At 41.2% G+C, this 71,267-nt stretch overlaps 2 protein-coding genes and 1 long non-coding RNA gene across 3 annotated transcripts; 2 read left to right on the forward strand and 1 right to left on the reverse strand.

Moving 5' to 3' along the window:
• The first annotated feature begins 6,808 nt into the window (after positions 1–6,808).
• Positions 6,809–20,508, forward strand: COPB2 (COPI coat complex subunit beta 2). The gene is made up of 22 exons (XM_058843865.1): positions 6,809–6,983; positions 8,059–8,196; positions 8,460–8,546; positions 9,414–9,540; positions 10,105–10,253; positions 11,355–11,501; positions 12,535–12,634; positions 12,764–12,906; positions 13,113–13,312; positions 13,592–13,702; positions 13,946–14,034; positions 14,111–14,217; positions 14,498–14,641; positions 15,301–15,431; positions 15,663–15,870; positions 16,092–16,202; positions 17,017–17,231; positions 17,507–17,599; positions 17,679–17,859; positions 17,971–18,039; positions 19,634–19,726; positions 20,155–20,508. Exons 1-22 carry the CDS (start codon positions 6,981–6,983, stop codon positions 20,248–20,250), a joined length of 2,742 nt encoding a protein of 913 aa, XP_058699848.1. The 5' UTR covers positions 6,809–6,980; the 3' UTR covers positions 20,251–20,508.
• A 534-nt stretch (positions 20,509–21,042) lies between these two features.
• On the reverse strand, positions 21,043–26,559 carry MRPS22 (mitochondrial ribosomal protein S22). The gene is made up of 8 exons (XM_058843866.1): positions 26,433–26,559; positions 26,038–26,204; positions 25,146–25,310; positions 23,911–24,054; positions 23,375–23,458; positions 22,688–22,833; positions 21,462–21,570; positions 21,043–21,218 (listed from the first exon to the last, which is right to left on the reverse strand). The coding sequence occupies exons 1-8, from the start codon at positions 26,530–26,532 to the stop codon at positions 21,126–21,128; spliced, it is 1,008 nt and encodes a 335-aa protein (XP_058699849.1). The 5' UTR covers positions 26,533–26,559; the 3' UTR covers positions 21,043–21,125.
• Positions 26,560–26,569: 10 nt separating this feature from the next.
• Positions 26,570–28,816, forward strand: LOC131581510 (uncharacterized). The gene is made up of 3 exons (XR_009278106.1): positions 26,570–27,260; positions 27,859–28,006; positions 28,284–28,816. It is a non-coding gene; the product is annotated as an uncharacterized LOC131581510 (long non-coding RNA).
• Positions 28,817–71,267: the final 42,451 nt, after the last annotated feature.

Here is a 71,267-nt window from a genome sequence, read left to right on the forward strand (position 1 = left end):
ATTAATGTTTCAGGTTCTACTAGAAACGGGAAAACAAAAGAAACAATGCTTGTATGAGACATGTACATATAAATACATTGTTACATTTGCCTCTGGCAGTATGTTTTTTATGTCTGATTATTGTAAAAGAGCAAGGGTAACATTTAATATAGCTTTCATCACGGCCTGATCTCTTACTAAACAACTTGTTACTGAATTATTGTGAAGAAAAAGCTTTTGATACAAAGATACACATTCAATGCTGCAGAAATGCCACAGGATCCTGTGTGCTGCTGCTTTTTTGGACACAAAAAATTGAACATAATTCAAAAATTGAACACAATTCAAACTCATAAACCATGTAACTATGCAGCTCCAATCAGAAGTACAGAGGGGTTTGACTTTTCCTAGAAAAACATCTACATATTACACTGCTGTAAAGAAATTTAAAAATAATAACAAATAAAATAAAAAAAGTTCCAAACCTGTTGACAAAGCCACCTTCCATTTGACAGGCGTACCTCAAGGGAATAGTGTTGCATTGTGGTCACATTTTGGGTTTCTAGAAGGTTCTTCTGACAGCCTGTGTAAATTACCCTGCCCTGAAAGCCAGACATGGCAGCAGGGTTTGGTTTTCTGTGCCCAGCACACCACAAGGCTGACCTGCATATCAAATTATAAAGACAAAAGGCTTTGTGCCTAAGCAGTGGGATCTTAGTGACAAAGTGACATCTGTGTTTTGCACCCAATCCCCTTTCCTTTGTTTGCTGATAAAATGCACAAGTGGAAGGTATTGTCTGATATCACTGCACTGCCACAAAAGCAGTTTTAACATCATTGCTGTGAGACAGACACCAGTGGAGGCTGTTTGGACTGTAGGATATTGAGATACTTGAATTCTGGATGGTTCTGAGCATTGTACAGACTTGCAGAAGGAGCTGAAGCCCCACCTCTGTATCTGGAAAACCCCAAACTGCAAAATTAAGAGAAAACAACTGACTTCTTTCTCAAGCTACAGTCAATTATTAAGGTCTCACCATGAACCTTTCATGTTGACTCAGTGTCCATAATGCTGCTCTTAAATTCCCTTTTATTACCACTTTGCATCTGGATAAAAAATAAGTCTATGTCAATTTTGTCTGACTTTAATAGAAAACAAACACAGTGTTCTCAGTTTTCCAGGGTGCTGGCAACCCATGCTATTCAATAAACAATTTTTGCAAGCTTATGGAAAATCTGATGCCAAATAATTTCCCAAGAATGCTCCAATTCTGTAGTCAGCAGCGATAAGTTAATAATATATAATAGCAAATAAAAATGGAAATCACAGCATCTCTGTCCTGAAATCTATGTTGTTACAGAAATTTTTAAGTAGCTACTGGGCTGATACTCCTCAGACAAGAAGAAATCATTTTATAGGTTTTCTAGTTCATGTTATCTAAAGACTATATTCAGGGCAAACTAAACTGCTCACTGAATCAGATCTTAGGAACAGTTTGGCAGGTTTGAAGATGAGCAGAGAAAATGGAATAAGTTTATCTGAAGCCTCAAAACTTAGTAAAAGAACATTAGCACCAACGTTCAACTATAGTGGGAGGCATTGTAAATCTGATAAAGAAAGAAATTACAAGCTCCAAACTTGGAAACCTGGGAAGATAAAAACTGCTGCCTCCTAAACCTTTTCTGTGGTTTAAGGGCTGCCCTTTTGCCACCAATCTTAATGGAAATGGAATCATGCCAGAATTGGAACTGTGGCCTCCAGGAAATAAAACAAGAAGGAAGTGTTAATAAATCAGGAGCATTAACAGGTCAGTCAGGATGGTTCTTGCTAAGTGATTACATGAATGACATAAAGATAGCCCTTATCTAATGAATCAAATGTGCCCAAAGAAGCTCTAGCACAGGAGGTCAAGAACTGGAGCCTTTATATTATGTACAAAACTTTAGTCTCTCTCACTGACCTTTTTTTCTCAGAGTTGTCTGTTTAAAGACATCTCTCTCCTTTTTATTAGCATGTGGGTATCACATACTACGACGCTACCACAATTAATACTTTAGGTTTTCTCTTTAAATTAAGTCCATATCAGATGCTGCTGAGAGTATTGCTGATTATCCTGTTGCTGATTTTAAAGAAGGTGGTATTTGTGCTCACATAAAACCCTGTTAAAAATAGTAAACCTTCCCACTGAAATTTGAAAACAGCATGAAATAGGTTAATCTTGATGAGATGAAGACAGCCAGTACAAAAAGTCCAAACCTACGTGGCTTAATTTTGGCAGTATTGTGAGTTGAAAAGGCAGGTCTGTAATGAAAGTGTCAGGCAATATTATTTTAGATTACACCAAATACAAAACTTCCAATCCCCCCTTTACTTACTACAGTATCTCATTCTTCTGCATGCACCACATATATGATTGTATTTGAAGGAACAACCATTTGTAGGAACAAACATTTTTAGAAACAATCATTTTATGCACCATCAGGCTGCTACTGGCAGGTTACAGGTTTTGGAGGGGATAGGATTATATTTTTCTTTTAATATTTTTATTAATCTGAACTCTAGCCTTTTGACAGTTCTTATTTCTTTACTGGGGTTTTAATTTCTCATTATTCTAGTCAGATTAATGTTTGGTACATGGGTCAGGATTGTGTCCAAGGCTGGGGATGTTTGCAAGAGAGTAAGAGACAGGCTGGGCACCTCAGAAAGTGCATTCCACGCCACCGCTGTCCCTGAGCCAGCACAGGGTGAAATGCTGTCCTAACAAGGGAGGCTTTAATTCAGATTTACAGCAGGGTTTGTCTCACAGCTCTGCCACCTACATGTTAATAACACCTTTCCTTTAAACCCAGCGTGTTCCATCAATCTTCACTGTCTGCCAAGTTAAGGCTGCAACGAGTTTTGCTTCAGTTCACTGCACTGCAAGTATGAACTCCCGGCAATCAGCAGCACGGCACATTAATTCACGTGTAAAATAAACGCAATACTGTAGAGCTGAGCTGAAGAGGTAAGTGCCTCTGTTCCTCCCAAAAGCAAGGGCCTTATGAGAACAATACAGCCCTCCAGGTTCCAGGGTGGCTCACTTAGGGAATTGGTAAATCATCAATAGCAGCTCAGTCAGCCAGGCCCGAAGCACTGGAGAGCTGAGCCCCAGGTGAAATGCAGAGATCCCAGGAGGGGCCACAGAACCTCATGAGGAGAATCAGCAGTGCCTGAAGCCTGGAGAAAGAATTGGTGTCCTGGGGAGATCAATCAAGGCAAAGAAACCCTGGACCGCAGGACTGAGCTGCCTACTGCAGCAAGCAGCAGCACATGTTATATTTATTACTTATAACTATTATATGTAATATATGTACATTGTATTTATTATATTTATTCTTATATTAATTACATTGATTTTTTATTTTTAGGCATGGCTCTACCTGACAGCACTCCAGAGCCATATAGGAGTTTTCACAAATATGGGATGTGCTACATAGATATGACTCTTATTTCCAGACCTCTAGTCTTTACTTGAGAGAAAAAGAAAATGGTCTGGTATTTTATTGTTAAAACACCAGCTATTTGGTACACTATGGATAAACTGTTGGTGCTTGTGATTGATATCCCAAACTGCTTTAATACTTTTCTCTGAATTAATGATACTATACTATTTTTTTTTTAAAGCTAAAATGCTATATCCTACTTCCAAAAAACATTTTTATTACCAAACAAATTCAAAACCTGCCAATAATTTTATAGTCAAAATAATCTGAGCTGAAATCTTGGAAAAGTAAGGTTGAGTGAGTTGACTCTCCCTTGAGAGAATTATTTGGGTAACAAAAAAGGTCCTTTTTAATGAGAACTTTTAAAATGAGATTTAAAAGTAGCTTTGTACCTACGGGAAATGTGTCCTACGACACTCTATTACCAGTTCCTCTGTTATACATTTGTAGACACCCCTATATCCACACTTACAGAAATGCAGCTGTGTTCCTAACAAGAAGGCACTTGTGGAATGGCTGTTCACATGCACTGAAAACGTTCTGTACAGCTTTTTGTGGTTTTTGAAGGAAGCCAGGCCTGCAGTTGCACTCTTCTCATCTGCAGCCATCTCATCATTTCCCTGCATCATCCTCTCCCCTTTCCCTGTCCGTGGGACAGGAGACAGGGAAACTCAGGGTTGTGCCCTTCCTTCTGAGTAAAGAAGATGCCAGATTTCTTTCAGGCCTGGGAGGAAAGAGCTAAGCCCAGGTGTGCTGCTCTAGGTAAGCTGCAGCAGGTGCCACTGCAGAGCCAAGCAGAGGTGAGAAAGGGCCCCGAGCAATGCCCACAATGCTCTCTTTCACTGCTCTGCAATAAAACACCTGCTTGGGGGGTTTTTACCTGAAAAATATCTTTCAGTAAAAAAGTACAGGAATAACAGTTGAGTTACACAAAAAACCTGAGGCAGAGCTTGTGTTCTCATGTAATCCCTGTACTGAAAGGCTTCCCAGAGACATGCCACAGTTCCAGCTGTTTTGTATGCAGCCCTTGATGAAACAGTGCTCAGTACAGGATAGACAGGAAGCCATGTGAAAGGCAAACAAATACATAATATATTCCCTCTGTACACCCATTTAATTTCCACAAAGGATCATGGACTCAGAACTCATACCCAGCTGGTAAACTTGCCTATAACAGCTTGTGAGGGGTATTTCTTATTTCAAATTTAATTGCTATTTTTTAATTTCTTCTTTCCTCCTGTAAGGTCAGTTTATACCCTGTGCTATTTCTCTCCCCCTTAGCTTTTCTATTACTACAACTTCCCAGGAGAAGCTAATAGCAAAATAATTTCTTCCTTTCTCTGCTGTTATTTTCTTGACTAACAAGCTCTACGCCTTCATCTTTCCCTCAGTTTGCTGATCATCCTTAATTGCCCTGTAACAGTCTCATCTCTCTTTGGACAAGACTTCAGTGAGTTTTTCAAGGAAAAGCACACAGTGTGTGCTGTATATCCCCCACTATTTACATTCTCTATTATGGTCACTTTCTTCTACATATCTTTTTTCAGTGTTCCACCTCACCCATCTAAAAATCGAGATCTACACTCAAAATTCATAAATTTTACTCAAATAATTCCTTTTAGGCAGGGTTTTCCAGATTGTGCATCCTAAAATTCTGTACTCAAACATTTTAAGTGTTATTCATTACTTTGGAGAATCATCACTGTAATGAATTCAAAGTGGAAAGCAAGACTTCAAGAAAGCTGAAAGTCTAAATTCATCCATAGCAGTTGACAATATTGTGCCCCTTTTCTTGCTTCAGGCATTTCTCTTCTCACTTTTCATCAGACTTGTGGGATTTTTTAAAGATTTAATTATCCATCTTTTCTCCCTTGGAGTGAAAATGACAAGAATTGCAGTAACTATTCTGTCTCTCTCGCTATGTCCTTTAGACTGTAAACACTCCAGGCCGGTGTAATCCTTCTTGCAGTGTTGTGGGATAGAGAACACAGGGCTCCTAATCCCCAGCTGAGCACTTGTATCGAAAGGAGAATTTTCTTTAACTGGATCCAAATCAATATAAACATCCTCTGTGTAATTATACAACAAAATGTGGGGAATGCAATTTTTAGAGATGGAACTTCATTCTGGCAGTAGGGGTAGGAGAAATTCCCTCAACAGTCGCTTCTTGTGCTCCGGTGCTTCCCAAACCCTCATATTCCCCACATTTCTATTATGTGCTGTTTGGGGTTGCAGCAATATTAGCTGGCAAAATGTTTAAGCAAAGTGTCACATTTCCTGTCTCAGGCTCATGTGTTTGTCTTTGAGAGGGATGGGCTCCCTGCCAGGTCACCGCAGAGCACTGTCACCAGGCTTCTGTCCCCTCAGCAGCGTTACCACGCTGCACACCAAGACTGCGCTGAGGGGACACGACCAGGCACATCTGGGCACACCTGGAGATTGTCACCCTGTCCTCTCCCTGAGGGGCCCAGGGTCACACACAGGGGACTCTGTCTGGGGACACTGAGGGGACACAGTTTGGGACACCACAGTATAAAAAACCCAGCAATTTGAGAGTGTCCAAAGGAGGCCAGGAGGATGGTGGAGGGGATGCTGTACGAGTGGTTTAGGACACTTGGTGTGTCCAGCCTGCAGGAGACTCAGGGGAGAGCTCACAGAAACCTGCAGCATCCTCATGAGGGGAAGCGAGGGGCCGGTACCGGGCTCTGCTCTGTGGTGACGGTGACAGCCCCTGAGGGAACAGCGGAGCTGGGTCAGGGGAGGCTGAGGCTGGATGTCAGGAAAAAGCTGTTCACACAGAGCCTGGGCACTGGAACAGCCTCTGCGGGGCACTGGGCACAGCACCAAGCCTGTCAGGGCTCGGGAAGCGTCTGGAAAACGCTCACACACACGGAGCGATGCTCGGGGTGTGCTGTCTAGGGCCGGAGCTGGGTACCTCTCACACACACGGTGTGCTGTTCAGGGCCGGAGCTGGGTTCCTCTCACACACACGGTGTGCTGTTTAGGGCCGGAGCTGGGTACCTCTCACACACACGGTGTGCTGTTTAGGGCCGGAGCTGGGTACCTCTCACACACACGGTGTGCTGTTTAGGGCCGGAGCTGGGTACCTCTCACACACACGGTGTGCTGTTTAGGGCCGGAGCTGGGTCGGAGCTGGGTCCGATGGTCCCCGTGGGTCCCTTCCCACCCTGTGACCCCAGGGCTCGAGCCCCCTCTGCTCCTGAGGCAGCGCGCACCGACTACAACTCCCACTCTGCCCCGCGCCGCGCGGGCCGGAGCCGCCGACTACACATCCCGGCATCCCACGGGCGCGCCCCGCTCTCGCGAGACTGAAAGGCCTCACGGAGGTGTTGCTGCGAGAGCTGCGGGCCCGGAAGCTCCACGTCGGAGATCGGAGCGAGCCCGGGTGGAGGCACCGGAGCGGGGCCGGGGCAGCGCCTGGGGACACCGGGACAGCGCCTGGGGACACCGGGACAGCGCCTGGGGACAGGGGGGCGGCACCTGGGCACGGCCGGGCCATGGTGAGCGGCAGGCGGGGTCCCGGGAGGCGGATCGGCGGGGCAGGAGGGGCAGGGCCGGGTGGGCAGAGCGGGGCTGCCCGCCGTGTTCCTCAGCCCTGGCCCGCGGGCCGGGGTCGTGTCGCACTCACCCCTCGGGAGCTGCAGATCCCCGCGGCTCCGGGGCTAAACACGGAGTCAAGGGGAGCTGTGCTCGCCTTCCTGGTGTCTGTAGCAGGAGAAATGAACCCAAATTCATCTCCACGTCTCATGTCATGGCTGTAGTACAGCTACTACATGATAACCAGGTGGATTTTGCTCCTTGCAGTGTCTAACATAGGTAACTGCACGTTTCATTAATACGTGCGGTGTTCTTTGATCAGCTGTTGTGCACTGAGTTCCCTGACATAAAAGCAGGGTTAAATGATCTCAAATGAGTGTCTAAATTAATCCATAATGCATCGAATATATTAGACAATCACTTTGCTAGCCTTTAAATACTCTGGGTTTACACTGCCAGTGATGAAAGTGGAAGATCCGACCTTTCTTTGTAAGGGAAAGACTTAAACTTTTCCCTCCTCTCAGTTTCTACAACAGAATGTTCCATTGTAAAATGTAATTTTGGAATTGTGAATGTAAGTAAATTTATAATGGGCAAATATTATTATGCTCTATTGTGGTAGCTGGCTTTTCTTCCTGGTTTGTTGGGTAAAGTAGCAGGAAGATTAATTTTCTTCCATTTGTATTAGGAGCAGATTCTCTCTGCTTTTCTTTCTTAGTTCAGGGACACCAGGAAGATGTGCAGTGCACGTTTTTTGGTTTTTTTTTTTTTTTTTTACTCTGCTGGAGATACTTTTTGCAGTATGAAGAGGTTTGGAATTTCACAGAATGAAATGAAACAAAGCCATTGCCATTGGTGAGGATGCGAGGCTTCCTACAAAAACAGATACGCAGATGGATAGAAAAGAGTAGTAACTTCTGTCTGCCTGAACAGCAGGATTGGATCCTTTTGTTCTAAGAGTAAACTGCAGCTTTCCTTTTCCCTCTTGTGTGTCAGTTTGCTGTTAAACCACCTGCCATTGCCAATTGTTTCCCCCAGCCTCTCCGACTGGACATCAAGCGGAAGCTGACGGCCCGCTCTGACCGGGTGAAGAGCGTGGACCTGCACCCCACGGAGCCATGGATGCTGGCCAGCCTCTACAATGGCAGTGTCTGTGTTTGGAACCACGAAACACAGGTGAGGGCTTTTCACACAACAAGTGTGCCTTATTGTGAAATGTTCATGACTCACAGATGCGTATCTAGTGCTGAGAAATTGAATTTGTACAGAATCCTGTCACTGCCACTGACTGTGCTCTCCTCTGGCTGAGTACAGGAATCACTGTATTGTACCAGTGGACAAGGAAGTGACATATTGGATATGGTTAGGAAAGTAGAAAGAGCTGATTTCAAAATTGGTATTTTCTCCAGTTCTATAAACTTAACTGTTTTTATTTTCAGACTCTGGTGAAGAATTTTGAAGTGTGTGACCTGCCTGTGAGAGCTGCCAAGTTCGTGGCAAGGAAGAACTGGGTCGTTACTGGAGCTGTAAGCGGCCCCCCTCGTATGATTTCCTATGCAGCTGCATGTTCTCTGATTAATTGTCATGCCATTATTTTGTGTATCACTTAATAATCTGATCTGATACGAATGTGTAGAGGAGAAGGGAATACTTCACTACAGTTTCTCAGAAGTTTTCTCCTTTGAAGCAAGCTTAGAAACTTAAATGTTTCATTTCAAAAGAGAGCAGCCTGCTAAGGTGACTGACTGCAGGTAATGCCAGGTAGATGGAATTCAGCTTTTACTGCCAGCTGGAACATACTCAGCACACAGTTCTGACTCAGGGGTGCTACCTTAACTAAGATGAAACTATTGACAGTCCTAGGTAAGATGAATTAGAAATTGCTTTCTACTTTTGTTATTGGTTATATTAAAAATCTTTTTTTTGGTTTTTCTCACCACTGGAAAAAAATGTCTGTTTTTATTTGGTGAATCTTTCTTGAGAGCAATAGTTGTGTTCTGATCTTGGTAACACTTTATTTTTATGGAGTGAATATTTTTTGGCTAAATTAAGGTAATGCCTAAATATTTTTGTCTCAACTTTCATTTTCTAGTCTTCTGCCCTGTACATGGAATAAAAAATTATTTTCAGTTCATTACCTTATGCTGCCATGACTCAAGTTTCTTGTAAAAATGAAGATTTGGTTGAAGTTTTTTCCATTTCATAAATGGCTTGGAACAGCAGTGTATAATTTATTGCCTTCTGAATCCAAGGATAATTTGTATCATTAGCAAGCAAAATTCCTTAATTTGTTGTCTTCAATGGTGGAATGTTTTTCCTAGCTCCCCTGCATTGCATAGAAGGTGCACTGCACAAGAGACATATTTTCATGTGGCTTTTCTTCCCTTTCCCAGGATGACATGCAGATCAGAGTTTTTAATTACAACACCCTGGAGAGAGTTCACATGTTTGAGGCTCATTCTGACTACATCCGATGCATTGCAGTGCACCCCACGCAGCCCTTCATCCTCACAAGCAGTGGTGAGAGTCCTTTGGAATGTTTTCATCTTCAGCTGTTTTCAGCCTTCTGTTTCCTGGGGACTGAAAGCTTGCAGGTCTTCTGAGGAAGACTCAGGATTCCTTGAGCATGTAGCCAAAGTGACATTTGTGATTTTGTTGTTTCTTGGTAGATGCATTCATGTTTTTTTAATGGAACATCAACTGAACTTAAAATTTAAAATGTAATGGCTTGTGTTCCCGTCAGAGAAGAGCAAAGAGCCTTCTCTCTTAATATCTGCCAGGGGAAACATTCGTCTATGTGCTAGTTAGTGTGGCAAACTCTCAAGTAACAGCTCAGGTTGTGTTTTTGAAAAAATTTCATTGTGGTTTGGAGTAAGTTTTTAGCTGTGAATCTGACTTGAAAGCAACAGACAACTTTCATCTCCCTGTGGCCCTTCTGCAAGGACTGGTAATCCTGTAGATGCATATAGATTATTAGCAGTGCCTCCTTTCCAGCCTGTAACATGAAGTTCTGGAGGTTGATGCAGTTTAAGGAGATAGTTATCACCCACTGATTGGTTGTCCATTGTTTGTGGTTTTTTCCAGATGACATGCTGATCAAACTCTGGGACTGGGATAAGAAATGGTCTTGTTCTCAGGTGTTTGAAGGACACACCCATTACGTCATGCAGATTGTCATAAACCCAAAAGACAATAACCAGTTTGCCAGTGCCTCTTTGGATAGGACAATTAAGGTAGAGAAACTGTATTTGGGGTTTTTAGGCATTAAGTGATTATCAGTGTACACAAACCAATAATCCTGTGTGGATGATAGGTCAGTATTCTTAGAAGCAGGTGCAGTGATAGAATTTTTACTGAACGAAGACCTGGATATTGGTCCAGGCACCTACTAAGTAATCCAGTAAATTTACCAGATTACCTGTTGTCTCTAATGATTGGAAAGTAGTTCTTTTAAACTCTTCTGAGTGCTGTATCTCCATTTGGACTACAAAGAAACATGGGAGAGGAGTAATAGTTTTACTGTCAATGAGTATTTGGGAATATTGAAACTGTACACTGGATAAACACTAATGGTGCATTAAAAAGAAAAAATTAAACCCTGGTAAAAGTGTCTCTCCCATTACTTTCATGTCCTTGGCTGTCCATGCATGCAATTGTTCCCAGAGATGCCTTTAGCCTTCTCATGGTCTCATTTGCTGTGCAGCTGTTACTAAATATCTGTGACTTGCAGCCACTGAGCACTGCCACCTCCTCACATTTCCTGTACATTATCAGTATATTGGCTGTAAAAAGCCAGCACTGATTTCATATGGCCACATATGAGATGTTGAGATCAGGTACACGTCAGTGTCGATTTAATGTGATAAACATGAGAAAACACTAGTGTATCTACACTTGCTTCATTTTGTATTCTCATTTAACATGAGATTTGATATTCTTTAGTGTAACTGGAAAAATTAAAATTCAGGACAATTGGAGGAAACTCATGTATAATAACAATTAGTTATTAGTTTTATAAACAGATACTAATTCTTAAAAGCAGTGCTTTATATGGTTTCATGTACTTAAAAAGAAGTTTAAAGCAACTAATTTCATTGTTCATTGCAGAGCATGGGCAATTCAGCATGTAATTCGTGTTTATTGGGGAAAGGACTGGTAGTTTGCTGAGTTTGCAGTTGTTGAGGTTTTTCACCTGAAAAAACACCTGTGTCTTTGGAATTCTGTGTTATTTCTCTTTGGACTTGTGAAGTACTTCTGGATACCTGTTGTGTTTGCCAAGGTTGACCTGGACACAGAAGGCTGCTGAGTACAGGTGGTTGTGTTTTTTTGGTCAGGTGTGGCAGCTGGGATCATCCTCTCCCAACTTCACCTTGGAAGGCCACGAGAAAGGAGTGAACTGCATTGACTATTACAGTGGTGGGGACAAGCCATACCTCATTTCTGGGGCAGATGACCGTCTGGTGAAGATCTGGGACTACCAGGTATGTGCTCAGCTCTTCAGGAGCCTTTGTGCAGGCTGCCACATCTGGTATAAAGTTTCTGTTAGATTTATTTCCTGTGACAAATTGATTCCCTGCCTTTTAAGCCTCTTGATTGTGGATTAAGCTGTTCCTCTTCTATATTCATGTGTGAATATTGCTAATGTATCAACTCTTTACATCATTCCACCTCTTTTTATTCTTCATTCTTTATAGCTTCCCCCTCTCCTGTTTCATCCTGTGCACATTGGCACAGTCCCATGTGCTGCATGTACACACATGCAGTGCTCCTACCCCCAAAGAGGGCAGGAGTGATGAGGTGCCCTGCTTGAGTGCTCCTCAGGAAAGAGAGATCTAATCCAGGGATTCAGTTCTGGTGCTGGAGCCTAGAACTCCCGAGTTCTTCCTGTGTACAAGAGTCTGAAAGGCCAGAAGGGCAAGACAGAAGTTGTAAGGTGGTACTTTCTGGTCGTTAAAACTTCTTGCCCTGGAGTAAATCCAAGCCCAGAAGTTGAAGCTGGCACTGTTAATTAAGCATTCAATGCAGTCATGCATGTTACACAACAGTGCTTGAAATTTTGCCACTGTGTGCAGCTGGAGACACTATACATGATCCAATCTTAGTTACCTCAAACAGAGTAGCCTCTCTCTCACACCCGTGTGAATGAACATTCTTACCAAAGACCTAAATTAGATCTGTTTTTGCCTGTAATGCAATGTTTGGTTTTGATCTTTTTGGAAGCGTACTCAGTTTTCCATCTTGCTTTAATCTGTTGTGCTATGCAGTTCTTAGCATATTTTCTAGCCATAAATACATCTGAAAATAGAGGAAAATTCCTCTGTCAAGGGAACTATTTTCTTTAGGCAGGAGGTACAACTCAATACAATCACGGCTTTTAATAGCTTAGTGCTGTTGTTTGAATACCTTGCAAATGTAAGAAATCTGGAAAATTTTCAGATCTATTTTGGATTTGGGGGCATTTTTTTTTAAGGAATAAGGATTAAAATACGGCATTGTATTCTCTCTTTCTTTCAGAATAAAACCTGTGTGCAGACATTGGAAGGCCACGCTCAGAACGTGTCATGTGTGAGCTTCCATCCGGAGCTGCCCATCATCATCACTGGCTCTGAAGATGGTAACTTTGGGTTTTCTGGTGTAGAAAGGACAGGAAAAGAAATGAGGGGAGAGCTCTTGTGGTGGTGTGGCTGCACCCCTGCTGCCCTCACACTGGGCTGAAAGGATCCATCCCTTTGCTTTTCCCCAGGCACTGTGCGGATCTGGCACTCCAGCACTTACCGCCTGGAGAGCACCCTGAACTATGGCATGGAGAGGGTGTGGTGTGTGGCCAGCCTCAGGGGCTCCAACAACGTGGCTTTGGGATATGATGAAGGCAGCATTATTGTTAAGGTACAGTTCATGGTTTGAAGTGAGAAATTGTGATTCACTGCTGTCCGGTGTGCACAACAACTGGTTTCTGATTTTGGGATAGTACGTAAAATACTGAATTTTTGGCATTTTTTTATAGAGATTGGCTATTTCAATTCATATTTTCAACTGAAAAAAAAATCAACAATGTATTTTTTCCATAGCCTAACTTCTTATTTACTTTCTAGCTTGGTCGTGAAGAACCTGCCATGTCCATGGATGCAAATGGAAAAATTATTTGGGCTAAACATTCTGAAGTTCAACAGGCTAACTTGAAAGCGATGGGAGACGCTGAGATCAAAGATGGAGAGAGGTTGCCACTGGCTGTGAAGGATATGGGCAGCTGTGAAATCTATCCTCAGACGATCCAGCACAACCCTAATGGACGGTAACACATTCCTTTATCTCTTCTCTTGAACTGGTTGGGGCTTTTTTGTTAACAAGATAAAAGGGATCCAAGGTACAAGAGCTGCTCAGTGGAGACCAGAAGGAGCATGATTCAGGAAGGAAATGGAGTTCCATGACATTTTAGGAATATATAAAGCTCATGCTCTGTGTTTCAGTGATTACCTTGGAGATGGGAGCCTTTACCTTTACAGACAATTGCCTTCTTGCTGCTGCCTGTTGAGCTGAACACAGATATCTGTGCCTCTCTCTCCTGCCCCAGGTTCGTGGTGGTATGTGGTGATGGTGAATACATCATTTACACAGCCATGGCTCTGAGGAACAAGAGCTTTGGTTCTGCACAGGAGTTTGTGTGGGCACATGACTCTTCAGAGTAAGTCTTGCAAGTTTTTTCCTTTGTATTACATTTGCTGCTGCTACTTTAGTTTAGTTTTCAGGCCATGAAGACCAAAACATGCATGTAAAGTGAACTTTCAACAGTTGTCCTGCTTGAAAAGTTTGGATTTTTAGAAGATAACTCAAAGGCAGTTGTTTTGTAGCAGCTTATGGTTTAGTAATATACTACTTTGGAAACGGAATAATAGTTTTGTTGATTTACAATTTAATCTCTATTTAGGTATGCAATCAGGGAGAGCAACAGCGTTGTAAAGATATTTAAAAATTTCAAAGAGAAGAAGTCATTCAAACCGGATTTTGGAGCAGAAGGTAAGTACTTCAAAAATAGATAAGCTGGTGTGGTTTTTGCACAACATGGATTTCCTCCACCTTTATTTTCTTGCAGGCATTTATGGTGGCTTTCTGTTGGGAGTCAGATCTGTCAATGGCCTGGCATTCTATGACTGGGAGAACACAGAGCTGATTCGCAGGATTGAAATCCAGCCCAAACATGTAAGGTTCTGCATGGGACTGAAGACACTTACCTGTCTGGGTTTAGAGATTTATATTTTTTTTAGTAAACTAATTTTCTTGCATGAAGCCAAATTGTCAATAATAAAGGACTAATTAAAGTTTATCTAAGTCATGTAGCAGAAAGGGCAAAACAATTCCTGTTGTGTTGGCTTCTCAGTCCTAAAGCTTTTAGAGCTGATGTGTTTTACCCTTAATTCCCACATTGTCTTCTTAGCCTGTGGTGTTTAACACTGTGCCACTTTTGATTCTGCTGTCACAGATTTTCTGGTCTGACTCGGGTGAGCTCGTGTGCATTGCTACAGAAGAGTCATTCTTCATTCTCAAGTACCTGTCAGAAAAAGTGGCAGCAGCCCAAGAAACACATGAAGGTGTCACTGAAGATGGAATTGAAGATGCCTTTGAGGTGCCTTCTATTTAAAAAGTGGAATAAGATTAGAGATGGTAGAAGCAAGAGAATGCAGCAAACTTAGTCCTTAACATAGTCCAATTGAAATGTTAGTCTCCAGACCATTTTTAGTATCACACATTGTGCATCTCCCTGAGGAACACTTAATCATTTTTTTGGGATTCCTGAGGAGTGTATCCCTCTGGTTCCTGTCTGAATCCCAGCATAACAGACCTTGATGCCTGCATTTCTCTCATCTTTGTCAGAGAATTATAGAGATTACTTTCAAAACACACTTTTGGGTTATTGCTTAATTATTTTTTTTCTAAAATTTTCAAGTTTTGAAATGTTATTCAAGTTTGAGCAGTGAAAAAACCTCATGTGGTAAAATGTCAGAAATCAAAATTTTAGAAGGAAAGTTATCTTTGATTGTCTTGCTTAATGCTTAGTTTGGTGCTTGTTTCCTAGATTTATAATTGGCTTACTTAACAATTAGGGTAGCATGCATATAAAACTAAATTATCATTTATGTAATTCTAATCTATATCTAAACTTATATTTGCAACTTGCCCAACTATTTAAGTATAAAATATGGAATTCTATTTTAAATGCAGTGGTCTCTCTGCTACTTAGAAGTACCTTTTTGTGTATCTAATTACCCAATTTTTGCTTTGCAGGTTCTTGGTGAGATCCAGGAGATTGTGAAAACAGGTCTGTGGGTCGGTGACTGCTTCATTTACACCAGTTCTGTGAACAGACTCAACTACTATGTTGGAGGAGAGATTGTCACCATTGCCCACCTGGACAGGTGAGCTCCTGGTGAACCCTGGCAGCTGCTGCTCTGCCTGCTTTTAGCACAAGGGTGGGAACAAGTTTGATGTTTTGAGGCAGCAGTGCAATTCTGAGGGATGAACAATGCTGTGTGAAAGAGTACATCCAGGAAGAGCAGAGTATTTGATGGGGTATTCTTGCTACCAAAATACTACTGGAATGTTTTTGTATGGAGTGCTGAAGCTGAGTGCTCTTTGTTTTGTTTCAGAACAATGTATCTCCTGGGGTATATCCCGAAGGACAACAGGCTGTATTTGGGAGATAAAGAGTTAAACATTGTTAGTTACTCTCTGCTGGTCTCAGTGCTGGAATATCAAACTGCTGTGATGAGGAGAGATTTCGGCATGGCTGACAAAGTTCTTCCCACAATCCCAAAAGAACAGAGAACCAGGGTCGCACATTTTCTTGAAAAACAGGCAAGAAGACTACTTCTTAGTTATCCAGCTAAATAAAGCAGTTTAGTCACACTCTTAATTACATTTGCTAAGCAAAACCCAGTGATATTATCTGTGACCATTGACTCTTGTTAATTATCCTGTTTGTTTGAGAACCTTCTGTTCAGAGTGCTTTTGTTAACGTATTTAGGATTATGTTAGACCTGACAGGTCCCAGCTTCACTGTCAGACTTTTATTTTAGGGCTTCAAACAACAAGCTCTTGCAGTATCTACGGATCCAGAGCATCGTTTTGAACTTGCTCTTCAACTTGGAGAATTAAAAATAGCCTATCAGCTTGCAGTGGAAGCAGAGGTAATTATATAAATTTGAGTGATTCATTCTGGATTCTGAGTATTAGCAGGAGTCTGAGAGGCCCTGTAAGAAAAGGCAGTGGTATGCAGGGATGCAGTACAACTCCCTAAACACAACTGAATCGCCACCAACTCCTTTGATGAAGTTCTTCTGCCTGTAATTCAAGGGAATGTAAGTTGTGGGATGGGGACACAGAATGGTGTGTGCTCAGAAAGCACAGGAACCCCTGAAGAATACAAAACTTGAGCCCAAAACCAAGCCTTAATCTCCAGTAGTTAACAGTGAGAGGAGGAAAGCCTTCAGATCTTTGTTTCAGCCTTGGCAAACTTAGACTGCTGCAGTAAAAAAACTGACAGGCAGTGATTTGTCCCATCATTATTATGTGGAGAATCAATCTCATTGTTCCTGCTGTAAAATAATCAAGTTATTTAGAAGGAATGTTAACTTAGTTACAGACACAAATGTCTTTCAGCATTCTGAGAGTTAACTTGGGAGCTTTAAGAGATTTTTATAGTTAGATTTCCAGTTATGCCTGGCTCCCCCCTCCATGTTTAGTGAGAAGCTGTTTATATATTTTATGTAATGTTACAGCTGGGTAGGGATCTCTTCACCCTCACTGGGAACATGTCATGCTGGGAAGCTGCAGTAATCACAGTACCTCAGAGGGAAGACAGGTGTAGTCATGGGATACAGCACCTTCACAAGCCAACTTATATTTTCATATTGAGTGCTATGAAAACCTTTAAATGCTATTCAGGAATGTGAGTGGTTTGGTTTTTTTCTTTCCCTCCCTCTCCCCTTTTTGTACAATCAGTCAGAACAGAAGTGGAAGCAGCTTGCAGAGCTTGCCATCAGTAAATGCCAGTTTGGCTTAGCCCAGGAGTGTCTCCACCATGCCCAAGACTACGGAGGGCTGCTGCTCCTGGCCACAGCTTCAGGGAACGCCAGCATGGTGAATAAGTTGGCTGAAGGTGCAGAAAAGGATGGCAAGAATAATGTGGCATTTATGAGCTACTTCCTGCAGGGAAAGTAAGTAGCAAATGAGCTTCTGGCTGTTCTGTTTGCTTTCTCAAGTGTCGAGACCCTCAGGTTCTTCAAGAGGTTAACTACAGCTAACTGAAAACTTCATGGAGAAAGATGGGCATAGGTCCTTCTCAGAAAAGCTCATTCTATGATGGCTGCTAGATTTAAAATCTGAAATGAAAGCACCGTAAATTAATGGAACAGAATAAACAGCTGTTCTAATACAAGAATTTGTCTTTATTAAAGTTTACTGGTTGAAATCACATTTTGAAATCTTTTAGGCTTGATTCATGTTTGGAACTCCTGATCAAAACTGGGCGCCTCCCTGAAGCTGCTTTCCTTGCACGGACATATTTGCCAAGCCAAGTTTCAAGGTAATTTCTAAGCATATGCAGAGCATGAGTTGTGTTGTCTGAATGAGCTGTCTTTAACAGATCTGGTTTGCATCTCCAGGGTTGTTAAACTCTGGCGGGAGAACCTCTCTAAAGTCAATCAAAAAGCTGCTGAGTCCCTTGCTGATCCTACAGAATATGAAAATCTTTTCCCTGGATTAAAGGAAGCTTTTATTGCTGAAGAGTATGTTAAGCAAAGTCTTACTGACTTGAGGCCAGCCAGGGAATACCCCCTTGTCACTGTAAGTAGAAGGTTTTACTGTCTCGAGAAGAACAACATTTGGTGCTGTGCAAAATCAGCTCTAAGCAACTCAATGCAACACTTAAATGTCTCTGGGGTTTTTTACTTTTAGCCAAATGAAGAAAGAAACTTACTTGAAGAAGCAAAAGGATTTGTGCCCTCTGGAATAATGACATCTCAGGTCAGTGAGTGATGAATAAGGGAGAGCTTTATTGTCTTACAGTAACATCTACCCTGGAGTATATTTCACCAGGAATGGACAAATTGTTGCTTTTATTACCTTGACTGTAAGTGCTGAAGTTGCCTTCATGTTTTTTTGTCTCAGATTCTTCTTAATCTACATCTGTACCTACTAACAGCTTCATGACTGAAATTACTTGTGTACTTCCTTACCTTGGGTCACCCTTTGTAGTGTGAGTAATTGTAGAGTCTTTCCACTGAATTCATCCTACAGAAAAATAACTGCTTGCATTTACAAACACTGCCTTGACTGCAGCTGGTTTTCTAAAAGCTCAGTAGCTGGAAATGGAAACTCTTGCCTATTACAGCAGTGACAAATTCTCTGTGTTCTTTGCTGGTGTGCTGCATGGTTATGAAATAACGCTGCTCCACAACTAACTGACCAGGAATCCTACTTGGATGCTTGAACATAGGTTCTTATCAGTATCTGAAGTAACAAACTCATTTTTTTACCACCTCAGTTGTTCAACTCTTACGCAGAAAATAGGACAAGGTATAAGGATACACTTGAATCAAAGCCTTTTCAGAGCCTTAGGAGAAGATGACAACTTCTGATTTTGCTCAAGTCAAATACACTTTACATGTGTATGTGAAAATCATAATGTGAGGATTTCTTAAAGGTAGTGATGGTGGCACAACTCTTTGAGGCTATAAACATCTAAAATCAAAATTGCACTGGAAAGTGAAGGAGAAACAGAAAAGCTACAGCTCTCCATTGTCTGTACATTTTTCCTTATAGGAGATGCACTACAAAACGTAGTTTTGAACATCCCTGATGGAGCAGAGAAGTTACTTTCAAGCCTTTGTAGTGACTCTGCCTCTTGTGCATCCACAGAAATACCATTAAAGCAAAGTCAGACTTGTCTGCACATTTGCTAAAGATGATAAACAACCCTGTCAAGGCTACCTATGGAAATAAATGAGAACTAGCTTGCCACAGAAGCTGAAAACAAGACCTCTGTATCTGCATTCAGCTCATGATTGCATAGAAGCCCTAAACCCCAGTTCTCTTACAGCTGAGACTAATTATGGGATGTTTTGTAGGAGATAGTTAATTCTGTAATTAAATACAGTTAATTGAATAGCACCATTGCCTTCAATAATAGTACTGACTGATGAATTACCTTAATATAAAACTTGTGCAGCAGTGAAGCAACAAGTATTAAACTATTATAGGATTTGGAACACAAAGCCCAGCAACTACTAAAATTTGCTGTCAGTCTCAACTAACTTGGTCTCTCCTGCTGAGGGTGCTGAAAATCACTAATAGCACTTCAGTATTTAAAATGAACTGATAATTTCTGAAGGTTCTCATTTTATCAGTTCCATCAGCTGCTTCAAATACACTGGGGAGAGAAATAGTCTCCAGTGGAGTGAGGACTAGAATCCTTTCTGACAGTGAAGATGGGAAGTATAAAGAGAACCACTGGGAAAGGGTTCTCTTTTAGAGAGAGATTATAGGTATGCTGTTGTTTACCTGCTTTTGTTGAAAGAATTTAAATTGAAAAAAACTAAAGGAATTTCTTTGCCATTAGAAAAAGGCTGAAGAACCAGTTCCCTCTCCTAAACAAGAAGTGATGAAGACAGTTGTACAGAATTCTGATAACCTTCCAGCAAGAGATCAAAAGGTACCCAAACAGTTTTCTGAGGGGAAGTATAAGCACTCACTTCATTTTACATTAAAGACTTTAATGAGTGTGATTTAACCAAGCTACTGCAAAGATGACTCTGGCAGTCCCAGAGCAGTGTTCAGAGCCCAGCCCTGTGTGTGCAGACACTGCACACAGTCACAGATCAGTTCAGCAGATGGGCTGACATGGGGCAGTTCAAACCCAGCTGCTCAGAGCATGGAAAAACGCTGCAGTGCTGGAAGAGGTTTCCTCACCAAGCAGGCAGCTGCTCTCCAGCTTCCTTCAGCACTCATGTTCCCCATGAGGCCTTGGTTGGGGTTTGCAGAGTGCAGCTCCATCCTGCACAGCCATCCATCCTATAAGCTATATCCTGTATACATGTAACCATAGCAGCACCCCCTTCATCCAGTCTTTTCTCTCCCTAGACACTGCTGGACTTGGAAGATGACTTAGATAACTTGGATCTGGAGGATATTGATACCACAGATATCAATCTGGATGAAGAGATCTTAGATGAGTGAACATCCATTTTTAGTTGACCAAATCAGGAAATAATTTGGTCAAAACCCAGAGGCATGAAGTTCTGTGGACTAGGTGCTCCAAGTTGCTTTGATTTTTATATCACAAGTGGACCATGTACAAGGAAGTATGGAGCCAGCAACTGTACAAAGAGAATCACCTTCCAGTATGTTGAAATTCAAGATGTTGGCCTGCTCCAGAACATACTAACAAATGTTTTCATTTATCAAGCAATTCAATAAATCCTTTTAAACATTCTGCTCCTCAGCTCTCCATTTACTAGTAATATTTACTAAGAATAGCAGAATTCTTATGAATAACCCAGCTTCCATAGTGTATATTCCAAATCTGTGAAACAGGAGCGCAGTAATTGAAAAATAGTATTTTAACCTGACTTTTCTCAGCACCTACACTGATGTATGTGGTTATGTTTTCACTGTGCTGCCATCTAACACTGGTAACCATCAGTATCAGCTTAGCTACTCTTTCAGACACCACTTCTAGCAAAAAGCCCCAAGAGAGCAGTGGTACAGCTTAAAGGTTAGAAATGGTGATTGTTACACCCTTTCCTAAATGAAGCTGTCCAGACCCTGCACTTAGCTTAAAAACTAAAATTAATTGTGGGCAATTCTTCAGATTCAAGATGTAACAGTAAAAAAACTGAACTCGGGGTACAGGGTGAGTGAAAACAAAGGTCATGATGGCTGCTCTAAGTTCACTTACAGAACTTTTCAAAATAAACTGCTGTAGTGAGTCACATGTATTTCAGTAAAGAAAAATACATTCTAAAGCAGTCATTTTCAAGTATTTATTGTGGAATCCTGTACAGAAAACATTTATAAACAGACTTAAAACTTCAGATGAGCTGAGGTTTACTTCACGAAGCTGAAGAAGTAGCCATTGCTTCTTCATAAGCCTGCAGGGCCAGCTGGATATAACCTTCTCTCTGGGATTCAGTTTTTACAAATACCTGCAGCCGTGGCAGGAGAGAGGTTAATTAACAGCAGAGTCATCATGCCAGTGGCAGACCAGCCTCCCACAACTGAAATCCTGGTGCAGCTGTACATATATACAGTTTAATAAAAACCCCAGCCTGGCATGTACAACAGTTCTAGTTAAATATCTGCTTCCTAAGGTAAGGAGTAATTTAACTACTAAATGTGGTTCTGCTGGTTAGAGGCTCTGGTCTGCAGGTTAAAGCAGAAAAGCTTACCTTGATCAGATCAACTCCTTGAAGTTTCCCTTCTTTAGCTTCCTTTGCTGACTGACATTCAGGGTGAAGCATATGATACAGTGTAATTAAACTTGTAGCATCCTCCAGCCTGAACAAAGAAAGGCTCATTTTAGCAAGTCCTTTCTCTTCAGAGTATTTACAGAGTGTATTTTCTGATGTACTTTGCACAGCACAGGTTGCCAAACTGCTGGTTCCACTGAGTATCCAGTCCCTGGACTACACAGGCGAGTGCCTACATCTGTCCCTCCTGCAGCTGAAGCCTGCTGGCCTGCTCAGCAGTAATACAGCTGACATCCCTCTGAAAATACAATTAATTACCAATAGTGAGTGTTTAGTGAACTTCCTAACACAGGCTGTGATGACCAGTAGGTTTTACAGAAGTAGCATTAGAAATCCTGTGACACAGAGCTCTCAGGTGAATTTAAAATGACTGAAGTGTGTGGAAGGGAAAGACATTTTAAACTCTGCTTATTTAAATTGGCCAGATACATGAATTTTCCCTTTGCCAGTCTGATTCTAAACCAGGAATCTTCCTGATTTCTCCATATGCTCAGGTTTAAGAGCAAGATCTGACCACTGAAACAGCAGGAAATAAATGCCACCATTTATTGAAGTTGCCACTGCAACTTCTGCTTGTACAACTTTCTCCCAGCTCTAGTGTGAACTATTGAATATTGCTCACTTCAGGGAACTTTGAATAAATTAGTACATTGTGTATTTTACAGAAATCCACCCATTTAAAATGAAATCTACATGTTCCTAAGCTACTTAGGAATTGCTCTAAAACCCATAGTGTATCAACCTTATAAGCTAAAACTGAGCCCAGTATGAAAATGTCAGGCTTTAAGATCAGCAGTGCTCAGAGCTGGAACTATCCTCACAATTACATGGGAAACAAAAAAAAAAAACAAAAACAAACCAAAACCAAACAAAAACCCAAACAAAAAACCAACAAAAAACAAAAACCCAAAAACTACAGAAGGCTAATTTCTGCAGAAACTATATATATATATATACATACACACCCTCCAACTTCATGGACTGTTCCTGGTGCTGCTGTACAGTACCTGTACAGCTAACAGAGCTGGCCTAAACCATTATGCAAATGGAAACTTTCATCCATGTGACAGAAATAGTTTTTATTGCCAAACAGTGGTACTTGTTCTAAGGCTAAGCAGGATTACCAAGTGCCAGCCTGTACTTACAGGTCTCTGTTGATCATGTCTATGAGTAAGCCATCTGTCTTCTTCCTGCTGACCAGGTACCACACCATGCCCCCAAAGTGCCTGGTTGAGCGCAGCAGGTCGTACTTGGCGTGTTTCTCGATGTCCTCGTAGGTGCGGTGGTGAACCTGCACACACAGGGCTGTTTCACTGCACAGCTGGAGCCTGGTGACAGCTTTCCCCCTGCACCTCTCTGAGCTTTTGATCCTTTTCATTTCCCTAAGGTGCAGAAGCCCCATGCTGAACCATATGCCTGTGATAATTCTGGGCTAGCCCAGGCCTTGGTACTTAGGCATAGCTAAGTATCCCTAGCTGGTCCTGCCAGCTCCCACCAGCAGTCAGTGTGACTTCAGCAGCACAACCCGGCTAAGAGCCCCTGACAAGTGTTACCCTCAATTCTCCTTTGATACCAGAAGTACCTGAATAAGGACTATTTTTGAATGTGCACTACCTTTCTAGGCTGGTGAAAGTTACTTGTGCAAGATCCTGTTTTACTGTTCTGCATAAAATTAAACCCCAAAACTCATCATAAGGACAATCTATATGGGAAAATTAGAGCACATATGACCAACACCTCCACTCCCCAGATAAATATTTATGTTTACAAAATAAACCCTACAATTCTCCACTATGATTTTTTTTTGCTGAAAAAAAGGAAAGTTAACTCACTCTGATATAGTCAGGGGAATCTGGCTCAAACTGTGCAATGCACATGTTCAGGACATCTTCATGACGGTCTTGCTGAAATACAGTCTGAAATAACAGTTTAGATTCAGAGGTAGATTATGTAATCAACTCTACAGAATCAAAAACAGCAGATACAACACTGTTCTGGGCAACACTTAATGAGTCACCCCTTCATCAAAATTCAAAACGGACAGAAGTACAGTAACTGCCTTGATGACACCGTTTCTTGATTTTTGATTCTGAAACACCAGTTCACATTTCCAGATTAAATGTGCAATTGTTTCTAGGTAACACAGTATTTATACCTACCCAGGACTTACCTGGCCCTAACCTGGAACTTTTTTTCAAGTATTTTAACCAAGTTACAATGAAAGACTACTGTTCAAAACAGAATTCAAGCAGTTAAACACACCCATGCAGAATGGCTTATTCCGAGTTGCTCTGCCCAAAGAGCAGAGATTCACTGTCAGACTGCAATGAAAGAAAAGTGCTCAGCTTCAAAGCCAGGAAGAGCTTACCCCTAGGTTTTCATCCTTGAATAATGTGGGGGGAATCACTTTGCGCCCTTCCTTTGGGAAGAATATCTGGATCATCCTGTCTCGTTCCTCCCAGGTGGCTTTGCGTAACACCCCGTTTGGTTCTCTAACTACAATGAAACGTTCCTGGAAATGAGATAAAAACCAAACATTGCCTAAAGCCTTCTCTTTTCATAGCCAGAACTGTCCTAAAAAACCCCTCATTTGTCAAAGTCCATCTACTCCTAAAGTCACCCTAATAACACCAGCTTCTAAGGGACTGTTGCGACGCGCCAGATTCATCATTTCTGCCTTTCTACCTGCTTAGGTACTGCTTTTGCACCTCAGTTTGCACCTCAGTTTTACTGTCTGACCACTGTGCATGTGCCAACACAGAGCGCTACAGCTCTGGGAAGTTTAGAGGTAACATAACTCACACCCAGACAGGGAGTTTGCCTGATTTTATCATTTGATAACCCATACATAATTAGGAATGCAAGTGTCATGTTCTTTTGTACCTTTCAGGTGCTAAAATCAAATAAGGGCAAGTGCAAGGCAAAAAAAATACAACAAATTAAACAATATACTCAGATCTGTTCACAAGTAGAATTGCTTTAGGGTGGCAAATAGGAAAGTTTGTTTGACAAGGAAGTTTCCAATATGATGCAGCAGTTAATTTCACAGGACCATCACTATATCCACATTTGAACCATAAAGGCTTCTTGGAACTCAAAACTTTAAGAATTTTTCTGGCCTCTTATTCCTGGTACTTGAAGACAATCAAGATGTCTCATTACACAAAGAAAACTTTATCCCTATACTTCCCAATTCCATTAGACAACTATTTCTTTACAGCTTTCCTGGGAATTCATTCATCATTTCCACCAGCTTTCCACCAAATCTTTGCAACTGTGGAGTAGTTCCACCTTACAAAGGAATCCAATCCTACAGAAAGCTTCTAGGAGCATGGAGAAACTCAGCAGTCCTAGCATATCACAAGCACCTGCTTACAAAATAATTAACTACCTACCACACAGCTTTCCTCATGCCTGCTTTTGAGTAGCAGAATGTAATTTATGGTTATCAGTTAGAAGCAAGTACATAGAAATACATTTTACTCTACTGCCTTGTACCAGACTGAATTTTCAATTCCACAGCCCTTTTGCAAACTGATCCATCTACATTTTCATTAAAGCTTATTTTGAATACAAATTCATACTGTTGATCACGTTACTTACACGATGTGGAATGGAGTAACTTAAATCTGTAAACACATATTTTGCAGTTTCAGTTCCTTCGAGGACTTTGTCTTCTGCTAAGACATCATCAATTGGCTCTCGTTCATTCAAAACAGGGGGCATGATTAGTTTTGTTTTAGCTTCCTCAATGGCTTTTCTTGTGGCCTTGTAGGGGAAAAAAAAGTAGTTTAATCTTACAATTAAAAATATCATCCTATTGGAAAGATAACATACAATCTGGGGACAAATATTTTCATTTAGAGAAGCCTGTTTTTTTAATTCTGCAATTAAGAAAAAAGTGAGACACCAATTCCACCTCTAGGTAGGTAAATTTCATGTAAACAATTTACCACTACTAAAAACTGGACAAAATGCTGGAGGAAGTTACAAAACTACAACAGACAAATTACTGCAAACACCAAGTTTATTTCTGATGTATTTCCATGGTAAATTTCCCCCAAAGTATAAACCACAGCCAGCAGTTTGTATATAGTTTCAATTGTGGCTACAGCAGAACCAGCTTAAGTCAGGTCCCTCTGTCATCCTGAATGAAGTCAGACCAGAGGGGAGAGATAAAAAAAAAAGCAGTAAAAGGATTCCCAGGGCTGCAACTTAAGTATCAGATGAAGGTATCTGACAGAGTTAGGAAGCATACCAGGTTAATAAAGAGAAACTGTCAATATTTCCTTCCATATTCCATCAAAATCGCGCAAAATTGGACAAACCAAATTACTTCAAGTGAAGAAACACAGATTTACACTGACTTAGGGAATAATCTGAAACAAAGTAAAGAAACCAGAATGTTTTCAAACACAGCAGTAAGGAAGGCAGAAATCTGGGCTATTACAGGCTAAAACCAACACTTACTTCCGAAGGAAGCAGAGCAGCCTACCTCTTCTAGCTGAGCTTCGGTCATCAGCTTGTAGTGGGGCGGCTTGAGGTCCTTTTTCACAGGCCGGAACACTTTGCGCAGGTCGAGTCCCGTCATTTTGTAAAGCAGTGTCTGAACCGCTTCGTCCGTGAAGGCGGGCTTCGGCGGGGCGGCCTTTCCCTCTGCGGCTGCGGGCACACGCTGTTACCCGGGGGCTGAGGGGACGGCCGCGGCCATCCCCTGCCCTCACGGCTCCTCCCGCCCCGCCGGACCCTCCGTAGCCCCTCACCCGCCCCGACCGCATCCCTCCCCACGGGGACCGCAGCCGCCCACCACCACCGCCACGCGGGGCGGCTGAACCCCGAGGCTGGGCGGCCGGGAGCGCTCTGGGGGTGCCCCCGGGTGCCCTCGCGTACCGCCCGCATCCGCCGCCAGCGCCCGCCGGGCGGGGAGCGCCCACAGCGCCCGCAGCCGCGAGGGCAGCGCCGCCGAGCCCCGCGACCCCAGCGCCGCCATCTTCGCTCCCGCCCCTTCCCGCCCCGCGGCGCGCCGGGAAATGGAGTCACGGAGCCGCGGAATAGTCCGAGCGGGCAGGAACCCGCCGGGAGCAGCGAGTCCCGCTCCTCCCGGGCCTGCACAGCAGTCACACCCTGTGCCAAAAGTCGCACCTTGTGCCTGAAGTGTTGTCCCAATACTTCTTGAAGTCAGGCTTGGTGCTGCTGTGACCACTGCCCTGCCGAGCCTGTTTCAGTGCCCAGCCACTCTGGGTGAAAAACCTCGTGATATCCAACCTAAACCTCTCCAGGCTCAGCTTCAGGCCGTTCTCTCGGGTCCTGTCACTTGTCGCCAGAGAGCAGAGATCAGTATCTGCCCCTCCGCTTCCCCTCATGAGGAAGCTGTAGATTGCTATGGGGTGTCCCCCGCGCCTCCTCCCGGCGTGGGGGAGACACGCGGTCCCCCGGCACTCCCCGAGGAAAAGAACACGAACTTTGTTGCTCCGAGCGCTCCCAGCGCGTTTGTGCCATTAAAACGCTTCTGAGGGCCCGGGGAGCCTATTGTGCGGCAGTGCCACAACCCTGGCAGGAGCGCGGGGTGCCCGGCTCCCTCAGCCGCCCAGGGCACGGAGCAGGGCTGCGGCTTCCCTTCCTTGGCGGGGAGTCCCCGTAGTAGGAAAAACGGGGGAATTGAGGCCACCGTGCGGGATTAAAGCGCTGCTGAGCCGCGGCCGCCGCGAGTGCGGAGAGGTGCGGGCGGCAGTGGGTGCGCGCTGTGAGGGACGGCGCTGCAAGGGACGGCGCTGCGAGGGACGGCGCTGTGAGGGACGGCTCCCGGCCCCGCGTACGGCCAGGCTGCCCCACAGGGAGGAGCAGCTAGAAATCCGCACATTAAACCCCGGCTGGCTCTGTCTGTGCCGCTCCGGCCCCGCATGGTGCCCGGAGACACCTGTGCTCTGCGGGGCATCGGCCTCGGCAGCCCGGCCACGGCTTCACTGCCGCGCCTGCTGAGGAATTGCTGCCCTCATGTTCGGGGAGCTTTAACGCTTCTGTAAAGAAAGGAAAAAAATATAACTGCACTTAAGCATAAAACCAAAATCAGCTTTATATTCAGTAATTACGACATACCGGCTCTAATGTCTGTGAAGAGGGGGTACTGACTTCTTACAACTGGGCCTGTTTCAGGGGATTGGAAGTTTATTATGACTTGAAGTTTATTTATTCTAGTTGGTCTGTGTATCTTCTGTTGTGAATTTCAGTCTTACAGACTGCGCTTAGGGGGGTGTGAAACAGAATTTGATCTTGAAGGTCTCTCCAAATCTTGATTATTCTACGATTCCCCTATCAGCAGGCAAGTCTCTGTCCAAGAGCCCAGAATGCCTCAAGTTCCAGAAGGTTCAAAGCCACGCATCGGTGCAAGCTGGTTCACGACTTCCATTGAAACAGGAAAGATTTCATCTCCGGGAGGGGCCACACAAGCAATGTGCTTATGTTCTGTACGTCTCCAATTGTTTTAAACTTTAGAGGGTTGTTCATTGCTTTGCCAGATCACAGTCTAAGCTATACTACTTTTAAAAATGAGGATTGAAGTCTGGGAGAAAATGAAGGCTTTTTAAGACATATTTGTTTTAGTTAGAATAAAGTTAAGTATCAGCTAAAAAAAATGTATTCTTATAATTATATTTCTATAATTATATTTCTATAATTATAATTTCTTATAATTCTTATAATTATAATGTATTCTTATAATTGATTTTTATTTTTTTTTAATAGGGAGCATTTCTGTTTTCCTCAGCCTTATACCCAAACACATGTTCTGGGTTGAATTTAATATTCAGGCTTTTCAATATCCTGGCCTTGTCAAGAAGGTTGCAGGAGGATATGTTCATCTCACATTTGCCTTGCTGCAGCTAAGTTTAAATTACTGGGTATTGCAGAGGGCAAATGAAACCCTTAATATTATTTTAATGTAATTTTGTGCAGAATTTATTAAAACAATGCTAAGAAAATGAAAAATAATTTTGATGAAATGGAGAAGGTGTTGTTTTTCAATTCTTGCATGGAAGATCTCTGGAGTGAGAGCTATACCCCTATAAGGGAATTGGGAAGTTTTTTGGCAACGTGCCTAAAAGCCACTTCAGACCTGTTCATGAGTTTGGATGGCAAGCCAACATCCATTTTAATTCACAGAAGTGCTTAGAAAAACAACAGAATTTATTGGGCAATATCCAGGAGAGGTTAAATTCACATTGAGTCTGTACTGAAGTAGTAACAGCTGCTGTGAGGATTAACCTTTTTGGCTGGTGGGATGAAAGGAAATATTAACTAACTATACTGTAGATGGAAGTATAGCAGGTTAACATCATTTATAAAATAGGATCATTTATAATGGGTAGGTTGGTTATATTTTATTGTGGTTTAAATGTATACTGAAGTAACAGCTTTAAATAGGATATTTTGTATTGATGTAGTCAAAAACATAACACCAGCTTGAAGAATAGGTGGTGTAAAAATCAATAATGAAATAAAGAATGTTTCTGAGCTTTTGTTATTATTTTCAATGCATCCCAGGACAGTTGCTGTTGGAAAATTACAACCATCTGATGATGGGTGGATGTCCCCAGTGAAACACACCGGTGGTGCAGGTCTGGATTATATTGGGAAAGTGTCAATACAAAGTCATCTGCACAGTTGGCATTAATTTCCTTTTCACTGGCAGTTTCAGGAGAGCAAAAGGATCAGATAACTGCTGAGAGTGCACCAGTGGTTGATATCTCAGGGAAAGAGGAGACAAATGAGGAGCTTAGGAGCTTGTGTTGTTGCTTTGCCTATTTAATTGATAAAATTAAGGGCTGAAGTTTACTAGTCTTCCTGAGCCATAAATATGTCAAATTAGTAGTGAGAAGTTGTTTGGAAGGGAGAATTTTTTCTTGGAAAAAATACAGACAAAATGTCAGGTTTGGTATCCAATTGTTATGTGAAGGACACAGAGTGAACCCAGTCAGGCTGTGCATGTGTTCACAGTTAATGATGCGACCTTCTTAAAATTAATGGTTGGTTCTCTTGTTCTGAGAAGAAAAAATCTGGCAATCCTGCAGAACTTTTTTCTGGAGGACACAATGGAACAAATCTGGCAATCCTGCAGAACTTTTTTCTGGAGGACACAATGGACCAGATTGGAAGCTTTTTTTACTAAACCTGCATGGATTAGTCTGAAGAAATTTTTTTTTTTTTCCAGAGAAGGTGTAGAGTGCTGACATAAGAGAGATGACACAAACCTTATTATATCATCAAACTGGTTTTTAAAGGAATGAAATATTACCCACGGCTGGTTTTGTTCCACTGTGTACATTGAGGGAGTGGGTATTTTTTGCTGGAATTGTTGGAGTTGTCATTTTCAGCAGCATAGCCTATTTTCAGAGTTGCCCACTGAACATCAGGTAATGGAGCCCAGCTTCAGCAGTCTCACCGTGTGCAAGCTGCCTTCTGCTGCTGCAAACATCCCCAGCGAGAGGGACTGGGGAAACATGGTGCAAAAAGCTTCCAAAGCTGTTCCTTTGGAGTTGTCACTTTCAGCAAGTGCTCATAGTCAGCACAGGGTGAAGACCAAACACCCCTCGAGGTTTTATTTGCACCGTGAGTATTTGACATCTGTGTTTCCAATTCGAAGGGGAAATGACAAAGCAGGAAGGATTACCTGTCCTCTTTATTTTCAATTTTCAGTCTTGTTTCAGCCACGACTGCCCTGAGCTCGTGTGCTGTGTTCCTGTGGGCCACGGTGGGGCAGGAGCGAGGGTATAGAGCAGGGAAAGTGCCTGGGGAGCTGCAGTGGATAATGTAAATAAACTGTTTTCATTAATGACCCACATTTGCCTCTGTCTCGCATAAAGCTGCCATAATCTCACTATAATAATGATAAATTAGATCCACACAAAGACTGTCTCCAGTAGTTGAGTTTACATACATTATTTATAGTAGGAATATAAATCCCACTTCAGTTTTATATTGTTTTCTTTGCTGCATTATAAGGGCTTGAGCCAAAGCCTATTAAAGTCCTTTCCTAACTTCAGCAGGCTTTGAATTAGGAGTCCCTATTTTTAAAATTAATTTTATTATTCCTCTCTCTTCTTGTAATACTTATCTTTTTAAGATAGTTGTCAAGGACAGAAATAATAGTACATATTACATATTCAGTATTATTCAAAGTAAGGTATGGTTTCAGTAATTGTTGTTTTTCCCATTCTTTAAAGTTTTTAACCTCCCTCTACATTCCATCTCTATTTCAAGTCCTGTCCTTCTGGATCCAAGTGCTTGCCAGGGCACTGTGATCTAAATCTGGTGTGCAGCACACTGTTCTGTGTGGGCAGGTGGGATGTGTCTGATCCCTTTGTTTCCACAGGAGAAGGACAGAGCGATGATCCTGGCAGAATTGTTGGTTTGTTTTGTTCTTTGGGCACAGGAAAATTAGGAGATGGCACCCTCCAGTTCAAAGGTTAATTACATTATTTTCCTTCTCTCCTGTTGCTAGCACAAGTAGTCGATACCTTGTTCTCATAATTGTACTTCTGTTTTTCACTGAAACCTGACACCTGAGAGAATCTTCTGAAACCAGAACTGTCCAAATTAAACCTAGATGTGTGTATTGTCTGGCCTGTTGTCAAAAGTTTCATAAAAGTCTAAATCCCATGTGTCTACTAACTAGTAGTTTGTCTTGTTTTGTCAAGCTCACAAAGAAGTGTGGAGGTCTGGTTTTCCTGCTTTTTTTAATCCAAGTTTCATCTGGGCTATTGTCTCATTTTATGGTTTTCAATTCAATTATTTTATCAACGAATTTACCTGGCAAAGAAGCACGTCCCCCTAGTTATAAACTGTTTTAATACCACTCAGTGGTGACTGCCAAGTTTTGTTTCTTCCAGCCTATTCTCATAAGAGTTGATTATATTAACGGGCAACCACTTCACTCTTCAATTGCTTCAGAAGGTGAACATATTTGTCTTCTTGTGACTTGTAACAGTTAAATACATTAATTTTTCCAACCCAAAATGGTCCAGTTTCTATAATTTTGTTTGTTTTTTTTTCCAGTTTAAAGAGCTGTTACTTCACAGCAAACATCTCGTTGCTTAGTGATGCCAAGAAATCACTCTTATCTGCATGCCATTCCCTTCTCAAGTTCTTTTTCCCTCACAGATTCATCTGGCTGGGATCCTTTTACAATTTCACTTCTCCTTTTATGCAGTTATTTTTCTTTAAGTGTCCTCATAGTTCTTCATAGTACCCCTAAGCCTTCCTGTCTTCATATTACTTTGAATTAATCTGGATTTATTAGAATGTTTTTTGTCACCTTGATTCTTCTTTCATCTTACCCCAAATTAATTTTTTGTGGAAATAGCTCCTGTAGTTTGCCATTTAACAGTCTGGACTTTTTCATTACTTTGTTGTTGCTGATAAGGGCATTGTGTACCTTTGGCTTGCTATCATATATGAAAATAGCCTCCATGATAGGGCTAACTTTTTTAACTATTTCATAATAATATCACACTATTTAAAACAGAATCCCTTCTCTTTTAAAGGTGGCAGTGGAGATGTGTTCGTGAGTTTGTTTTTTTTCCTTCTGGTTTTTTTTTTTATTCCTTCCTTTGGATTCAGACTGTAATACAAATTAAATTTGCTTAGGCAAACCCACTGTGCATTTAAAAAAAGTAATTTTAAAGACGGGTTCCTGAGGGTCTGACAGAAAAGCTAAACCAGCTGTGCTCTCCAGGACAAACAACACATAAATCTACAGTATCTTTTCTTCAGGATCAAATAAGTGAAAGAAAAGCCTCAAAAAGTAAAAGATATTTTTATCTCACAGAAACAGAGCTAAAAGAATTTTGTGACTGTTAAAATTTTAGCTATTCCTGTTCCATTGTAAAATCCAACATTTTTTTCATTTTCATTTTAAGCAGAAGCATTTTCATTTGCTAACCAAACAGCTCTATTTACCTCTTTGATATGAAAGTTGTCTTTAGGTCCAAGAAGAAATGGTTATTCAGCTCTTTAGTGAAGAGCCAGTCTCACAAGAACACTTTTCAGCTGTGTTTGTTCTAGCTGATTTGCTTGAACAGAAAGGAAGCAAGAAAATTCTAGAAACCAAAACAGAAATATAATTAATTTGGTCAAATAATTACCAGATTATTTTTCCCCATTTATTTCTAGGTAAACCTCTTGACATTTATTAGGTTGCTTACTGGAGCTAATAGGGAGGCTCCCATTAATTTTTGGACAAACTGATTGGAGAATGAAATGTCACCAGATGATTTCCAGAAGAGCCACGATAAAAAATGATTCAGTTGATGCTATCCCTGCTGTATTTGGGGCAAAATATATATGTATGTTCTTCATAAAGTGTTTTAAACCTGTGCACCGAGTAAGAAATTGCATTTATGTGTCTGTGGGTTCTCAGAGAGTGTTTGTAGGTAGAACCCTTCATTTCCACAGGGCTTTCTCCTGCATGCCCTGCATGCTGCCCATGGCATTCTGCAGGAATGGAATGGGTACTAACAGATGGCAGGGTTTGTGCGCTGGGCTAGAACAGGTGCTGGCATTTTGTGAAGGCACATTATTTCATATCTTAATAAATAACGTAGCTGGGCAGCTGGAGGAATCTTGTAGTGGTTTTATTAAAATGCTTTGAGGCAAAAAAAGCCAGCAGATAGCCCCATGGCAGGGGAAATATTAGTGACAGAAACAAAGCACTGCCCTGTGCACAGTGCGGGGTGTCCCCATTGTCAGAGAGATGAGTGTGGGACACAGAGGGAATTCTTCCAGTGTTGGGGAAGGGGATAAGAAACAACTACAGCGAGCAAATAGACTGAAAATTAAAAAGTGAAAAGTGCTAGAAGTCTGAGTGTTTTTGTCTGGTTAGATCTTTTTTAATAATTTAATTTTTTTACATCTGCACAGGAAAACGGAATGTCTTGATCTTCCCTTTTATTTACCCATTTCTGGGCAGGCTGTTTCTGATTCCTCCCCTTATACCTGCTCCAAATACACACATTATATCTTTTCATAAACAACTTCAGAATGTAAGTGGAAACAATGAATCAATTTTCTTTTTGGTTATTGAGCTGAGTCAAGTGACAGAGGGACCCACTGAATTCCAGACCGTCTAAAGGAAAAAATGGAAGCAGAATCTTCCCACTTTGTTAGCAGCAAACTTCCAGACTGTCACAGCTTTTCAGGTAATTGCAGCCTCAAGATGCAGTTTTATATCTACTCAAAACTGATCTAAAACTTTCCTGTTCCCTCTGTTCAAGCCCTCCCTAAAAACATTTTGTTTTTCATAACAGTCACTAAACAGAGTCGATAATTTCCTTTTGAATTTTGATCAAAAGCACAGCAGTTTGTGACACAGAAGTTCAGGATCTGACTCTGAAAGGGAGCTTAAATGCTTCACGGAAAAGCAAACTGGATTCTGTCCCTTTGGAGGCTCTGCAGCAGCACGGACCTCTCCTAAAGCTTCCAAGGGTATTTTACAGAGAGTTTGGCAGCACTGAGATAATTTCACTTTTCCTGGGTGCTCCACTGCAGCAGAATTGCTCCCAACCACATACCATTCATTTTTTTTAAGGAGGTAGGGGAGTTTTTGATTGATATCTACAGATTTAGCAGGGTATTGCTTGGCGTGTTTTGTGTAACAGAGTCCAAAATTAACTGTGCAATTTTTATGCACATTTCTGCCTGAAGGACTGAATATTTGCCCTTAAAGCAGGGCATCATTTGAATTAGTTGTTCCTCTTTTCCCTGCTCCTTTCCTCTCTCTTTTTTTCATTGTAGACCCAATAAAACTTCTTCTAAATGCTGATACAGTGCATCCAATTCACTATATTCTCTAAATATGATCATATTTCCTACTAATGACACTTCAACACTGCTTATAGTCAGACATTCTTTTGCATTCTCCTCATAATTTCCTCGGTCCTGCTCAAAAAAACCCACAACAAAACAACAACAAAAAAAATCTTCCTTGTCATCTGTTAGATGCGATTGTTTTATCATATAGTACTGCACTAGTGGCAAACAAAAGTGATCCGTGTTTGTTATTGTGAACTAATTTGGAATATCCTTTCCAAGTTCCCGTTGTCGCTGCGGATGTGGCCTCGGGCGCTAGATGGCAATGTGGCTGTGTGACATCCAGGGAACGACAGCAGCAAAAGTCTCAACACGTGAATCCTCATGTTTCAAAAATATTTGTAATATTCCCTTTTTATTATGAAAACAATTATAATGTGTAAATGCTCCGGTTTTGCAGTCTAAAAACTTTACAAACTTTCTTTTTTCCTGCATTATGACTACACGGGGAACATTTCTTAATGAGTTAGACTGGTGAGTACAACATTTTCCCATTTTTTTGGTCTACTGTAAAGCTGTCCAATCGATTAATCTATCAAAAGGCAGAATTTTCAGTTCCTGGCATCATCAGCGCATTCCTTACCATGAAAGAGGAAGGAGGAATGACAGAATGCTGCCCTCCCCTCTCTCCTCAAATAACCTTTTATTTGGTGTCATGGCAATGATGAGAATGGACATTTTAAAACTCAGGTAAAAGCAAAAGGTGTTAGCTGGCAATAGCAACCTTATACCCCTATTTCAGGCTCCAGAGTCATCCTGAAGACAACCAGTGCAACAGCTGTTACTGTCTCAGTGTTTGAATGCTTTTGGATGACTTCAAAAGAAGTGGCTTCAGAACCACTGCCCTTGTATGACTGACAATTGTTGAAGGGCCCAATCCTGCACAGGCTCTTTAGAAAAGATTGTGTATGTTTTGGGAATGAAGCTGAACCCCTTGTGGTGTTTTATTACTTTTCTATGTCATGTTCTACCTCTTTCTCACTGCTTTAGGTCTTCTTCTTGGCCAGCCTATGTGGGTCACTTTTTATCAAGATAAACTTGTGTCCTGTGTTTGTCAGGCTTAATGATCTCACTTTGCAGACAGAAATAATGCCTTGAGGAATTTTGCATGGAGTGTGTTATTGCTGTTCAGACAAGAGGGAAATATGGAATGGTGAGGGCTCAGCAAGGCTGTTAGGGGTGGGCATTCTGCCTAAGGCACCCCAGAATGTTCTATTGCTCCTGCTCTGGAGTGCTCTCCATAGGGCAGGAAGGGTTTGTGTCTGCAGGTGTGTCTGCCTCTGGGACAGGAGGGTGAACAGGCTGTTTCAGCTGTGCTCTGATGGAACTGGGGGGTCATCCATGGCCTGTGGCTCTTGGATGCCAGGATGAAGGGAGCATTGTCTCATTATTCTCAGAGGCAATGCTGGTTTCAGTGCCCAAAAGGAGAGGCAGAGCCCAGAGCAGACATTTGATTTCAGGTTTCTCCCGGTTGCCTTCATCCTAGTGCAGCATCCATTTCTGTCTTGTGATAAACACCAGCAGTCATTCCATAGGGAAAGGAAGCTTGGATGGGAAAACTAAGATATTTATGGCCTTTATTAATGACCCTTCTCTGCCCCCAGTCTCTTTTTTGCTGTTGGTCTCTCTGCTCCCTGTTCCACTCTGGTGCTTTATTTTGACATTTTTGACCTCTCATGCACTTCCTTTTTTTTCCCACCCATTGTCTCTTTCTGTCCTCGTCTTCTTTTCCTGGCAATAGGGCGTATCCCTGTGGCATTTGGTTTTGTTTGGTTGGGGCTGACACCAGTCCCCACCGAGAACATTTTGGTTTGGGTACTCATAACTACTGTGTGTAAGTGTAAACCTCTCATGGCTACAAACTTTTATTTCTCAATGACGAACACAAACAAGGAAAGCCCTTGTTTAGTGGAAATGAGATTTGGGACTTCCTGATCAACTGTAAAATTAAAGTTGAACAGTTTGGAGAGCAGTGCTGAAGTAAAACAAAATACACCAAATGAATCACGAAAGAATTTTTCTGAGGTTTGAACTTTTGGGGTTTTCTTTCAATGATTCAAAATAAAAATGGAATCCAAACTGGCCACAGAGCTGTCCCCATCCTCTTACAAAGCAATCAGACTCAAAGCAAGCAGATATACACCATGAGCACATACAAATAGTGTCCCTTTAAAGCCAAGGGTTTCTGTGCCTTCCCTCTGCCAGGAGCGCCACCTGTGCTGAGGGGCTGGGGCAGGGCAGGAGCTGCAGCTCACCCCACTGCCAGGAGCCCCCAGAGCAGGGCTGGAACCTGCTGTGGTTTGCCTTGAAAGACAAGCTGGGCACAGCTATTGCTTGGGAACAAAGCTGTCCTTTGAGGTTATCTCCATGACCACATGATATCCCCTCCTTACAGAAGGAATTTTTCCTCCCATCCTTCCCACTGATGACACCAGTGCAGAAAACTGAGAGTGCTGTGTCTGGGGAGGTGTCTATACCTCAGGGTTCTCAGTTCCCAGGAGAAAACTCTTCAAAACGCCTTTTCCAAATCAGTTTGTTTTAATAGCAGATTAAATGCCCTCAAGTCTCCTACTTGTGTTTTCAGTGAGAAAATGGCCAAGCAATAGCTGAAGCCCCTCAGAGAAACAGGACATCCTGAGCTGTGGCAGATGGACTTCCTTTACACAGTTTTAATGAAAAATTTCAACAATAGCTCTGTGCATGTTCTTAGGGGGGTTAGCAAGTACACACGTTTATGTACACACACACACACATTGTGCAATGCTACACAAGCTTTTTAAAATAACATACAAAATACTCAGTATATTTTGCAGGAATAAATGTGTTTTGTAAATATATGTATATATATATTAACTGTGTTATGACATAAGGCAGGATTAGGTAGAGAGAAAATTTCAGGATGTGGGTGGCCATAGTTGAAGGTCTTACAGGGAGTGTTCAGTAAAATATCCTTGGAACATCAAATTAAAATAAATGAAGAATAAACTTAACCAAAGTATCAGTGAACATAAACAAATCTTCATACTAAACAAATAATCCAAGGAAGCCAAAGTGCAATAATTAGAAAGGGATAATTATGCTTCCTCTGCTTCCTAGAAGAGCAATGTAAGATTTTCAGTAATTTCCTAAATGTATGGTGTAATATGCAGACAAAAAATTATAAACCCCTGTTAAAGTTTATGATACACAAGAATCTATTCTGGCTGAGGGCCTGTTTCATGGCAATAAAGACAGAGAATGAATAAAAAAGTTTTGAAATATTTTAAAGGTGCTGTCTGCTATAACATAAAAATATCTGGAAATGTAACATAGAAGAAAACAGTTACAATTTTGTAATTTAGACAGGACTGTGGTAACATATTATCCAGTCACTGACTCTGTTGTCTTTAGCTCACACATTTTCCTCTTTTGAAGGAGATTTTTTATTTTTAATGTTTGTGATTGTTAATTTCAGTTCATTTCTGAGGTACCAGATTTCTAGGAAGAACAACAGATGAGCACTGCTCTGATGTCAATTATCTGGAACTGTTCTGTGGAACTCAGTTTAGATTTTGAAGGAATGCTCTGAGGTAATAAACTATTCTTATGATATTTTAACAAAATTACATTGTTGTCCAAATGCAGTAACACCATGAAAAAAATATTTATTAAAAACTCTCTACATTTTGTCTTATATGGTAAACAATCTGGTCTTCTAATCCCTTCTAGATGAGCTGAACCTCATACCTACGCTTAGAATGACCCAACAATAATTGCAGCATCACCTTAAGCCTCTCTTTTGTGTTTTTGTTCTCCTGTATTCTCAGAAATGTGTCAGCATTAGAGGCCCACAAACACAGTGATAAATACATGTCCCAGATTTTATACAGGCACAACTGGGAGGCTTTTCTGTTGCTCCTGTTAGCACAGTGTGGAGAAGCCTTCCCAAGAATCTTTAGGTGGAGCAAGGCTATAAAAGAACAGCACTCAGTGTTTTGTTTCAAAAGTTTGAGTCATTCTTAGAACTGGTAAAGAAGGTGAAGACTTTTTGTTTTCTAATCACGAATGAAGATGTGAAAAGTCCTTCTCATTTTGTGTTTCAGAATTGGAACCTGGTTTTGGTGCTCCTGGGAAATGATGGAATGTGGGCAGGGAGCTTTTGCTCCAAAGCAGAAGCACTGTGGTGTCCCTGTTAGCTGGAATATCTGAGCCCTGAAGGTGTGTGGCTGTGAGAACTCCACTTGTAGGCCAGTAAGGACAGGCTCAGGAAATTTATAACTGCATTTAACACACACTCAAGAATAGACACAAGTAGCAAAACTTGTGCTAGAAAATGTGGATATAGGTGAGCAGGGTTTGTGTAGATAGATGGATGTGAATTCTGGGAAAGAGAATATAAAAGCTTACACAAAATGCATCTCATACAGAAGAAGTATTTCATAATCTTTAATTTTTCTACATATTTGACTGTCTTGCATCTTAAATTCCACCATAGAAGAGTTTTTTACCATAAGCTTAAATTTTCCACTTTCTGAGAAATTTCTTAAAGATTCTGATGCAGCATCAGAAGAAAAAATAATTGGAACAGTAAGTAGCAATCAGATGCATTTCATTAGGACAGATAATTGTATGGCCTGTGCTATGTCCAAGAGTCATAGAACTTAAGCCTGTAGACTTTAGGAAGATGTTGGTTTTATACCTTAGGTCAGAATCTTTTCACTGTCAACCTCTTTAAAGTCACTGTGGATTTAAACAGAAAAATTATGTCCAGAATATTTTGGTCTAGTGTCCTTAGAGCCCTCAGGAAGGAGAAAGCCCATTGTCAGTAATTTCGGTGTGGTCTAACGCTGTACCTCTTTAGGATGTGTGGAATGCTTCATGTCTTGTGATGGATAATTAGCCCTGGCACTGGGAATATTGCTGTAGGTCTCTGGAGGAGCCAGTGAAGAGGAAGGGCTGATAAGTGGCCCTGAATCAGGAGGGTTTGTTTGTTTGGCATGATTTGGAATCTGCTCAGTGACTCTGCTTCCTGCATGCTGCTCAGAATGGGGCTGAGGAGGATGAGTGCGAGCAGACAGACACAACCATCTCAATGCAGGGCAAGAGTTTGTAGGGATGGGGTTTGCCTCCACACCAGGAGAAGACTTAGCATGGAAAAAAGCAGCCTGTGGCCCTGTATCCTGAACTTTTTGTTTTGTTATAAATCTTTGATTTTAAAGTTTGTATTTGCATCTCTAATCAAAACTGAATTCAAATCTGAGCCTGAAGCTCAGGACACAAGCTGTTATCCTGCTTCCTCTTTTATTTCTAGAGTTGTGCTGCTTGTGGGACTGAGTAGGATCACTAGTCACTTGCTTGCAGTTAGGATTTCAGTGATTGGTTTCTCACAACTGCCCAGCAGATCCAGTTGAGCTGGGTATCTTTGGGAAACCAGGTGCCTCATTTTCAGTGATTAGTTTCAGGTCTCCTAGAAATTTAATCCACAGCTGTCTAAAAAGGACAATTTGTACCAAAAGACATGATTTAGGGTTACGTGGATACAGCTCTATGTTGCCACATCTTTCTTCTTGAGAATGATTTAAGATATTGTGATGCAATATTATTTTATGACCCAAGTGTCCAATTCCAGTCTGATCTTTCTCTGAAAATGAAAGTTCAAACAAGTCATTCTTCAGTTGAAGATTTGATGCACATACTAAAATAAATCACTACAGAAGTTTGATAAATTCTTTGCATAGACCAAATTCAAAATAATGCTTTTCTAGACTGCATTTTCCATAAATAACTAAAAGTTGCAAAAGCATTAGAAATTTGGTTAGCATCCAGGCATCTATTAACATCAAGAAACAAGTAGAATCACCTGCTGTGATTTAATAACCCTATTGGCTAGAAGTTAGGAAACTCAGTTGGGTAATGCCTGCTTCCAGATCCTTGTTAACTGAACTCAAAAGCATCACTGAAGCTGTCTTCTAGAGGCTTTATTTCCCTTGCATGTAGTAACATTGAGTAGAAACAAAATAGCTCAGAACACAGGGGATAAAAATGGATCATCTGGTAGCACCAGGCAAGCGACCTAAAACATAAAGTGGTTTATTGTGCATTAGTTATCCTAATTTTGGAGTAGTCCTCAGAGAATGAGTGGAACCATCTCTCCAGCCAAAAGAACCCAAAAGATAATGAGCTCCCAACAGGAACATGTGGGATTTATTCTGTTTTGTTCAAAACTGGGACATCAAGCCACGCAGGCCTGAGTAATAAAAGTGACCTGTTGAAATTATCATCCTTCTTTCTGTAACTGCAAACATTGGGCTAACTTAGCTGAGTGTGAGAAGGTGTCTTTTAGAGGAATGAGTGTCTTGGTTTCCCACAGCTGGGTGGTGTGAGGAGAATGTACTCTGTCTGAAAACTGATAAGGAGGTGTTGTTCAAGAAATTACAAGCCCTACATGTCCCCCTTTAGTTTTTAGGCTTGGAAGAAAGTAGGGAAATGAAGTCTTGGCTTCCAGTGGAGATAAATTTCTGTTTCTTGATTCCACCTGCCCTGGCTGGAGTGCACGTCCTTTTTACTCCCTCCCTGCCAGCCCCTGGGGAAGAGGGTGTTGCCTGCCTTGGTGTTGGACTATTATTGCCCAGGCTGCTTGTGATCATAGTGTCACCTGCATGAGACCTGACTCTGCTGTTTCTTCTGCCCAAAAGTTGCACCAGTAACACCTCACTTAGTGTTCATTAGCTCTCAATGTAAGGGAGGGTTGAGATAGGGGTAAGAGCTGCTCTCAAAGGAACAAGACCCCATGGTTGAAGTTAACCCCACAGGACTTTCTTAAAGCCATGCAGGAAATCTGTGACAGATCCCAGAATAAATCCCAGATTTCCTGTCTCCTCCACTTGTGCTGTAACTACAAGGCTCAGAATTTCTTAGCTGAGGAAAGTGCTGTCCAATATTATCTTTCTTTTTCTAGTTTACTGTTGCTCCAGTTCACTGCACAAGTTGCTGCCACATGTTAGGCTGTTCACCCCATGAGTCTTTTTTTGTTGTATTTTATGGAACACGCATGAGTGTTGTACAGTGAGCAGTGGTAATGCTGAGTACCACTTCTCCAGCATTCAAGCAAGAAACACTCAATAAAAGTGAGTATTTGCAGGTGAAGGTAATGTATTGTCTGAGACTCTCTTCAAACTAAACTGCTCATACTTCTAATCTAAATAGCATTCATAGAAGCAGGTTTGGTATATATCAAATAACAACTGCCTGTGCTAAGATAATACATACTGATAGAGTTAAATTATTTGAATAAATAATTTTCCTTAGTGCATACGCCTCTTTGTACTTTGGAAAATTGGCACATTCTGTTGTTTTAAGCATCAGTCCTCTTTAATGAATTATAAAGTAACAGATACAGCATTGTCAAGGGAAAGTAACTCGTGGATCTATAATTGAATGAGATGCTCTGAAGATACTATGACTTGGGCTTGATAAAGAGAAGTTGGAGGAATTTGGTTTGCTCTTTGGGTATCTTAGATATTCACATGGATTGCTGAATGTCTCATTTTGGGTTTTTTTTAGATACTTTGCCGCTAGGTTAAACTTTAATAGTTTTCGTTCTGTGCTTCTCAATTTGCCGTCATATGGTTCTTCTTTAGATAACATTACTTGTACAAATTCCAACTGAAGCAAAATCACTAATCTTTAGCCAGTCTTGACAGCATTTCTAATGCAGTGCAGCTATGGAATTTCATTCTGTCTTCTTGTTGCTAAATAACTGAACAGAAACATAGGAACAAATGAGCTTTGCTGAACACTCCGTTCTTCATTTATAGGATGACATTTAGATCACTTGTTAAAGATGTCATTGTTTTAAATGCAAAACCGTTATAGACTTTAGTGGGCAATTTCACAAGCAAGATGCTGAAGGTTTGTGCTCTACATGTCTTTAAAACCAAAGCCTAACTTCCAGCCTAGCACAGAGACTGATGCTTGAGTCTGCAGGGAGCTTCTCTGAGTGGAGCCCGAACAGTGCTGACCTGAGGGACACCTAAGGAGATCTGCCTGGTGCACTCTTCCCAGCATTCTGGGGCCCAAGAAGCTTTTCCATGGGGCAGACGTGGATCCACAAGAAGGTTGATGTTTTGCCATAGCCCCTGGTTCCTTCTACAGCCAAGAGCAGTGAGCACTGACACACAGAAATCCTTTCCTTTGTAGGGATGAGTTCTCTCCCACTCATCATTATCCTGGTGGGAATTGCCTGGCCCCACACAGCTTTCTGTGCATCATCAGGCTGGCTCCCATTTCAGCCTTGGCTTTCCCTTCACTGTCCTCATTCCCATTTCAGTCATGGCTTTCCCTTTACTGTCCTCATTCCCATTTCCCAGTTGATAATCCCAGCTGAATTACCAATTGTTTTCATGTAAGATTGGTTACTTTTGTTGTGGGAAGAGTTACTCTTTGGGGTGGGTGCTGCCACTGTAACATCTGTACTGATTCTGAACATACTGCCCTGCAAAATAAAACAGAAAATTAAAGGAATGGCAAATTAAGGAATGGCACCACTGACCTGAGTCCATTTCAAGGCAGAAGGATAATGAAGATTTGGAAGATGAAGGTGAGGGGGATGATGTCTCCCTTACATGAGAGTGACATGGCACAGATCCAGATACTGAACTCCCGTTAAATCATTGTAATCATTAAATCATTGTCTTAAGTCAGGTGGTTATCAAATTTTTAGATTGTAAGAAAGCATTAAGAGAGTTATCACTCAAAAGGAAGAACTTCAGTCTCAATATGCTTTTGAGAAAGAGAACACTGGTTCTTAATTAATTTTTCATTTTTAAAAAGAGAAATCTGTAGATATCTTACCCATCATCTCCTAAACAGGGCTTTACACTGATCTCAGTATTTGATACTCATGTTGTATAAAGGACTCTGGTGGCTCACAGTGGAGTTAAAATAATGTTTGTTTGAACTGGCACCCAGTCTCTGAAACATTTTTCATTTCTGCATGAGCTACCAGTCTAAATCCTAATGGGCATGGAAATATCCACCTTAGCCTTTCAGTTCCCCTTGCCAGGGTATCTGGGAAGTGAGGCCTGGAAGGAGGCAGAGTTTACAGTTCTGTGTGTGTGCTTCTGCTGAGGAGCTTCCAGCCTCAGTCCTGGCTGTAGCTGGGTGAGGGATATGATAATAAGATATCTTCTAGCTGAGTAAGAAGCTGTGTTCTAAGGGGGAAAGATGCTTCTCTTGTCACTTCTAATTACTTTCATCTCTCACCTTTGATTTATAACCATTTTTACTATACAATGTATAAAATAGAGAAGTATAGAATAGGTCCCAAAACAAGCTCCATATACATGGGAGGGTTGATCTGGTTCAGACACTGAAGGATGCCCTCTGTACACAGAACAAATCAGTCCTAGGACTGCAAGGGCTGCAAGGCCAGTCTTGCCAGGAGCAGCTCTTGGAATGACTGCAGGTGTTTGTCCTCCAGCTGCTGATGCCACAGAGTCTGGGCAGCCCAGCCAGAGAGCTCTGGGCTAGAACTGAGCTCCTAAGCTTTGCCTACACCCAAATTTTCATTCACTTTTCTAAATCATGTCCTTATATTTAAGGAATGGAGAAGTTGCTAAATTACTGCATTCATAGGAAATCGTCATGAATTAACAAGCAAGATTAACAGGAACAGAATAATAATTAATTATAAGTGAATGTACATGGCAAACACTTTTGGTCTCATAGCATTTGTGTTTAGCTTAGACTTTGAATATGGAAATGTATTTACAAGCTGACTTTGTATATGTCTGAGGACATGGCGTTTTCAAAGTTGCTGAGTTAGATGACACCAACACATTTTTCTCACCCATAATAGTCAACTCTGAGACTCATGGCTTCACTCCTTACTTATGATCAGCACAGCACTACTCTTCCTCCCACTGCACTGCATTGCTTCACATATTAGTGCCAGCTTCTGCTTAGACCCTGTAATGTACTCAGGACTAACAGGGGGTAACATATTGGTCACAGGTCACCCTAAATGGATAAATAAGTTTCAGAGACACAGAGGACTTTCAGTGCCAGCACAGAGCTGAACTGCTCCGTGTTCATTTGATAGCTGTCTCTAGACTTCTTTTTATCTTTGTAGTTTAGAAATACATACATGTCTCTGTAGCTGCAGAGTTGTTCTTACCTCTGTGATGCTTCATAAATCCAAAGTGATGTGATTAGCAATGTATGTCATTATTTTGATTGTGATTAGGACAAGTTAAAGAGAATATAAACCAGCTTCAGTTAGAATATTCTGCCTTTCCTATAATGTACCCTTTATTTAATCTGGTTTCTTACAATGGTTGTAGCTGGTTAATGAGGCTACATGCAGTAGTGGTGTTAGCAGAAACCATCAGGTCTCTTCATGCTGCTGTTTTTAGTAAGTCTGATTTCTTTGTGAAAAACAGCTGTTTGGTACTTGCTCTGAGTTCAAAGACATAATCAACAAACCTCATAGTTCTGCAGTCAAAAAGCTGTTTAGTTCTATGAGACTAAGGATTGATTGCAGGATTAGAATATCCCTAATAACAGCTGGCTGCATCTGGAGAGTTCTGCAACTATAGTTTCTTCCTTCATCTCATTTCTTAGTTTCACAGTCTCATTACATAGTTTCTTTCTTCATTGTCATTGGTTTCTATTGTTTATTTCTACATTGATCTGAGATGCAAATAAATTTTAAAAATTCAGTTTGATTTCCCAAATGAAACTTAACTGAGATGCTTTTCAGGATTGAATATAAAGATATAACCATGATGTAGGTACATGCACTTTTCGAACTGGAGAAAAACTCAAATCTTATCTGCTTCATATGGAGCATATCCATAAATAATTAATAATGCATACCATAAAATAATACCAATTAAAACAATAAAAAATTGTAGTCAGTGATGTTTAGCAAGGACACAGAATTTCAATTTTGTATGAGTGGTGAAGAACATCCTCCTTCAATTCTTCTTGCGTTTGTCTGTGGAAGTACTCCAGCACCTGGTTACCATAAACATTCTCAATTACCTGCTGAAAATGGCTCTTTTTTCTCTCCTAATTCCTGTTCTTTGTGTGCATCCCCTGGTTCAGGGATAAGGACAGACATATTTTAACACCTTCCTGATTTACAAACCCGATCCTGCCAGGCAAGAAGGAGCTGATTTCTAACAGGTTTCTACAGTAAACACGAGCCCATTCCTGAGCTGGATGGAGTGCTCACCCAGGAGCTGCATCCCCAAACCTGCAGCAGCTTTACAAAGCTCACCCAGGAGCTGCCCCCACTTTTCCTGAGCAGCTTTCCCCTGGTGCAGAGCTGCTGGGGTGCAGCAGCAGCTCCCGGCTGCAGGGGATGCGATCTCTGAGCTGCACAGGGGAGATGCGAGCTGGGCCAGGGCAGCTGCAGTGCTTTAACAGAATCCTGAGATTCCACCTCTTGTTGAGCTTTGTTGGTTGTGAAATAGCTCATATGTCAGCACTTGCAGTCTGAGATTCCTCACGTTCTTGCTGGCATGGACAGGATGGACTTGCAGTGGTATTTTCCTCCCAAATAATCCAGACTGTTCTGCACCTCTGCAAAGCACTCATCCAAAGCTTGGTGGGCAGGGTTGCTTTTCCTCAAACGAGTGAGTTTCACTCAGTTAAAGTTAATATGTACTAACATCCTCTAGCTGCTGATCATTTTTATTTATTTTGTCTAATATTTTTGTCTAATATTTTTAAAACTGAATTTTTAACCATTGCACTTAAATAATTTTATAAGGATTTATTAACAAGCCCCCTGTTCTCAGTGCTTTAATGAAGGCTGATAATCAATTGTGCAGTACTCTCAGGAAAGGAAATCGCTCTCCTTCTAGAATAATCTGTTATTGTGCCATTTTGAAAACATAGTATAATTTTTTTTTTCCCAGAAAGTTAGCAAAGATAAATGTAGAACTTGACAGTAAAAAATGGAGTAGAACTGCTTAGATTGCCTGGTGTACCACAAAATACTTTAGACCAACAACAGAAGATGAATTTTCTTGCAGAACTTTTTAGCCAAAGCTCTTTCTAATCTTCACAGACATGGAAGCAGCACCCCTTATACATATTTGAAATAGATAAGAAAAAAAGTTGTGTTTGTTTTTTTTTAAATTTCTAATTTGCAGATTTAAAAGAAATGCTGTGGTGCTTGCCTGGATGCTTTGGAATCACAAAAAGAATTTTTAGTTTCATTCCAGTGAATATTTTCTCTTGGCAAGGTTTGTTATTTCTAGCTGACTGACCCCATCTAAAAAATCTTCCCAAAACTTTCTTGGTCTAGAACTGAGTTGAGAATTTTTGTAAGCTTAAAAATCAGTATTCCCAGGGAATATCCATGGGAATGGCAGCTGTGAGTAATAGAGAGGGTCACCCCTTAATCCTCCTGCCCCTCAGTGCTGTCATTGCTGCCTCCTCAGTGTGAAGGAGGAGCTAGATCAGCACCAATGCAAGTCAAAGCTACTAAAAAGTATTTTTGTTTAAGATGTTCTTCCCCCAAAACCATCACTCCCTTTTTCTGGAAAAGCTGCTTTCTACAGCATCCCTGTCCTCTAAGATTCCTAAAATGATAATGAAAAGAGCAGGGCATACCTGCTGAATCAGCTGCTGCTTTATTAGAAAACCAACTGGGGGGCTGCAGAGGGGGAAGTAAAAATCCCCTGGTGTAGAGAGTTCACTGCAGAGTCAGTTCAATAAAACTTGTGCTTCCCAGTCCTGGCAATGCGTTTGGACATTTCAAAGGGCCTGATAAACAGCAATAGCCTTGTCTCCCACACATTAAAGCTTCATCACGACACCGTATGAAAAGAAGCAAAAGCTGGCAGCACAGTAAAGCAAAGGGTAAGGTGTTCCTTGGATGGGTCAAGGTGCTCTGAGCTGCTCTTGCTTCACTGAAATAACAGCGTTGCTTTTCTGGCAGCAGAACATCTGTAACCTCTGTCTGCCTCAAAGCAGCACATCTGTTCACAGTTATGGGTCAGTACCCTACAGGAAGCTCACTCGTACTGTGCTCAGAGATGCTGGATCAGAGCTCCCAAAAAGCATTCCTAAAACTTTAATTAGTGAAGGAACACAGGATAAAATGAATGCAAATCAAAGCCATGAGAGTTAAAACCCCAAACAACTGCTTTTAACCTGATGAACATCTAGACACAGCTATAGGCAGCAATCATCATGTTTCATTCAATGCTGCATTTTTTTATTGATTTTAGTTAAAATTCCTAATTCTAAAAAAAGACCAGGGAATAAAATTTATATTGGTGGTGCTGCAAAGCTCATAAAGAGCCTGGTGGGCTGTGTGATCACAATGAATTCATAGCACAGCAAGTTTTCTGCACTCATTCCTGTCCTGCCAGCCCAGAGCTGCTGCAGTGTTTCCCTCTGTCAGGCAGCTCCTTGAAAATTCTTCCAGCTTTAAGGGGAAAGCTGAAACATACAGCACACACAGTTTGCAGTGACATTAAAATCAGTTTACTGGTGCTACAGTTGCCCTGTAAAGAGCACATTTATTTCTTTTGGTTCTCTTACCTCTGAAAATAGAGTTTGAGCAGATTGAGATGTACATTTTCAATCCTAAAATATGTATGCCTATACACATACAGCTTTCTGATTACAGTATCTGCCTTGAATCCAGTTATTCCAAGTCTGCTTTAACTGGAACATAGAAATATTTCTGAGAATAGTAACACCAGAACCTTTAGCCCTGTGGCAGGAAACACACATCAGAAAGCAATGGAGAAAACTAAAATTTAAAATACTTTTGTATTTTGTAATATCACCCAATTACTTTTTTCAAAAGAATTAATGGGCTTGTTTGAAACATACAAATATTAGTACAAAATGGACAGAGCTGGTATTTTCTCTGTGATTGGTTCTGCTTCTTGATAATCTTAACTATGAGACTGACCTTGCTCTGCACTTTAAACCCATTTAATGTAGTCCAGTTTTATTGCTGTGTCTTGGAATAAGCTGATAATGCTGAAATTTGCCTATAGGTTGCCTGACTTCTCAGCTGCTAGAAATATGGTATTAATCTTTCACTAGAAAAAGGAAATTACACTTCCATTTTCCTATTTCCTCGAAGCACAAATACTTCAGCATTTCAGTGTTCTAGCTCAGTGTCTATTCTGTCAACTCTAAATCCCATCATGAAGACCCTGATGGAGATCACTGCTGTAGACAACGACTTCTAACACACTAGAAGTTGTAATGGTTAAAACAAATTAATCTGATGATTGATCTTTTGTTCTTAATTAGCAGACATGACTTATAACAAGCATACTCTGGCATTGTGTGCATTCATTGGTGTGGCAGGAAGCGCTTTGTAACCTCAAGAAATAATGTATAAAACATGACTGGGGCATAAAAATGTCTAAGTTCTTTACAGAAAGACAATTGGGAGGTTTATAATGTACTCATCTCTGGCTTAACTCTCTTCTAATTGCAGTCCATAAAATGCCTCCCCTTCCCAAAGTTCGAAGGGCAGTGGTGTTCCTGCTGAGGAAGTCGTGGCTGAACCTGGAGCTCCTGACACTTAGGGGATATCCAGGGAAAATTCTGTTGCAGGAATTTCATTTGCCCTCTTGCCAACCACATACTGGACACCAGAAAATCACTACATCCTGTTGGACAAACTCCTGCTCTGCTGTGAAAGCTTGAACTCCTGCCGAATATTTCAGCTCTATGACATGGAGAAATTATTGACATATTATCCAATGGCATGATTCAGTCCTTTTAAGATGCTTGAAGATCAGCATTTTTTCTTGTGTCAAGTCCTGGACACCTTCAAATTGCATAAATAGAAAACATTAGTGATGCCACTGAGTCATCAAATAAAACTAGACAAAAACGTTTGCAAATATGTATCTGCTCTTTTACTAACATATCTAGCAGTTTAATACTTGTAGGTATTTGAATAACACCAGTTTAAGGTTTAAATTTACACTAAAGCTGTGAATGTGAGACCATGGGCTGTGAGGGATGAGCTTTTGGTGTGAATTCTGTGTTGTAAGTTTCAGTAACCTGGCTTCAGACATCACTTTGCAAAGATCTTGGTGCACAGGTCAGCTGATCCTCTACATGCAAGTACTTCTAAAATAGAGCCTATAAAATATTACCTGCTGGGCATATTCCAGAGAATTGCAGCCATTACAGGCATGGGTTTTAGAAAAAGAGCAGGAGCACAAGTGTGACAAATGTTCTTGCAATTATGGCACCAAGCTCTGAGAGGCAATGAGTACCTGGTTTTCTATAGCAAAGAGTTTTACTTCTTTTTTCTGTGCACAAGTTGAGGGGGGAGAAGAGCCTGTCAGTGATCATAATTAAGCATTAAGAAGCTTAGTTCAGAATTAACAAATATAAATGAGGCAAAATTGATGAAGATCTCTTTGAAGGCTGGGATTTGGACTGAAGGAGTTACCACAGCCTATGTAGTTAGATCCAAGGCTTCCTAAAGCAGGAAAAAGCTTCAGTTTCCTCTTAAAATATAACTTTGACTTCAATGGCTGCATGTGCTGTCTGGCAGGACATACAAAATCTCAAAGTGCACCATGGGCTAAAATGGCTGAAACAATTAATGTAGTAAGTTGTTTCATATAACTTTTTCTACCAAAATATTCCCAACAGGTAATTTTTTATGCTTGTTTTCTTTGGAACCTGAACTTTGTTAGTAGTTACTGTAAGGCATAGCAAGGTCCTTGTTCACTTCAGGTTCACCTAATTTCCAAAGAGAACATGGATATGTTTATCAGCATGGATAAAGTTCTATTGAGCAACTCATTCAGAAATGGAATCAGAAAGTTTCATCAGCCCCCTTGCATATGATTGGTATTGCATGTTAAAATACATTAGAGAAACCTGTAAGGATTTCCTCTGTAAACACAGTAGCACACAGACAAGAAAGCTGGCAAAAGTGGTGAGAACAGTTAAAGTGCAGAAGGCAATGATTTATATTGATGTTTAAGGCTGGAGAAAAGCATATGATTGTTTTATCAAACATTAGGAGTTTTCCCAGAGAAACTTTGCTGCTTTTGTTGAAAGCGCACGGCTGACCAGTTGCTTCTCACTCTAGCAAATTATTCTGTTGATTGATAGCTCAGTTAATTTCAGAAGGAGCCTTCTTGCTGCAGATGCAGCTGTGAAGTCTAATCAAGGGAAGCAATTAACTGCTATCTCTGTGCCTGCAGAGGAGCCAACCAGAGAACCAGATGGACTGAGAACAGTCCCCAGCAGATAACTGAGAAGGGTGAAATCCTGCCTAATATTTACTCCCTGTAACATTCCCTTAAGCACTTAAGTATTTAGTAACTGGATTTGTCAGTTTTACTTGGTCAAGATTTCTATTTTCATTAATTTTAATTTTACTTAGTTTGGCAATTGGTAGGAGGGATTAAACAAGGAAGACCTTATACAGTGATTAAGTTAAATGACTGACTCCCCCATTTTCAGTCTAGATGCAATAGAAGTATCCTGGGTCTCAGGTGGACTTTTAAACTGCCATCAATTTCAGTGAGAACAAGTTTGATGCCAGGTCATATCATCTCAATGTCAGCAAATCAAACCATACAAGAATAAGAACTTTGCAGGATTATGTCTTTCTGGTGTTCAGATACAACAGGAAAATCCTAAAACTTCTGTAACTACTAATACTGACAGGCACATGAGTAAGAAGAAGAAAGCAGGTGTAGTTTTTCAGAAGTGATTAAGTACAATACAAAAATAGGATTGCTGAATAGAGTCACCAACCTGGTCTATAGTGTTACTTCACACACAGTTTTTCACTTTGATGTCAGTTGAATTCTGTTCTCACTGAGTGGAAAAAAGCAGCAGTTAAATGAAAAAAAAAAAAAGATGATCAATTATTTAAACAAATGAAGATAAAAAAAGTTTATCTCATATGAGACTAATACAGTAATATCCCTTCTATTTATATTCTGTGTAAAGAAAAAGAATTTTCTGTAAGAAACAGTATGTAAAAAGTCAGGGTTCATCAGCAGGTATTGAGTATACCTCTTACAACTGCCACCCTCAAGTAAAAGGAAGACCCAAAATAACCTTCCCAGCACTAGCTCTGACTCACCCTATATTTTGATTTTCATGATCTCATTTGCATGATGCATTTTCAAACTGATAAGAGAAAAGAATTGTGCCCATGATTCAAAAACTGCCTGGCCTCCAGCTGTTCCTGATCTTGCAAATTGCAAGGCTACAAGCTGGCAAATTCAGATTCACCAGAACAGCTGAATTGTACTGGCTTAGAATTGAGCTAAAAGGAATTAAGGCTTGCTGAATGTTCTCATCTGGCAGCAGAAGGAAGTGGTTATTGATTCTCCTTCTTTTAGTCATCAGATAAAAGTTTAGGAAGTGTTCAGGTATGCTTGGGGCAATTTAAGGATGAACACATATGTATTCATTGACATGCCTGTGGGAAGTGCTGCTTGGTGATTCCCTAAAATTGCTCATCAAATATTTTAAAAGAATTTTTCCCTTCTTCCAGAACAAGGTGAAGGCAAGGTTAATAGAGACATTTCATTTATTCTAGAAGAAAGTACCTTGATACATAAAGCTAATCTACTGAGCCTGCCAGAGGCGAGGGAAATTGCTGGAATTTAACCACGACTTTGTTTTGTACCAAGTGAAGCCTATGCTTAGGCCACTAGAGTACACCTGCTTTTGAAATTGGGTTTAGGAGTGCTGGTTTCTGGAGATGTGAGGCTGCTGCTGGCACTGCCAGCTTGGCTGGGCACTGCATTATTGCCCCCAGCTCCTTCTTTTGCACGCAGAACTCGTGGCTCACCTGGCAATTTAAAAGGAACTTGCTAATGATGTAGGAAGGAAGTTTGAGGTTTAAAAATCCATTCATCCCAGGCAAGCAGTTTGAGCACTGAAATGATCTAGGGACTTCCTGAATCCTGGAACTCAGAATCCAGCAGTTGAGAACAGCCACATTTCATTCAGGGGAGGCCAGAGAAGAGCTTTTCTCTTTTCTCTAGTAGATAGCAAACTGAAAAACTTCCTTTAATGTGCCATTAATATCCATCCAGGCTTTTGTGTGAGACAAATTGTGTGGTGTCAGTTACACAGAGGAGAGCAGGATGGGAAAAGGCAAGCTTTTAAAGCTTGGCAAATTTCGTCCTCATTCATCCAAAGTTAAAATTAATTGCCTTTGGATCAGTATTACATTAATTGTGAAGGCTGCTTCTCTGGTTTCAGCTTTTAATAATTAAGATAGCTTTCCAAGAGTTCACTCTGCATCCAGCTCTTTCATTTAGTTCTGTTTGGAAAACTGATTCTGGAAAAACTCAAAATTCTAAAGCCAAATTTGTACTGAGGCAGGCTCTGCTGATGTCAAGAAATTTCCACTGGTGCAAATTTGAGCTAACTTTTGAACTATCCCTTTATAAATAACTTTGTGTGTGCCAGCCCACCAGTAGGTGGGTCAGAAATGGTCTGTAAGTATGGTTACTTGAAAGTATAAAAGCACCAATTATTTTAGACACACAGACACTGGTTATGTTTATGATAAATTTTGCTTCCTACTTGCTGTGACTAATGTTTACCTCATTGCTTTTCAAAAAATAAAAATTAAATACATCTCCCTTTCTATGCCCTAAATCCATTATGTTTTGTTTGCTATCCTGGCATAGAAGAACTTTTGAGATGGTAGAAATAATTTGGGGATAGGGAAATGCCACAGTGGGGTTTTTTATTCCATCCAACAAAGAGAGAAATATTTTACTGCAAAATACTTGGTCAAGATGTACTTCTGTACCCAAATAAATTCCCTGTGTTTGCCAAGAAAAAAAAACAAAAACAAAAACCAAAAGCCAACCCTGCAGAACAAAAGAAAGTTTGGAATGAATAAAAAGTTCAATAGGAGTAGATGCTATCAGAGCTGCTCTTTCACTTGAAAGGAACACGAAAAACCTTTTGTAGTGTTCCTATAAACTCTTAGAGGACACTGACTTCTCAGAAAGTCCTGCTGTCTGTAATGTGGTTTGCATGGTCAGTGGCTCCTGGGCTGAGAGAGACTGAGCACCTCGCTTGGAACCTGCCATGCCTTTGGTTTTCAGCATCCCTGGGGATTCCAGAGGCTGGAGCAGTGGTGCAGGCAAGCACAGCACTGTCAGTGACAGAGGTGAAATTTCTGCTGCTCCTTCACCTCCGGCAGATTGCTCCATGACACAATCACTGTTCCCTCAAAGGGCACAGCCAGGCCTTGAGCGGTGCCAAAGAGCTCTGCTGAGGAACAAACACACATTATTCAGATTTTTTAAATTACTGCTGCATCCACAACTGACTTTAACCTCTTCCTTCTAAGCAGCTGCATCTGAGCACTACCTTTATTTCTTGCAGTTGACAAACTGACATACAAGAGATATGTAAAAATCTGTAACTTCTGATGTTCTCAGTTGTTCCCTTTTAATAATGAAAATCTCCTACATATTGTGAATGGAATATTGACATCTGTTTTGACAGTGTTGGTTAAGTGTTTTCATAGTAATTATCCTTGAAAAAGGAAAAGCAGTTTGAAATGCAGCTCTAGGCTGGGTTCCAACTGGGATAATTACATGCTACCTCCCTTTAATCCCCCTCCAATATTGTTTTCTCTGATGTTCCTTAGCTGCTGGCTTTAAACCATTGTTCAGTGCTGCAATCAGAGCCCCTGTTCCTTTCAGAGGTGGGTGCACATCTTTGCATATCATTATGTTAATCAAGGAGTCCTGTAGTTCCAAAATTGCTCAGTTTTGGTCCCCATACCTCGGGGCAGAACGTGGCTGATGGGAGCAAACCCTCCTCCAGCTCCTCATGTACCGAGTGCCAGCACACCTCAGGCTGGAAGGCATCCCTGAGGATGGTGTACCTCCCCTTTCTTTAAGGTGAGAGGAAACTGAAGCGAATTCTTCAGCATTTCTTGAAGTAATGCAGTTATTGGATGAATTAGCTGTGGTGACTTTGAGCCTGCTTTAGTTTAAACAAACTGCTGATGGCTCCTGCTGTCATTGGCCAGGACAGGTAATGCAGGCTGCTCAGAAAACTGATTGATTTTGCCTTCTCAAAAATCCCAGTATCTCTCTCACACATTCTTAGTCTGGCCAACACATGAATGAAAATTACTTTGAATTTTTTATCCACAAGGAGAGCTTGCAAATGGAAGCATCTTTTTCTGTGATTTAGCCTCTCTATCAGTACCTGGTCCTCCAGAAATAACAATATCCTTGGTTCTGTGGCACCTCCCCTCTGTTTCACGGCTGAGATGAGTCTTGCAGCTATCTCAGGGTGGGAAGGGCTGTTTTGTTTCCTTCAGCCAAATCAGTAGCCTTGTTTTCAGAACAAAAAGTCACTGCTGGGAGTAAGAGTTCTTTTGGTGAGAACTGAACTTGGTTCTCTGCAGCGCTCCTGATAAACGTCGCCTCCGTGGTTCCGCTGAACCAAAACAACCTGGCACTGCAAGGCAATTAAAATGCAAACAGTGAAGATTAGACTGTATTGGGACAACAAAAAAAAAAAAAAGAAAAAAATTAATAGAGATAACTAAATTGCAGTTTGGGCAGGTCAGATTCACAGCATAAAACCTGGACCAAAGTCCTGTGTGAATCTAAAAGGAACGAGTTAGTAACTGATAATGTAGGAAAGAGGGACACAACTTTCCTCTTGGAATTCTGATCCCACTGATGTGACAGGGACTCCCTTCCTTGTCTTTTCCAGAACTGCTCTGCTATCTTTATTCCCTTTCTATTTACTGGAGGCAAGGGAGAACAAAACAGACTTGAGAACTGTCTTGCAGATGCTGTGGCGGAATGTGGAGGATGAGCTGGTTGAGTTAGTGTGTGCAGTGTTTACTTCTTTTGGAAATAAGCAGGGAGTTCAAAAGGAAAAAACCAGCTTCCTCAATATTGGGCCTTTTTACTTTTAAACATTTAAACCTAAACTGAACCTTCTGACATTTTTGCAGGTTTGTAAAATCACTTCACAAGCTTTGGCAGATCACTGATTGCTGTGGCTGTGTCACAGTAATCTGTACTATAAGGTTCTGCTTCCCCTCTCTCTTTTCAGTGTAGTTTTGCTGGGATAAAGTGCCTTGTACATTGAGCTGTAAATGTGGGGACATGAGTAAAATCACCCGTGTTCCAGTGACCTCCAGGGAGCTACACTGATTTATATGTATATAAATAAATTGATATTTGATTGATAGCCTGGTCCACTAAGGTAGTAGGCACCAAAGGGTGCAGGAGAATAATCCAAGATTCACAGGAACTGAGGAGAGAGTAAAATGGGAAGAGCCACTCAAAAGGTGCTATTCTGTTTTTCAGGAGTAGCTGACACAAGAATCACATCTGGTCCCATTGAGAAGGGAATTTAACATGCACAAAGAATTGTTCCTTGTAGACCAGGGAAAAAGTTTAAGCACATTAGTGGTCAGATTGGCAGGCTGGTATGAAAATGAGAATTTTCCAGAGAATGTGTTGTCAATGGAGAGGAGAAAGTAGCATGGGTTGCAAGACAAATCCAGTTCCTAATATAAATGCCAAAATAGAAAAACTTGCTGGAAAAAAGGGAAAATTCTAGTATGTATAGCACAGAAATCCATCAGTGGTAATAGTGTCAATCAAATGAGTGTGTGGTGGCTGATTCCATAGCTGTGGAGCTCCTGACATAACATAGGAGTAATAAAGTAAAAAAGCACAGTTTGCTACATTTGAATGTTATTCAAATGTGTCATTTACTCGGCCTTTACTTCTACTTCATTTGTTAATAGAAGGTATCTAGAGAATGCACAATGAAATTTTTGTTAGCTCCAGTCATAATGAGTCATTTGTAAACAAGCAGAAAAGCTTAGAGGCATAAATACATCACTTTAACATCAGTGCTAAAGTTCTTTGAGACTGATTCTTCGACCACTCTTAGTTTATGTGACCTCAGAGATCTAACTTTGGATTTTCAGTCAAAAGTTTATGGGAGGCATTTGAACAAAAGCAAAGCTAGGGGAGTTTCACCTTCAGCACAATTTATCTTATATGTGAGGTTTTATAATCTTCATCACAAACTTTGTACCTTCCCAGGCTCTGATAATGAACTCTGCATATCCAGAAAATAACAGTTCATGCTGGTTTTAGTTCTGGAGAGGCTCATGCATCTGAAATTGGAGTGAATTTCTGTGTTCAGACCAAAGCTGGCATACACACACCAACAACCACATGTGTCTGCCTACACACACATCTGAAGTAATAAACTGTAAATTTGCTTTTCAGTTAAAACACCTTGCAAAGACTTATTTTGATACTTTCTAAACCCAGTAGCCTTCTTTTTAGTCTGAAATTGTTCTCACAGCTAATGATCCAATTAAAATTATTTAAAATCTGCATATAACAACTCAAACTTCTCAGTTTCACATGGGAGGATTACTGGAATCTCAAGCATGATCATATAACAGGAGTTCCCCACCTACTTTTGCTTTCCAATTTGAAATTATTAAATGTAATGTGAAGTGTTGTCCAGATTTGCTACACCAGGAAGACTTTGACAAAAATTCCTTTAATTTCAGTGTTATGGGAGATAAGTTACTTAAATGTAAGCCTTGCTAAATCATAGAGTATTCATGGTATTCTGAGTATCACTGTATGGAGTTCAAAGTGAACCTCTCAAAAATGTACCTGAAAACAAAATTAAGACACAGAACTAAGGTTTATTGATCACTTCTTTGTATTATCTGCTTCACCCACAGCCAGTGTATTTTTTCATCTGCAGAAAGAAATGCAAACCCCTTTTCAGACCAGAGTCATGGTCAGAATCCAGCAAACCTACAGTGACCAGTGATTAATTGGGAAACTGATGAGCTGATTGCATCTTTTGCTCCCACCACACCAGACTGTGTGAGAAGCATGAACTTTTATCTCATGGATCCTGATGTTCCACCCTTCTTGTTATGTACAGCAAGGAAACAGGTTTTTGGTTTCTTTAGCATAATTTCAGGGCATTTCTACTGTATAACTCATATACAGCCTCATTTACCACAAGCTTCATAAAGTACTGAGCTTTGGTAGCATTCAGGGCTCCAAATTCCAGGAAGCATTGCTGTGATGCTGTTAATCCAGATGTAAAACTGGGTTCCTGGTCTTCCAAAACATGCCAAAAATGCAAGGTCACTGTGAAAGCTGGGAATGCCTGCAATGCAGCAGTTGGGCAATTTATTTCCATCATTCTGCCCTCAATTTTCAAGCACAAAGAACCCTTTTTTTTCGCTTAGTGTGATATGCTAAGCCCAGTTCTTAGCCAATGCCCAGAAGCAGCACTGTGCACTGTTCACATCAGCAGAAATTGTGCTGACCCTGGGACCTGCTGGGCAGAGCCATCGTGTCTGTGCAGCTCTCCAGACAGGAGAACTGAAAATGGGACTGGGATGCCCAAAAAAGGGGCCCCAACGTTACCAGTGGGAGTTTGGGAAGGTAGAGTTGTTGGGGTTTTCTGGACTTTGGTTTTTGACCTTACGGTATTTTCCTGGAGCATGAAATAGGGACATAAACCTGAGTTTTAAGTGAGTTTTTGAGACCTCTGGGGTAGTTTATTCCTGATCAGATGGAAATTCATGAGATCAGTCAGATGGAACCTCATAAGAAGACAGGTTAGACACAAATTCCAGTGTTTTCCTAGCAGTTTTTCCCTTTTTATTACCTGAGGTTTTTATAGATTCCAAAGCTCTTGAAGATTTGGAGCAGCACTGGCATCGCTTTTTGAGGCTTGGGATATCTCAGGCTCCCCATTCTGAGTAACTTTTATTGCTGCTTCTGAAAGCTCAATAGCCAGTGTGCCAACCATCCTGTAAAGGTGGAAACAGCAATTTTCTACCAAAATAATACTAAATAATACAAAATAAAAATAATGGAGAGGACAGACATTGAGTAACAGAGACAGATGGACAAGCAGAATGTGTAAAAGCTACAAGAGCAACTATTTAGAAAAGCTGACAGCTATAAATATAACACACTGAAAATTATTTTGCAATGTTCAGCCTGTCTGTCCCACTTTTCTGTCTGGGACCTATGTTAACATTATACACTTAAGACATTATATCATTATTCTTATTTTAATGCATTTCATGCCGATAGATTTAATATAAACAGAGGTGCTGACAGGAGCTTCAGTTTAAGCAGGTTGAAATGTGAATTTGACTTTATGATTCTCATCAGGGAAAAAGACTAAACAGTTTAAGTTGATTAAATTTTCTTAAAGCTGCAGCTAAATATAATGAAAGCCATTTGTGCATTTTTTTGCAGGAAAATTGAGTGGCTCAGTGTTAGTGACTGACAGCTTGGTGCAATGAATTCTTTTCTTGTGAAACAGAGTCAAAACAGTTTCTATTTTTCATAAACTTCTGCAAGGTAGTTTCAATTTTCTGATTTTCAGAGGAAGCATAGCTTGCCCATTTAAGAGTGGGCTTATTAGACCAAACTATATAGTCAAATTACTAAAAATACAGATTGTACCAGATATTCCTTAAATATTATGTTTTCTTGTGCTATGGACATCACAGTGATCAATTCTTTTCTTCCTTTTCTTTAAAATTAAATTTCTCCTTTTTAAATTTTATTTATGAGCTGTTGTGATTAGGTAAAGCCTAGAGCTCTGACTCAGCCTGGATACCTATTTAAGCATGGACCAGATTCCAAGCGTGGTCTATCACATGAGGAAAGGTGGTGGTGTGAATTTAAAAATAAATAATGGGTAAAGCTGATATATGTTTGCTAGAGGTTACTTTTGCACAGGAAAAATGTCATCTTCCTGCTCTGAAACAAAGCCATTTAAACTATATTTAAGGGAATACTGTGTCCATATGCAGACTTTCTTGTCATCTTTTCCCTGCAGCAGGATCTGAGTTGCAATGAGTGTGTGCAGATGTTTTGCATGTCACTCTCATGGAAATAACACCTTCAGGACTCCCAGCTGTGCAGTGGCTCCTCAGTGTTGAGGATTGTGAGGAGATCCTTGTTCACAGGTGACTTTGGGACCAAAAACCAGAAGTATTGGCCCAGGGGTGAACACCTGGGAAGGGTAAGAGCCACCTGAGCAGACTGCAGCCACACACAAATCCATTTCTTACAAGTGGAACTCTAGGAAAGCTTCAGCTTTATTTTTGGTCAGAAAGTGATTCATCCTCTTCCTGTTCTTGCAAATTACAGAAATACGCCTTCACAAAAACTCAATCCTTTTTGACATGTTCTTAGGAATTATTTAATGTTCTTGGCTCCAGTGTGGTATTTCATAGGACAGGAAGTCGGAGACAAATGCTCTGTGTCTTTGTACGGGTTGTTTTTGAGGTTGCCTGAAAAATCAGATTAGACATCACAGCCTGTGTCACTTTTCAGTGCACTCTGTTAAACTTGTAACATCTTGCTGCAAGTTTCTTTGACATCTTTTTGCCCCACTGGTGTAAAAAGTCGTGCAAGTCCACAAATGTTAACTTTGGAAAATAACTTTCCATAACAAATCAGTTTAAATTATGTTCCTGGTTAAGTGATAAGGTGGATAACTGGTCAGTTCAAATACTTGGCCACTGATTCCCTGTGACTTCATGAGAAATCACATCCCTGCTCTGTGCCTCAGTTTCCCTTCACCTCTCCATCTACTGATCTGCCACACCTTGTGTTTGGAGTGAATTTAGAAACTTAGAGAAAGATGAGCAAAAATGCTTTGCTTCAAGTGAGTACTTAGAAGTTAGAAATACTTTTTCCTACAGTTAGACTTACATAGAAAACAAGGGAAATTCTCATGGCTGGTGTGTCCAACTCAGTTCTGTTGGTGACCAAGAGTCCAGATTTAGGTGGACACTGAAAAATCTTTCAGGTGTGTTTTCAAATTTTCTCGTGATCCACCAACCTGCATTCCAGCTATCTCACTGAGCAACACAGTCTCAGCTGTTTTTTCACCAGCTCAAAAACTCATTATTTGCTTTGTCATCCTCTAGTTTTTAAGGCATATTTTTGGCACCAGTTCCTTCACTTCTTGGCCATTTTTTGTGCATAAAATAAGACCACAGCAGCTTCCACACTTGCCAGGCCTGCAACAGGAAGTGTCCTTAGGGATAACTGTCTCAATATTTGGAAACATATCCCTCTGGTGTCACTAGATTGCAAGTTTCCAAGGATATCTTTGGACAGTCCCACTATTAGATTTATTCAGAAAGTCAGAGGGGTCAGTGAGTGCATGGGAAAGAGGATCAGTAGGAGCAGTAAAGGCAACCATATGTAAGGATTCACTGCAGGGAGAGATTTCATCCCAATGAAAATGACCCTGGAACCAAAGCTTGTGCTGTTGCCTTGCAGCTTCTCCAGGTATCAGAACTTACAAATGTTTTGGTTTTTTTACAGTGGTTTTGATCCCACTATGTGCCTAATTCCAAGTCCATCCTATCTGAGTGAAATCTGTTGGAGTGGTTTGGAGGATGATTCTCCTGGCAGCAGCACCCCCAGAGCTGTCCCTGTGCTCAGCTGGGCATCCCAGCTCTGCCTGGCAGGGACCTGGGGGTGACACTGCCTCAGAGGCACCAGCACAGGGCAAGACTGAGCCTTGTGTTTCTGCTGGGAAATACATGGATTTAATCAGGCCTTATTGTTTAATAACAGCGTTCATTTATATGTTCTCTTATTAGCAGAGACAGCGTGAAAAATCTGGCAAGGGAGCTTCAGTGGTAAATGGATTTTGTCTTGCATAAAATGACCATCTCTGTGTCAGCTATCAAAGCTGTGAAAGCATGCTTGGAGCCACCCCAAATATAACATTGCTATTAACTTCCTCTTCACTTAGCCATAATTGCCTCATGGCCTGGAATGTGCAGCTCCAACTGGCTTCCTTGGAGGACAGAAATTTCCTGTTCTTGCCATGCAGAATAAAATAATAAGTAGTTAATAGAAGAAACCTTTTTCATTATAAGGAAATTATTATTTCTGTGAAGACTTTCTTGTGGAAAGTAATAGATACGGGATTGAAAGAGAGAGAGCAAAAATGACCTGTGATGAGACATCAAAATATTTATTTGAATCCAATCCACCCACTCATTTGTAAAACATGAAGTTAACTAGATCTGAAACAAAGGGTAATAAAGATAAACAGCTGGACACTGAACAATTAGTACTACAATTGGTCATGAATATTTCTTTCCCCTGTTTCCAAAGTTATTGTGAAAGAGAATCATTCAGAGTGGCTTTTTTTAATGTGTATTTTAAAAATGCATTCACAGGAACATGTAATTCAAAAATGTGTTGGGCTGCATGTTTGTATCTGTAATACCTTCTCTGACAGCGAGGACCGCACAGACTGCTTTGGGATGTGGAGCATTCTCTCCAGATTTTTTTTTTCAATTTTCTTCTTTTGAATTATTTCTAGGTCTTAATTCTAAATCTATGCAATACCTAGTGTAAAGAAGCACAGACTGAAAGGACTGCAGAGGCCATGGATTTTTAAATCATGTGAAGCTCTTGGATTTTTTGCATGTACATGTTAATTATGGAAAGTACAAAAGCAATGTCTTGGATGGTTTTTGCTGGTGCCCCTGTAAAATCCTGTTGTAATTAATGCAAAGGCTCCAAAAAATTTCAACAGGACCAAATCTGATCTTAAATCCTTTGGGGATGGGGACCAGTTGCATATACCTGTAGGACTTAAAAAAATATTAATATTATAATCTCAGACTTCAGGCTTCAGTCCTGAAGCCTCTGCCAAGCCAGGACAGTGCTCAGAGTCCAACTTTGGGCATCACAAAGGCTGTTCTGCAATAATGTGTGAATGCACACTCAGCCTGTGCCCCTGTGCTCTCTGTGCTCTGCACCCATCTCACACTGAGTTCTGCAGCCCAGGGAAAGGTGGGATGATGTGGCAGCTGGGGCTCACCTGGGCAGGGGGAGGATGTAGCACTGGGGTGTGTGCATGGCTGATCCATTTGGCCATGCTTCCTTTATATCTCTGGGGTTTTCCTACGAGCAGTGCAGAGAAATCACCAGACAAATCATCTCCTCTGTGTACCTACCTCGGGTGAGAGGAATTGGAGACTCAAAATATCTGATTATGATTTCTTCATTTCCAAAGCTGCTCTGGCTAAGGAGTAAATTTGGGATATTGTGGAGGAAGGATATTTCTCTGCATTTGAAAAAGCTGCAAATCCCCCACTTCTCTGATAAAGAAACTTGCCTCAGTGTGTTGATACAGAGCACTCTTTAATCCAGCAGTGAATGCTGCACAGGCATGCAGCTACAATAATTACATTGACAGCAAAAGTGTTAAAAACAATATAACAGAGCTTTAAGACCTTTCATTGCTATGCAGCCATGAGTCCATTCCAGCAAATGTGGGGAAGAAGCAATGAAAGCAATTCAATGAAAATATTCATATTTATGCCTAAAGTGGCATCAGAGACAGAGTTTATTGCAAACTTCAGGCAAGAAACCTTATGAGAATGACAAGCTCATACACAGACATGTGATGGTAGAAACTCCAGGGTTTATTTTATAAGCATTCACTTAAACCCTGCACAACAAAAATGTAACACTTCCCTGTTGCTATTCTCACATTTCATAACAGTGCGCAGAGAATTCCATTTTGATGTTCTCAGAATTTATGTGATGTCTGCATTGAAGAGAGGCTGTAATGCACTGCTCTGCTGGGGTGGAGGAAATCATCACTTTTGTGTTTGTTGGACTCCACCAACCTTTTTGAACGGGATCCCATGCTGATGCTGGTGCTGTGTAGGGGCTGGACCAGGAAATATGCAGTTACTTCTTGGCTTCAGAAAACTAGGAAGACTTCTGGGTTTGTTTTTTCCCACCAGCAGCCTTTGGTGTGAGGTTTTCTCTTACCCTTTTAAAGTGAAAAAACAAAATATTTTGCAATCCTTTCCTATTGACTTAATTAAGGCCATGCACAGTTTAACTTCCCCATCTCCATGGGGTGTGGTGAAGATTAGAGGTATTTCCTCATCCCCCAGGTCTGATGTTAATGTAGGATTTCCAGACAGGTGTTTAGACTTTTTTTCTTCTTCATAGTCCTCCCATGCCTCTTCATACTGCAAACAACCAAAAGTTTAAATTTTCAGATTGTGGCTGTCTCTGATCAGATAGACTGAACATTGCTGTCTACCAAGCCCCCTTAAAAGTTCTCCCTTTTCTAAAGATCATTTTCCAAACAAACTGCTTCAATTTCAATTACAAACTGGGATTCAGCCAAACACAGCTGTGGCAGTGAGATCTTCCTGGACCACATTTCTCAGCAAGGTTGGGAGCCAGGGATTAAAGTCATTTTCCATCCACACAGACCATCAGTGGCCTGAGTACTTAAAGTATCTTCACAAATCAGATGTATCATTTTTTCAATTTTCTTGCTCCAGCTCTCATGGATAAGGTGACTATTGAAATGATAGCCATGTATTTTCAATCAAATTCAATCTTCACAGAGGTTACTTTCAATAAATATGCAAATCTAACTTTTTATAGCAGAATTTATTGTAGTAATTACAAAAAATTTAAGCATATCTATCATGAGCTACTTTTGTTAAAACCAAATTCTTGTTTGCTAATTCAGCTGAGCAAACTGAGGTCATGAGTGGTCTTTTCATCCTCTGCTCCTCTGTCTTGTGAGCTGTGCAGTCTAGAATTCCACCCCAAAATAAACACGTATCGGCAATTTTCTAAATGTGTCAACAGTTTCTCATGATGTGTGTGCTTAATTTTAGTCCCAGGAGCACTTCTGTAGAGGGGTCACGTAGAAATGCAAGGTTTAATTCAGAGAAAGAGGGTCTTTTACATGTATATTGAATTACCAAAATGAAATCCCATGGTTATTATAAGTGAAAGTGGCGGTTCTAGACCATCTGAAATATCAGTTTGTGGAAACATCCCCTTGTTCTTCTGTGTGACTGATACAAATATTACTTCAGCAATTATATAAATACTGGCTGCCTCAGTAAAGAAATGTATAGGATAAATTCAGTAAATAATCACAAGTTTCATCATGTCTGTAAAAGCTGAAATTAAAATCTCCTAGCTGGAGCAGGGATGTGTATTTTCATTGGTTTATTTGTTTCTGCTAGGATGTTTTATGGTTATGCACAAAGCTTACCTGGACACAGTGTGGAAGGGAATTATCTGAGAATCTGGATATTGTCAACCATGAGGGAAACACTTCCCAGGGTGGAAGTGCAATTCAGCCTGTTTGAATGTACCTGAGATGTCCTGTGGAACACCACAGGCTTCTTTGCGGGTAAATCCTTTCTCAGAACCACAGCTTACAGAACTGGAAATGTCCCCATCTGTTCCACTGAAAAACACATTCAAACACCTTTTTCCCAGTGTGGAATGCAGCTTCACTCAGCCTTTAATGAGCAGCAGACACTTGTTCAACACTACCATTACAGGGCTTCCAGCATAACATCTTATGCCTGGATAAGCAAACAATTTGTCAAGCAGGAAAGAATAATTCTGGTCCTCTGCCACCTGCCCATTTGAAGGCCTGTGCCACTTGCAGGACAAAATGCTTAATCCTGCACTTAACAGGGGCAGGAGAGATTGGTGCCAGAATTGCTGGCTCAATTGCCATGTTATTTGTTATTATTGCAATAGCTCTGCAAGGAGGTTTTGCAGCTTTGCACTCCCCAGAAAAAAGTAAAAATACAGGCTGCCACAAAAATAAGGAGGCCTGAGAAATCTGAGCAGACTGAGGCACAGCTGTTCTCATTTGCACATTTTTAGTTTGAAGGTCTCAGTTTGTTTCTTCCACTACAAAACACCAGTGGGGAGGGACGTGTGGAGCATCAGTCATTCAGGTATTCAGCCAGAAGTGCAGGGTGAGGATGAGGAGGGGCAGGGACAGGCTTTGCTGAAATCCACAGAAGGTCTCTCATTTGTTACAAGAAATGCTCATTATTTTTAGGAGCAGATTCATGATTCATTGCTCAGGATCACTCTGAGTAAAGCATTCACTGGTCCTGGTCTCAGAGACCTTGCAGCTAAAGTGTGAGAGAAACATCAGCAGAGAAATCAGAGACCAGAAAGAACAGGAGTGAGATGCTGTGGTGCAGCACGGTGTGCAATTTACCTATGAAATCCATTTCAACATCTCATCAGCAGATGAGGCAGCATGGGGAACTCAGCAGAGCCAGTTTTGGCATTTCATAGACGTGTTCCTGTTCAGGAATTAACCAGGAACACAGCTCAGCTTACAAGAATTTCTTGGGGTCACATTGGGACGAACCCTTTAGTAACCTGGTGCTTCTGCAGGGCTTGATCTAAGGCATTAATGACCAGATTAGTGATTTTTAAAAAGTCTCAGGATGGTGTTATTTGAGATAATAGAGTTGATAAAATACTGTTGAATGATCCCATAACAATTATCCATTTGGGGTTTTTCTACTGAATTATGAATGTTTGGCTTTCTAATAGACAATTGGTTTTAATACCCACTGTATTTCCTAACTGGCTATGGGGAGACAGATAGATGGATGGATGGATGATGGATGGATGGATGGATGGATGGATAGATAGATAGATATAGATAGATAGATAGATAGATAGATAGATAGATAGATAGATAGATAGATGATAGATATGTAGATAGATAGATAGATAGATAGATAGATAGATAGATAGATAGATAGATAGATAGATAGATAGATGATAGGTAGATAGATAGATAGATAGATAGATATAGATAGATAGATAGATAGATAGATAGATAGATAGATAGATAGATAGATAGATAGATAGATAGATGATAGATAGGTAGATAGATAGATAGATTACATAGATAAATAGATAGGTAGATAGATTACATAGATGATAGATAGATAGATAGATTACATAGATAGATGATAGATAGATAGATAGATAGATAGATAGATAGATAGATAGATAGCTACATGCCTGCCTTTTTTCCATACTTCCTTCTTTTTCCAGATTTTTTTCTGACCTCTGGGTATGTTGAGCTGTATTTAGGCAGAAGCCTACAATATTAAGTTTATGATTAATCAATAAAAGGATTTCTGCTTTTTTTTATAGCATATGCAAATTGTCTTTGAGGGTCAGCGTGACTCTGTTTGGTGTGGTTGTCACTGTAAAAAGAAAAAGATACTGTTAGCTGCCATGAAACAAAACCAAAGTCTTAAATGAAAAAGAAAATCAATAAGCAATATTTAATACACATACATGGAAGATATTTGCATGTTTCTTTGTGGCAACACCTAATAATAAATAGATTTTCATAGCAGTTAGAAAGATCCTGCTGTAATGTGTGTTAGAACTGACAAGGTCCATTTACCAGGACTGGGCAGGATCATTTCTCAGTGAGAACTGCTGTGCTCTGCCCTTTCCCCTCCTGTCCATCAGAATGTACATGTTGTACATCACACTTGGTTTTCAGAGCAGACTCAGAAAAGGCTCCAATCTCTCGCAAAACAGGATGATCAAGTTATCCTAACTAGGACTTTCCTACCAAGTGTTCCTGGGGCTCCTGTCCATCCCCTGGAGAAGGTTTGCAGCCCCTGCTCTGAGGAATTCAGTGTGTGTCTATTGACAGATGGCTTTTCTTCATCTTCTCTCCTCTCCTTGATGATAAATACCATTTTAAAACCACTCATATGACTTGTTTCAGAGGGTAATATGCATCAGGTGTTCCCTCTCCTGAAACACTTTCCTGCTACAACCACTCAGTGACTGTTCTGTTCTCCTCTGCTTCCTTTTCCAATCTGTTCTTATTCCACTGCCCTTCTTTCTCCCAAATCCTTTTTGGAAAGCAAAAAGCAGGGAGTGACGACTGAACCACACATTTTAGCAAATTGCTGACCCCTTCCTTGGCACTCAGCTCATGGAAAAGATTGAAAGGACCTCCATGACTGCGAAATGAGAGACAGAGGAGAGACCCCTGGACTTCATTGAGTAAGAGCTTGTCTACAGTGGGAGTTAAAGGCAGCACAGCAATGATTCCTGGGGGCTGCTGCTGAGTGGATCAAGCTTTTGTCAGCTTGAGCAGCTCCTGCACTGCACAGGCAGCAGTGTTCTCTCTTTGGAATGCTTTGTAGCTGGAATCCTGCTAAGCAGCTACTGCAGGAATAATGATATAAATCCCATCTCTTCAGGTGGGTGCACTTGAAATAAAAGTGTGCAGCCTTCCTCACTGCACAGCCCCTCAGCAGCTCTTGTGACCTGGACAGGTCCCTACATCACACCTGCAGTGCCACTGGGAAGCTGAAATGCTGAAACTGAAGCTCATTGTGGCATTGGCACAGATGGAGTCATTACCAAAGAAGAGTTACTGTGTGTTTGCAATATCTCTGGGATTGGTGACGGGATCACTGCTTGCTGCTCATTGCCTGTCCAGAGCAAAGAGCTAAACTTCACTCTCTGGCTGGCAAGCAGGGGATTTGGATTGGAAGTGAAGCTGCAGCACATACATTAATAATTTTCTTCAGTAACTTGTTTATTCATTTGCATTCTGCCACTGCTGGGTCAGAGGTTTTGGCAGGAAAGTACAATATTTGGCAAAACTCCCAGATAGTGTGAGCAGTGTGTTGGTGTTGCGTGTGACACACGTGCAGCAGCCTGCACAAACGCTTGAAATGGGATCAGGATGAAGTGATTTGGTGCTTTTGGAGTCAGGAGTCTGCAGAGTGAGTCCCGTTGTCAAAGCTCAGTGTCCAGCAGTGAAAGGATTACAACAATCTGAGCTGTGAGGCTCAGCCCTGGCGCTGTCCCTGCGAGGGACCGGAGCCACCCTTGTGCCTGCCTCCACTGCAGCTGCAGCTCCAGCAAATCCAGCTTGGCTTTTCAGAGGCAGGTATTTAATTGTCTCCTTCTGTCTTTCTCCAAGAGATGATTCCTGCCAGTCACTGAAAGATGGTGTTAAGTTTCACGAGCACCTCTTGCTTCAAGGCAAGTTTTCCTTTCTCCTGTTTTTTGCCCTGACACCGTGGCGGTGGCGTTTGCTGCAGGGATGTGCGAGTTCTGCTCAGCCATGGTGCCTGCTCACTTCATCTGAATCTCAGTTCAGCTTTTCTGATGATAGGTCAGAGTTTTCCGTTTGTTCTGAATGTTTGCATGCTGCAGGACTGCAACAAAGGCTCAAATTTTACCTTAATGAAAGTCCCACTGAGAATGAACATGAATATTATTATTTTTCCAGACTCACATTTTTCAGTATTTCTACTATTTCTCCTTTTTAACACAGAGCCCATTCCAAGTGCCCTGTGGCCATATTTGTGACATGAGGCAGAACAAGTAGATTTGGGTGTGTATTTTTTAGCTGAAGCTTCTTTCTACCTGGTTTCTTATGGGGTAACAGAATGTCTAATTTGACTCATTTAATTTCAACCATTAAAAAAGCAAATGTGAGGAAAATGCAGCAATTGACAAAATATAAATTCTTATTTCCCTGAAGCCAAAGTGTCACTATGCAAAAAAAACGAACAAAAGTTATTCTTTGGTTAGAGATTCCAGTATTCAGTTTCTCTCTTTTTTCTTCTGTATTTGTATTTTGGTAATTTTTGTTTTTTATAAACTTTGAGGAAAATTTCTAAGGAAATATATTCAAATTCTTACTCCACAAACACCAACAATATTTATCTGTTTCTTTAGACATAAAATAGGAGACTTCTTAAAGATGTTTTGATTTTTATTTTTAATTTTATATAAAATGCGTTAGCCAGGCAGCTATTTCTGATCAAGATACAGCCAAACAAGAAAAGAAAAATCCATTATAAATCCTTTTATTTGGAGTGGACAAAACAAGTAGAAAAAAAAGGGAAAGCTTGTTTAGAGAAGAAAATTTCCTTTGTTTTTATTCTCTACTGACTCTACTGCATATCTGTTTTTAAACAATTTACAGAGAATAACCTCCCTCTTCACAATCAAAATATTCCTGTCTAAACCAAACATGTGAAACTTCTGGTATGAAGCCTTCAGTTCTTTAAACATAATCAACAAACAAAAAATATTTACCTTTCAGCCTGGAAGAGGAGGTACAGAACTGTGCAATGGAGTTTTCCACAACTTTCCCAAGAAACCTTTTTCATTTGTCCATTTTGCATTTTACTCTTGAAAATTTGCATTTTAAGGCAATTTTTTATCCTGATGTTTCAGTGGGTGTGAGGAAGGATGGATTGGAACAGAAGTGCTCGGTGGGTTTGGTGTGCAAAAGAGAGAGAGGGATTTTGAGAGATGCCTGTGCTTGTTAAGTGCCACTTTTTTTCCACAGCCTCAGTTCTCTTTCAAAGAAAAATGTCACACAAAGGCACGCTCTGGCCTTCCTGCTCCTTCTGCCCCGTGTCCTCTGCCAGGAGGTGTTTTTTCTGGATATGGAAAGCTCCATATATACAATATATACACAATATATACACAGCAGCACCACAAGAAAAATCAGAGGCTGTAACTTTTATGTTACTTCAGGCTGCAGTAGAAAATTCTGAGTTCAGTTTTCAGGCAGCCTGAAAACTGCCTGAAACTGGGTTGAGTTTCATTTAACCAGATGGCCCTTCTGAATAAATGCTCCTTGCTCTGCCTGCAAGGATGAGTTACAAGTACATTAAATACTTGGAGTTTTGGAGATTTTACTTTTTTTAAAAAGACCAAGGTGGGCAGAGAAGGAAAGGCTTAGAGAGAAGTAGCAGTGATCTTTTCCTGCTGTGCTTGGTGGTGCTGAGTGTCCCTCGTGGCTGGAGCAGGGTCAGGGGATCCCAGCGCTGGGAAAGGGGATTCTGCACTGAGCAGAGACAAACTGCAGCACAACAGCATGTTCTGTCTGTCTGTCTGTCTGTCTGTCTGTCTGTCTGTCTGTCCATCTGCCTGTCTGTCTGTCCATCTGTCTGTCTGTATGTCCATCTGTCTGTCTGTCTGTCTGTCTGTCCATCTGCCTGTCTGTCTGTCTGTCCATCTGTCTGTCTGTCTGTCTGTCTGTCGGCCTGTCTGTCTGTCTGTCTGACTGTCTGTCTGTCCATCTGTCTGTCTGCCTGTCTGTCTGTCTGTCCATCTGTCTGTCTGTCTGTCTGTCTGTCGGCCTGTCTGTCTGTCTGTCTGACTGTCTGTCTGTCCATCTGTCTGTCTGTCCATCTGTTTGTCTGCCTGTCTGTCTGTCTGTCCATCTGCCTGTCTGTCTGTCTGTCCATCTGTCTGTCTGTCCATCTGTCTGTCTGTCTGTCTGTCCATCTGCCTGTCTGTCTGTCTGTCTGTCTGTCCATCTGCCTGTCTGTCTGTCTGTCTGTCCATCTGCCTGTCTGTCCATCTGTCCATCTGCCTGTCTGTCTGTCTGTCTGTCTGTCCATCTGTCCATCTGCCTGTCTGTCTGCCTGTCTGTCTGTCTGTCTGTCCATCTGTCCATCTGCCTGTCTGTCTGACTGTCTGTCTGTCTGTCTGTCCATCTGTCCATCTGTCTGTGTCCATCTGTCCATCTGCCTGTCTGTCTGTCCATCTGTCCATCTGCCTGCCTGTCTGTCTGTCTGTCCATCTGTCTGTCTGTCTGTCCATCTGCCTGTCTGTCCATCTGTCTGCCTGTCTGTCCATCTGTCTGTCTGTCCATCTGTCCATCTGCCTGTCTGTCTGCCTGTCTGTCTGTCTGTCTGTCCATCTGTCCATCTGCCTGTCTGTCTGTCTGTCCGTCTGGCTGGCACAGGAAAGCTTTGGGGTTGGGAAGGCTGAGCTTTGGCTTTTTCCTCCCCATTTCTGTCACTAACAGCTCCTGTGTGAGTGCAGCAGTGACTCAGGGGTGGGATTCAGTCCCACAGAAACACTGAGCACTGGGCTGGCCATGCAGGGCTGATTGCTGCAAAACCAACGGAGAAATGCAGAGAAAAGTAGAATGAGGAAAATGGTTGTGATATTCAGA

The sequence above is a fragment of the Poecile atricapillus genome, chromosome 8 (assembly GCF_030490865.1).
Source record: "Poecile atricapillus isolate bPoeAtr1 chromosome 8, bPoeAtr1.hap1, whole genome shotgun sequence".
Taxonomy (NCBI): domain Eukaryota; kingdom Metazoa; phylum Chordata; class Aves; order Passeriformes; family Paridae; genus Poecile; species Poecile atricapillus.

Bases quoted from the DNA above. Each gene is read 5' to 3' on its own strand.
- COPB2 (XM_058843865.1), top strand. The intron at 17,860-17,970 runs GTAAGTAGAAGG...TTTTACTTTTAG, and splicing joins GGGAATACCCCCTTGTCACT to CCAAATGAAGAAAGAAACTT. The intron at 19,727-20,154 runs GTACCCAAACAG...TTCTCTCCCTAG, and splicing joins TTCCAGCAAGAGATCAAAAG to ACACTGCTGGACTTGGAAGA.
- MRPS22 (XM_058843866.1), bottom strand. From the start codon at position 26,532: ATGGCGGCGCTGGGGTCGCGGGGCTCGGCGGCGCTGCCCTCGCGGCTG. The intron at 26,205-26,432 runs GTACGCGAGGGC...GTGTGCCCGCAG, and splicing joins GCTGGCGGCGGATGCGGGCG to CCGCAGAGGGAAAGGCCGCC. The intron at 23,459-23,910 runs GTAAGCTCTTCC...CTGTTATTTCAG, and splicing joins TCAAGGATGAAAACCTAGGG to ACTGTATTTCAGCAAGACCG.